The sequence below is a fragment of the Phalacrocorax aristotelis genome, chromosome 3 (genome assembly GCF_949628215.1).
Source record: "Phalacrocorax aristotelis chromosome 3, bGulAri2.1, whole genome shotgun sequence".
In the NCBI taxonomy this organism is placed as follows: domain Eukaryota; kingdom Metazoa; phylum Chordata; class Aves; order Suliformes; family Phalacrocoracidae; genus Phalacrocorax; species Phalacrocorax aristotelis.
The window spans coordinates 15,631,480-15,703,568 of record NC_134278.1 but is presented as its reverse complement, the minus strand read 5'-3'; the positions used below and the strand labels follow the sequence as shown (position 1 = coordinate 15,703,568).

Here is a 72,089-nt window from a genome sequence, read left to right as displayed (position 1 = left end):
AAGCTTGTTTTTAGTGTCAGCTTTCTTCCTGCTTTGCTTTTATCCAGCGTTGTTCAATTCATTACAGACTACTCTAGCTTAGTATCTGTAGGGAAAAAAAATTCAGAGTGATTTTTTAAAAATTTAATTTATTGAAGATACTAGAGAAAACACACAAATAAGACTGAAATGATGCCTAAATAAAGCACATTGATTTCCTGTAATGGACTTATTCTACTGTGACTTTGCCAGTTTGTAGTACAAACATATTCTTTGTAAAAGATCTGAATCAATCATCATAAATTCTGGTAATGACTTTCAAGTATTGCTATTATTATATTAAAATGAGGTTTGAGTATTAAAAGTGCTTATATAATAACACCTTCTTACTCAACACAGCCATTACTCTCTACTCTCTGACTATATATCTGTTTCTTTGGGTCACATTCTGCCTTCCTTATATCCAAACAGCATTTGATGGGTAATTCTTACTGTTTTACAGGCGTGTTATATCTTATGCCCAGGAAAGGAAGGGGAAGGGGAAGGGAAAGGGAAAGGGGAAGGGGAAGGGAAAAAGAAGACAGCAGTGCTTAGTCTGTGTTCCTGTTAAACAACATGTGTTTGGAGGGTGGGCTCACGGATCCATTAGGGATGATGTGCCGTGCCCACATGACAGCATAACTAACCAAACCAAGAGACATTTGGAAACCTAAATTCACAAGTAAGAGGCCCTTAAAAGTTTCACAGACGGCTTGAAATTCATTTGTGAAACTGACGTTTGTGTGGTGAATATACTAAATAAGAGAACTGAGTGACATTGGGACTTGGGATAATCTGTGTGCTCTAAGGGAAAGTGAAGGTGAAATGATCACTGTAACCAAGACTGCAGAAGATTAAATTCTTGGTAACAAAACTTTTGTGATTGGTGGACAGAAAATTGTGGTTTTATTCCCAAAAGGCTGGGAGTTGTATTTGATTTTCCTATTACTTCATGTTTTTCTCTGTCTGGGCTACAGCTGGAAAACCTCTTGCATCTCTGACACCTCTGTGTGGGAAGAGCAGGTGCATAGTACAACCCTGGATCCTGACAATATGCAAGGCATCCTCTCAGATTTCAATTGCAGACATTAAAGGAAGGCTTTTCAGTCCAAGAGCTGTCACCTGCAGGGTGGAGGGAGCCCAGAATCTTCCAAGATATTTCACAATGGGGGAAAAATATCCATCCTCCGTACCTGAACTAGGAGTTCTGTTTTGTCTTGCTAAATTTTATATTACAGCAGACAAGCAGAGGGAATGTCATGATGACAAGTCATGGTATGAGATTGGAAAAGTAGGCTTTTCGTTCATCAGCAGAGAAATGGAAGGTGAAAATATGTCATAGGCTGATTTTCCCCAGGGAGGCTACACTGGGAGTGCACTGTGCAACAAAGAGAGAATGATGTAGACCCCCTAAAGGAGCAATTGGAGAGTTAGAAATAGGGAGAGGAGGCAGTGGAGACCTGTAAAAGGTACAAGAGGAAATGACTTTGAAAGTGCATTACCATCAGTGACACTGTCAAAACAAGGCTGCGGTTCTGCAAGACAACTGAATAAAAAGCTTACTAAAAAAGAGTGGAACGGCAGTGTCACTGCAGTGGAAGTCAAAATGGGAGAGCTTTAGCAAGGAGTGAAAGAAAAGAAATTGCTCTAAATCCCTGGATGAATTTAAAGGTGAAGAGAAACAAGACAAATGTCTAGTAACGGATTGTGGGAATTAGTAGTAAGCTCTGAGAAGTAAAGGCACTCCATGATAGCTGCAGTTTAAATGAAACTGAGACCATACATATACTAGTCTCACAAATAAAATGAAGTTATTTATTGACTTATCAAAGATAATTTCTATACATGTGTTTTAATTACAACTAAAGCTATACTTTAGAAATAATTTCTGCTGACAGTAAAGTGAAGACTAGGTAGGGATTTTCACTGTGCTTTCAGTAACGCTTAGATACTAACATTTTCAGCCAACGATTTTAACCTCGTCGTTTAGACATACACACGTTACACTGAATGGCCAGTTGACGTGTTAAACTGAGCTGTGATAACAGTCCAGGGCCACTCTTAAAACAGTAAATACCAAGTCATATGAGTTAGTTCAGTACTTCTTTATCATTTGCTAAGTTAATTTGATTTGCCTAGTGTTTGCTGTGGACTTGAAGGCACTTACATGGATAGTTATACTTTTGCAATGCTTTTAACAGTGTGAGCTTTCAGTGTGAAGTCATACAAGTAGATCAGAATAACTCTTTTAATTCAGTAACTGACCTTTAATACTGCTGTCAGTGTCACAGTGATCAGCTAAATGGTGGTGAAAATGAAGACCTCCTCCCACGGGTGTTACTACTGATTTTAATTAATTCTCCCTATACTATTTGTAAAGTAGTGACCCATTTTTTATTATCATGCTACTTCTATCCTACATTGAATCCCATAACAGTTTCTGCTTCCTCTTGAAAAATCTGAAAAGTTTATTCCTGATTCAGTTAGGAAACACTAATGACACAAGGGATACTGATGTGTTAGAAACTATGGAAGTGCCTGAGGATGGTCATGTAGTAATTAGGGCTTCTCCCTGCCAAAAAGATGGTGGAATCAGTAGCCCAAATGAAGTGCATCTGCACCAATGCACACAACATGAGCAACAAACAGGAAGAGCTGGAAGCCATTGTGCAGCAGGAAAATTTATATAGTTGCCATCACGGAAACATGGTGGCATGACTTGCACAGCTGGAGTGCTGTAATGGATGGCTGTAAACTCTTCAGAAAAGACAGACAAGGAGGAGAGGCAGTAGGGTAACCCTGTATGTTACAAGCATTTTGATTGTCTAGAGCTTGATGATGGTGACGGTAGGGTTGAGCGTTTATAGGTAAGAATCAGGGGGAAGGCCCACAAGGCAGATATCATGGTGGGAGTATGTTACAGACCACCCAACCAGGATGAAGAGGCAGACAAAACATTCTGTAAGCAGCTGGGAAAAGGTTCATTATCATTACACTTTGTTCTCATGGGGGAATTCAACTTAGCAGAAGTCTGCTGGCAATAAAATACAACAGAGGGGAAACAGTCTAGGAGTTTCCCAGAATGTGTGGAAGATAAATTCCTGACACAGCTGGCTGGTGAGGAGCCAACTGGGGAAGGCAACCTGCTGGACCTGTTGTTTGTGAACAGAGTAGGACATATGGGTGATGTGGTGGTTGGCAGCTGTCTTGGGTGTATGGAGAAGTAAAGGGGGGGGTCAGCAGAACTGCTATTTTGGGATTCTGTGGGGCAGACTTTGGCCCGATTGGGAGACTGGTTGACAGAGCCCCTTGGGAGGCAGTCCTGAAGGCCTAAGAAGTCCAGAAAGACTTGACATTCTTCAGGAAGGAAATCTTAAAGGCACAGGAGCAGGCTGTCCCCACATGCTCAAAGGCAAGCTGGCAAGGAAGAAGACTGGCCTGGTTGAATGGAGAGCTTTGGCTGGAATGCAGGAAAAAAAAAGGAGACTTGATGAACTTCGGAAGAAGGAGCAGGCAACTCAGGAGGACTACAGGGATTTTGTGAGGTTATGCAGGGAGAAAATTAGAAAGGCCAAAGCCCAGCTAGAACTTAATCTGGCTACTGCAGTAAAAGAAAATAAAGAAAGCTTCTATAAACACATTGGCAACAACAGGAGGGCTAAGGACAATCTTGATCCTTTCTTGGATGCGAGGGGGAAGCATAGTGACAAAGGATGAGGAAAAGACTGAGGTACTTAATACCTTCTTTGCCTCAGTCTTTAATAGTAAGACCGGTTGACCTCTGGGCACTGAGTCCCCTGAGCTGGAAAACAGGGATGGGGAGCAGAATGAAGCCCCCATAATCCAAGGGGAAATGGTTAGTGACCTGCCACACCGCTTAGACACACACAAGTCTATGGGGCCGGATCCACCCAAGGGTACTGAAGGACCTGGCAGAAGTGCTCACAAAGCCACTTTCTACCATTTTTCAGCAGTCCTGGCTAACTGGGGAGGTGCCAGTTGACTGGAGGTTAGCGAATGTGATGCCCGTCTACAGGAAGGGTCGGAAGGAGGATCCGGGGTACTGCAGGCCTGTCAGCCTGATCTCGGTGCTGGGAAAGGTTATGGAGCGGTTCATCTTGAGTGCCATTACACAGTACGTACAGCAGAACCAGGTGATCAGGCCCAGTCAGCATGGGTTCATGAAAAGCAGGTCCTGCTTGACTAACCTGATCTCTTTCTATGATGAAGTAACCTGCTTAGTGGATGAGGGGAAGTCTGTGTATGTTGCCTACCTAGACTTTAGTAAAGCCTTTGGCACCATTTTGCACAGCCTTCTCCTGGAGAAAGTGGCTGCTCATAGCTTGGATGGGTACATTCTTTGCTGAGTAAAAAACTGGCTGGATGGCCAGGCTCAAAGAGTGCTGGTGTAGGGATTTAAATCCAGGTGGTGGTCAGTCACCAATGGTGTTCCCAGGGCTCAGTTTTGGGGCCGGTACTGTTCAATGTCTTCACTGATGATCTGGATGAGGGGATTGAGTGCACCCTCAGTAAGTCTGCAGACGACACCAAGCTGGGTGGAAGTGTTGATCTGCTGGAGGGCAGGAAGGCCCTACAGAGGGACCTGGACAGGCTGCATCAATGGGCCGAGGCCAATTGTATGGGATTCAACAAGGCAAAGTGCCAGGTCCTGTATTTGGGTCACAACAACCCCATGCAGCGCTACAGGCTTGGTGAAGACTGGCTGGAAAGCTTCCCAGTAGAGAAGGACCTGAGGGTGCTGGTTCAGAGCCAGCTGAATATGAGCCAGCAGCGTGCCCAGGTGTCCAAGAAGGCCAACAGCATCCTGGCTTGTATTAGGAACAGTGTGGCCAGCAGGACGAGTGAAGTGATCATCCTCCTGTACTCGGCACTGGTGAGGCCGCACCTCGAACACCATGTTCAGTTTTGGGCCCCTCAGTACAAGGAGAACATTGAGTTGCTGGAGCGTGTCCAAAGAAGGGCAATGAAACTCGTGAAGGGTCCAGAGAACAATTACTTTGAGGATGAGCTGGGGGAACTGATGTTGTTTAGCATGAAGAAAAGGAGCTTGAGGGGAGACCTTATCGCTCTCTACAGCTACCTGAAAGGAGGTTGTGATGAGGTGAGTGTCAGTCTCTTCTCCCAAGTAACAAGTGATAGGACAAGAAGAAATGGCCTCAAGTTGCACCAGGGGATGTTTGGACTGGATGTTAGGAAATATTGCTTCACTGAAAAGGTTGTCAGGATTGGAAAAGGCTGCCCAGGGAAGCGGTTGATTCAGCATCCCTGAAGGTATTTAAAAGACATGTAGGCATGGTGCTTACGGACATGGTTTAGTGGTGGACTGGCAGCGCTATGTTAATGATTGGACTTGATAATCTCAGAGGTGTTTTCCATCCTAAACAATTCTATGATTCTATAATTATATAATGATTCTTCATGCATACTAAATCCAAACAAACCACCTGGTTTTGATTGTTTACTAATAGTTCTTAAAATCAGTGGCCTTTGCAACAGAACTCTGTAATTAGAAATCCACACAAGCCTTCCACTTTGTCATCAAGCTGTGTATGTCTGCTCAGAGAAAATTGCTACAGCTGTCAGCTTAAGTGCAATGACAAATATGTTTCCCTGCATATTTGGTTTCAACTAGTTTTGCTTAGTTCAGTATGACTTCACTGGCATGACAAGTTATACAAGTGGTGGCAGAGAGTAAGAAAGACAAGCTATCAGATATTTACCATAGGTTAACCCTATGTGGCATTATGCATTGTGCCTGGATTTAGGCCCTGTGGTCCTTAGACAGCAACACTCTTTCCAGCATTGGTGGAAGGTTGCTACATAGCATGTTGCTGTTTCTCCTTTTTCTCAAGGTTATATAGAATTTTACTTCATTATTTCTAATGAATAATCTGGTAATGATATTGTGCCATTTGAGATAAAGGATTTGAGATAACATTGGTCTCCCTTTTTGTTTATCAGAGCTGAAAAATTTTTCCAAAACCACCTGTGATTTGTAGGGTTTTGTCTACAGCTATTTCTCCTGTGAATTGCACACCCCCACGGGTAAAAGCACCAGAGTAAGAAGTCCTTGAAACAATTTAGTAACTTCTGAGGAAAGAACTTGGAAAGTGGAGGGGGACTGACATTCCCAGCTATCACAGCTTCTCCTCCAAGAAATCTGAAGGAGTTGGGCCAACTGTTATTAAGTCTGCTGTGAATTGACTGCCTACTTTAATAGAAAAGTTCAGTCTATGGCAACTACGATGACAGATTTTGGCATTTTCAGTGATGCTCAGCACTCTCAGAAAAAACTAAGCAAATAACAGGAGCTTTAAGCTGCCAAGGATGTATTAAAAAGGGGTGGAAGAGACAAGACTGGTCACCTGAAGCACAGGGCTTGTTATTAAAACTGATAATTTGCACAATAAATGTTTCCCCTGTACTCAGAACTGTTACATATTGCTGACATTGGCAGGTACAATGATACAACACTGAATTGCCATTCTCATTAGGACAAATCATTTTGAGAACCTTATGGAAGTCAGTACATCACATATGCTTTAACTAAGAGTCCTGAATTGATCCTGAAAAGGAAAGTCTGGGTCCACAACTCTCATTAAACTTAGTTTGATTATTACTTGAACAATGGATATGTTGTTTTCATTGCAAAACAAGGAAGGGTGCTTGCAGAATGCTCTTAAACAGCTCAGAAGAAATAATGAGTTTTCAGAGAACCTCATTCTGACGTCTCCAATCCATCATATCCATATTATACTGATAATCTCTTTTCTTTTAATCAGTGATGCTCAGGAGAAGGATGAGGAACCTGTGAATCTATGGATGAATCAGTGTCTGATTTGCTGCCTTCATAGGAACTTTTTGTGTTTATTCAAAGAAAGTGAAATTCAAAACTTTGAGTGATAATGATTATTAGTCTATACTATTTTTTCTAAGAAAAACACCATTTTAAATTTTGTTTTCCACAATTCTATGGTTTAAAGTATTTCAATTAATTCACCAAACACACAGATACAGAGGAACAAAACTTTAAGAATCCAGAGACACAAAGCCAGCTTGTAAGATGCTGCATAGCTGGAAAACAGGTATGTAAGTTGCTTTCCAAAGTGTTCTTTATCTGTCAAATGCTCACAAAATAAAGAGCAAATAGCCTGAAGACCCCAGTATAATGTTTCTTCAGAAGCTCTTGTTACTAATACCCACTTGCACTTTTCCCGCCTGCCCTAAAGCAGCTGCGTTGCTGGTTGGAACTGATTAAAACTTTGCAGGCTGCAGCATCTTGTTTACAGCTCATATCCTGGAAAAAAACATCCAACAGCTAAAGCAGTGGCTTCTAATGCTTTTGGACTGAAGAACAAGCTGATTCTTCATGAGTTACTGCAGCTACTTTTGCCTTCTCCTATCATTTGTCTTTTGCCTCCAGGACTGCCTGCTTTGCTGCCTGGGCTTCTGCCACTGCTGTCCTCAGTGTCCCTGTGTCACCACCTGAACATCACAGTGTCTTTCAAGGTCACCCTCTTGACTGTGTGACAGAAGCTACTAGCTTGACCTCCACGCCACATTGATTTTAGGGGGTCCTCCAAGTAGTGGATATGTTACCTGTTATGAGCTAATCTGAAAAAAGTAATGACTCATTCTCCCTAACCTGTCCATGGCCTCCCTTAACAGGAAGCTCTGGTGGGTGCCTGTTAGGGTTCAGCTGTGTGGGGTACATGTTACTGATCTCCTAGGGATTGAACTTGTTTCAGGATGGCTACCAGTCAGCTCATTACACCTTGTCATTATTGCTACCCTCAATTTTAAGCAATCAGTTACAGCTCTGCTCACCAGTATCTCATTACCAGACTGCCTTTGATGTTTCAGAGGGAGGAGAGGATATCTGTCCTTTGTGAGCATAAATTAGCTGCAGTTACAAAAATAATGTAAAAGCTTGTGGTAATACTGGTTTGAACCAACAATCTGAAAGACTTGCAAGTGTCAGATTCCTACCATGTCACATAAGCCTCTCCCTGGATACAAAATCCTGGTATACAAAAAGGGACAGTCTGGCAGACATCCCACATTGTGTATTCCAAAGGAAATCGTGGATATCAGCGTGTTTTAGTCACATTCTGCGTTAGCATCTGGCTTCTTATAAGACTGGTCTTAGATAGACCTGAGTAACGGCGAGTGTGATCAACTCATTGTATAAGGTGTTTGTAACACATTCATATATACATATGTACACAATTGAATATATATTTATAAATCCATTTCTACCAGCCCACTGCAGTTGGCAGGCATCCTCTCAGCTGTTCTTTCCCTCTGATACCATCACCTCCAACAAAGCCAGCCATTCCTTCCATTGGTAAGCCTCTGTGAAAGAGTTCAGGAAAACAACACGATGGAGCACACCATTTCCTTACTTTCACTTCTTCTCCTGCATGAATCCATGCAGATGCCAAGGTGGTGTCTGCCTAAAAAGTCGATTCCTCATTTCTCTGAAGGTGCAGGTGGGAGTCTGCTTAATCACTGTAAATTCATTTGTCTTACTGATCCCTCCATTTGCATGCTGTCAGCCTTCTATAAAGCTAACAGAATAACCCTTATTCTCAGTGCTGGCCTTGTCTCACATGATGTTATATGCAGATACAAGGATGCAGGTGACATTTGCTGGTCACAACTGCTATGTTGTCATACTGGTCCCTGTGACTTCAGTGATGTGGAAGGCTGCTGACAGGTGAAGTATTTAACCAAATAAAGAAAAAGCCTTGTGCTGACATACTTGTGATTTCCACTTGGGATATAATTGTCCCCTTTCTAAGTACAATAGACAATAATTATACAGCTGTGAATACAAATACAGATCTAGGTTGAGGAATGTATATACATCAAAGGACAGATGTGCATAGGAAAATGTCTGCTATTGGTTCAGCAATGCAAAACTTGACGAGTACATTTCTGCAGCTGCTGAACTGGTGCAATCTGACACTTCTTATTTGGCTTTGACCTCTGACCTCACCAAAGGAAAAAATTTTAGCAAGATCTTGTTTTAGAAAAACAATTAAAGAATATAATTTATAATAATATGATGTAATATTTTCTGTTGCTGTGGCCGCAGAACAATGAAGGCGTATATCAGTTTGTGGCAGAACTGTCTAAATTACCAAAAGCTTTAATAAACAAGCTAATGATTGATGGATGAGGGCAAGTAGCCTTGCAAATGAAAATAATTATGAATCTACATTCATATCTCTGCACTAAATTGCAGGTTCAAATGTTTTATCTTCTAGACCTCTGACTGCTTGTTTTGTTGACTACCATCAAAATATCAGCATTTATGCCTGAAATAAATTGTGCCCACAAAACTCTAGTTTCTCTTTCTCCTTTTAAATTAGGCACTAAATGTAATTATATGTGTTGTGTTCCAGTATCACAACAGTAAGTAGCAGTTTTTGAGCTTGAGCTATGTGAATATTCTTCACTCAATCTGTATACTGGATAACCATCTTATTCAACATTAATTCTCAATTCACTGGTAACAGTTATTTTTTAATTTTCTGTTTCAGTATGAACAGACAAGCATAGTCTGGATTTATTATAATCCCTAACTACTAATAGCCACTCCTGTGAGGAGTGGCTAAGGACTTTAGGTTTGTCTAGTCTGGAGAAAAGGAGGCTGAGGGGTGACCTCATTGCTCTCTGCAGCTTCCTCAGGAGAGGAAGTGGGAAGGGAGGTGCTGAGCTTTTCTCCCTGGCATCCAGCCACAGGGCATGTGAGTGGTTCAAAGCTGCATCAGGTGAGGTTCAGACTTGGTGTTAGGAAACATTTCTTAACTGAGAAGGTTGTCAAATGCTGGAACAGGCTTCCTGGAGAGGTGGTCAATGCCCCAAGCCTGTCAGTGTTTAAGAGGCATTTAGTCAATGCTCTTAATAACATGCTTTAACTTTTGGTCAGCCCTGAAATGGTCAGACAGTTGGACTAGATGATAGTTGTAGGTCCTTTCCAACGGAATTCTTCTGTTCTGTTCTATTCTAATACTTCTGACCAATAAGAACATTGCACTTGCCTTCACTAGTCCGTTTCATTTCTCATCGTCTTTTGGAAAGCAGCACTTGAAAAATATAGCTGGCGTGAAAAGTTTGGAGATGTGCTGGTTTCTGAAATTAGTGAGTGACTAGGTCCTCACTAGCTGAGTCTTGGTCTCCCACATGCTGGTGCAAGCTCAGTAACAAGTCATCTCTTTATTGGTTTCTCTATTATAAAATGGAGATAGTAAGTAGAGCCATAAACAATAACCTGCCCTGAATGAAATTAAACCACTTTAATCATCAAATTGTTGCTCCCATTTCTACGGGTTCTGAGAGGTTCCCTCTATATGTCTTTTCTCACAGGTGAATAAGACAGTAAGAAGGCCCTTCCCCTTTCTCCAGATCTCAGCAAGAACAAGGGAAGAGAAACAGGGCAAAGAAATATGGCTAGAAGCCATGGGAAAAGCCATATTAGTGTACTGGCCACAAAAGGATAAATCTGAAAGAGGGACTGGATCAGCATAATGAATGTTGTCTGTGTTCGGGTGGTTTTGAAGACCTCTAACAAGAAAGTATGACCAACCATCTGGTTCAAGAAAGCAACAGAATATAGCACTGTATTAAGCCTTAAGAGTAGATATGTGCACAATTTCTGCTATGAAAGTGATTTATTTAGTCTATATTTTCCATAACAAACTTATACCCAGAGGTTTTTATTACTGAATACTAGCAGAAGAAATTGTAGAGCAGGACCTCATGGTTAAACCGTCACACTGTAAGATCAGACATAGTCATTCAAGTACCTGTATCTGACCTACTCTATAGCTTCTGCCCAATGGAGCAGAACTGGCTTTATTTCACTCGGTATAGAGTGGTCCTCAGTGGAAATGCCCATTTGAGGTTCCAGCATCACAGGTCTTCAGTAACGGATTATCTGTGCGTGCATTTACTCACTCTTGTCCCCTTCCTACCAGCATAGATGGGAATAATTCAACCCACATTGTGCGGGGATTAATTTTCAGATGCCCAGGCAACTGACTTTATAGGTTACCATTAAATGTAACCTATTGAAATAATGAACTTAAGTTTCAGCTGCATAAATCTGCAAAGCTTCATCAGTTTATACTGGCTAACACCAGCAGAAGATCTAATTTATATTAACTGAAAGGAGAAATACAGTTAATAAAAATCTCAGAAAAAAATCTAGAATCTCTAATGACACTGGGAAAATGGAAAGTTTATTTTAACACCCTATATGGTAATAAGAAAATATTGCACAAGCTAGATAATATATGCTGAACTAAGAGGATTAAAGAGAAGAAAATATTGCCTTCATGTATACACTGAATATTACAGAATAGGGAAAAATAGACTATAAACAACAAATGAACTGCCAGAATAGGTGAAAAATCTCTACTAGATTGATGCACACCTCTCCTGAATCACCCTTCTCAGAAGTGTCCTTTTTCTTACAAATAGGGGTCTGTATATTTTTATTCTTATGTATTATAATTTCATGTATGTAACTGAAAATCAGAAATGCTTGGGTGAGTGGAGAAATAACAGGGTGGTATTGAGGAAAAAAAAGAAGCAAGCTGAAAAAGTTACAAATATTTTTTTCCATTAAACGTACTTCACCTAAAAAAAAGAATAATCAGAAAATATTACGTAAGCTTAAAAATTTGCCTTCTAATTTGTGATGGCTTCTAATCAACAGCCTTCACAAACCTTGTGCTGTACAATAAAAACTGTCTTAGGCAAAAATAATAAGGTATTTAAAAATGTATCATCGTATAATATAGACTGTTTCTTCATTATCAACCATATTCTCTCAAAAATCAATAACTAGTTATTTTAACAGAAACGAATATTCTTGCATAAGCACATGCTGCGGGAAACTGTGTTTTAAGAATAAAATCAAAGAATAGTATAAAAGATGTGTGATAAAATTCACAAGAACGATTCATTTATTGGATCAGAAGAGCAGCCGCAACAGAGAGGTGAATCGTCCAAGCAGTTCAGAAACAGAGGTCTTCAGGTCTTTCACATCATCTTAGATTTTATATTCAGAGGGAAGCTGCATGTCCAGATTTTAGGGCAAAAAATGTCACCACTAGCTAGTTACAAAGTTAAGCCCTTAAACTTAACTTTCCATTATCATATATACTAAAGACCCAGGTATTATCAGGTTTCACATCGCAGAGAAATTGCCACATTGTAGGGTCATTTCTTGACTGAATTTGATAATTCAAGATTCCAACTATTTAACCATACTGTTTGGTGGGTTTTTTTTGTCATTAAAGAGCTGTCTGCTATCAGAAATCTTCTGTTATACATAATGTAGACTACTACCAAGTCTACTTCAGTCTATTCTTTACATGTAAGAAAGACAACCACATGAAATTGTGTATTGTGATCAGAATAGTGTCACTGACTGTTTTATCTTTTTAAAACTCTTTTATTTGGATTTAGGTGTTTTGATACCTTCTTTCTTTCTGTTCTCCAGAAGTAAGTTTCTAGCCTTCAGCATAGCAAAAGAAAACTTTGAACATACGGGTAAAAGAGTTATGAAAAAAAAAAAGAAAAAAGTAATCTTAAAAAAAGTCTCATGCTCTGATGACTGACCCATACCTTATATATTTTTAAGATCTTATTCTTTATTTTAACAATGCAAGACCAGTTTCCCAATGCTGTTATCATCCATATTTTTGTGGCTGGAGAACTGCCTTTTGTTCTGGACACCTAGAGGAACTGGTGTTATATGAGCCTTCCCAAACTCTCTTTCCCTTTGCGAGGAAACTGTCTGGGAAACTCTTGCTACCTCCCCTATGCTGAGTCAGCAGAATTGCTGCTGAGGAATATTTGATCCTGTTCATAAAATTCATAACACCTATTCTTAAAACTATCTAATAAAGGGGATTTTTAGTCCTTAGAAAGATTTACATAGTAATTGTCTACCCTAAAGAAAAGTAAATAAACAAAAAAATCCTACAACCCTAAAGAACTCGCAGAATGATTTTTATTCTTTTCTGTATCCCTCCAAAAATTTTGTCATAGCTTTCTTTTTTTTTTTGTGTCCCCAAAAGAAGCTCCTCTGCACTTTCATGCAATATTAGTTTCAGGAACATCAGACTGTGGGCATAATTCGGAGTCATTGATTCCTATGGGAGCTAGATTCATTCTTTTAGGCCAAAGCCCTGGAAGACTAAATGCAACTATTTCAATGAATAATTTGTTCTGGCAAAGAGGCCTTCAGCCTTCAGATAAGCACAAATACATAATCTGTCTCACAGAATAAAATGCACTGGAAAGAGGGCTCTTTTCTTACAGACTCATGTTCCTTGTATGGATATTTGCTGTTCAGAATTCAGAATCAGTTTCTCATGAATATACTCAAGATTTATATGAAAGTCACTTTCTGTTATCTTGCTTCCTAGAATATTCATGGAAAGAGAACAAAACCCATAATAAACACAAGGGAATCTATTAATTTCTTTCCCTTCTATCCCAACAGAAATTTCATGCAGTAGTTTCTCGGTTCAGGAAAATAGCATAATTAAATCCCTTTCTCTTTAACCTACAACTGCAGAATGTTGATCTAAGAATTTTTAGGCGACTTTAAATGAATACTATTGAAGTGACTATTCAGTAGATGAAGAATAGACATTTTAATTTCAGTTTTAGTAGGAGTGGAACATAAACAAGGATTGCTTTCAGTATTTTCCAACAACATTCTTTTAATCTGTATCGCATTAATATTGTGTGAGCTAGTAGTCTAGACTAGGCGGCAGTATATGAAAGAGACTAAATTGTGCTGTGGCTACAATCAAACCTGATTAAGTAATGCTTCTGCATAGCATAATTTCACCACAGTTGGAACGAACAGCTAAAAATACGTCTGTTCAGAGAAGCTCTCTATTGTAGCTCTTTAGACGGTTTGGTATTTAGTAGTGATGGTTCCAGCTTCCAAGGGTAACTTCTGCTCCTCATATGAAAGAGTCTCCAGCAGACCAATGGTAAAACTGTCCCCTCTTAATGTCCATTGGGTGCACTGGGACAGAAGAATATAAGTCTCCAGGTGCCAAGGACCCTGGCATCCCCAGGCAATATAAAGTCCTTTGGAGACTATTATTCACGGATCCAAGTTAAAGCTCAGTCACTCAACTGCTTTGGCAATCTGGAGCAGAAACATTGAATTGGAAACCTGTATGACCTCCCCAGCAGCTCCAGCCCGTAGGCTGTTTCCAGCAAACACTGTGTGGAATAATCTTTTGCACAGAACATTTGTAGAGATCAGTTTCCCTCATCTTCTCCCCCATGCCTGAACCACAAAGGATATGATCCTATTACTGTCCCAGTAAAGGAGCCTACAGTTTTGAGCTCAAGCCATAGAGACTTACTCCTTTCATTTGGGAGATAGTCAGCTCAAACTCAATATATCATCTAAAATTATATAGTTGTTGAGTCAATCTGGAATAAATATACATTTCTTATCCACATAATTTACAGCTTATCTGGTATTCTTTGCTTTCTGTCTTTTCTTGCCATGCTCCATTAAATCTCATCTACCACCCACTCTGAAAGTATCTGACTTCCAGACATGTATGAAAATATCTGTAGAAAAATACCCAAGAATTCCTTTCAGGATGGCCATAAAAGCTCACATATAAACACATAAATATCAATTATAGAAATGTTTGGAGAACAAGACTTTTTCTTTCTTTGAGATGTACTTATTCAAGAGGAATTGTTCCTGTCTTGGTATTTGGCCTGCATAGGGACCAAGGCTCAGATCCACTGTTCAGAAAGATGACCAATTCCAGAGTTGTGAGTAATGTCAGCGTGCTCTTCTTGTACCACAGAAATGAAGGTGACTTTCCTGCTGCCTATAAAAAAAAAGAGAAGGATGAAAATAACAGAATCATGGAATGGTTTGGGAGAGAAGGGACCTTTAAAGGTCATCTAGTCCAACCTCCCTGCCATGAGCAGGGACATCTTCAACTAGATCAGGTTGCTCAGAGCCCCGTCCAACCTGATCTGGAATGTTTCCAGGGATGGGGCCTCCACAACCTCTCTGGGCAACCTGTGCCAGTGTTTCACGACCCACAAAATCTCTGTGCTTATGTACTTCACAGAACATGACACCAAATTAAACATATGTAACTATTCCTATGCACCAAATGAGGCTAGCCCTGGCTTTTGGTGAATGCAGTTTCACACCTGAAAATAACTCAGGGCCAATTCAGAGGTTAGTATAGGCTCCTTTGAAAATGCATTTCATAACAATGTTTCAGTCCCTGAGGCCAAATTTTGCTGCCTTTCTTAATGAACAGCAATTTTGCATGAGTAGCAACCATGGAACAGCAAAGTAAGATGCTACAGTGCGGTACAACTGAAGGTAAACACAGACATCGTGATCTGATTTGGGCAACAGGGGTAATAACCAATTCTATAGCAAAACAGGTGAGCTTGCCCAACAGGTGTATTTACCACTTTTGTTGTTTACCATAGTACCGCTATTCACAGACAACAGAATCACAGTTTGGTCTTTTGTGCTGATAGCTTTTACAAAAAAAAAACAGCAGATGTTTGGTGGAGAATTATAACAGAATATTTATGGCAAGTAAATTATTTTAAAATCGATCAGAATACAAACAGATTGAAGTATTCATTGTTAAAACTTTGCTTTTCGGTCAAATGCTACCTCTTTAAAAAGGTAGCTATTAATAATTGTCATATTAAGATGTTGCTAGAAATAATACATTTCAGTTGTATTACAGTGATATGAACTAAAATATTTTTGCTATGACTTTCTAAGCTTCAGTAACTCAATGACCAAGAAACCCAAAAGTGACATCTTAATAAATCTGTTGAGTTACTGTTCTGAATTTCTTTCTCAAGTCCTCTATAACAATAACCTGAGTCCTCTTCCATTCTTAAATACTTCCACCAAAACATTACACAGCAGGCCTTGTGTGAAATTTTAATTCTTGCTTTTGCTACTGAGTATGTTTTAAAAGGCATTCAGCAGCCTAAACAAGCAGGATGGTCTCCAGAAGGATTTTTTGAACACACTTAGATTTTTAAAGAAACATAGGTTTGAAAAGGGTGATAGATACTTCTATTAAAAAATTCAGTAGGCATTGACCTCTTTATACTCCAGATGAGTATTACCTTGTGCTTGGTACTGTGAATTTAAGTGGAAATGAAATTCTCAATAGGAGGCCATAACTGTTATTGGAGGGCATTAATTTTAACACAATAAAGTGATAATTTTTTATAAATATGGAGGTTATACCTAAAACATCACCATTCTATTTCACACTCTTTTACTGTGTACCACAGACTTGCTTCAATATGGAAACTGTTGTCTGCTTCCAAGGAACAGCAGGGAAATCCCATGAAAACTGCAATTATAATAACCATAAAGAATTAAAATAGCTCTTGGGCACTTTTTATTATTGTTGTTTTTGGTTGTCAAGGGGAAAAACTGTACAAAGAAAAAGAAAGATGTGCTCCCAGCACTAGGGAAAGCATTTAAAAGGATCTTGTAAAGAAGCTGGCAACAACTCATTCAGGGTTATACATTTATCAGGAAAAAAAATTAGAAAAAAAAAACCTGAAGCAATGCAGTAAGACGTCTCCAATTGAGAATGTCCTGTGGGGACTGCAAAGGGACTTGTAGCAGTAAAACTGTACTATGATTAACCAACAGCAGCTGAAAAGACATGTTTAGAGGTGGTAGAAAAGTAGATACACTCCTATTAACAGCCATAATGCCACCTGAAGAAAGAATATGTTTTACTTATCGTTAAAAGACTCAGAACTGCTGGATTGTTTCATGTTAAATAAGATTGATGGATTTTCTATCCACAGAGTCTATCAGTTGCTTTTTATTCCAGTGAAAATTACTAGAAGCAGTGAGACTGACAATTAAAGACCTGTTGTGGCTCCTTTATCTGGGCAGTAATCTCCAACAAAGCCTGAGGCTATTTAGTAATTTTTACACAAAGCACTAACAGTCATCAGTCATTACTGTACTGGGCCAGTTTTAGATAGTCCTGAATGGTCAAAGGTTTCCTGTCAGTACTCTCAGATATGCATTCTCCTTTCTGGACCCATAATGACAAGGTCTGGAGACACAGAAGTTTTTAAATCGTCTATTTTGGAAAGGCTGATTAGCAAAGAGCTCTTACAGTGCATGTGAGACAGGAAGAGCAGTATTTCATTGCAGTTATGGCCACCGCACCAGAAAAGAATGAGTTGGTCAGTGTAGCACCAGGCAGGACAGAAGACTAAAGGCTGCTTTCTCTACATAAAAATCCATTGCCACTGTTGTCACTGAAGGGCTGATTTGCTTTGATACCACTGAACACCTGCAACTGGAAGGCTAAACTTTCGAGACTACTCAGGGGAACTTTCACCACAGAGAATTTTTTCCTGTTCAAGGTGGTTTCTGTGGAGCTGGCAGTTTCTAATCTACCAGGTCCAATGGGTTTGCTGGGGAGAGCAAGAATGTTCAGTTTAAACCCAAATAAGAACAAAAATTATGGTTCTTTCCCTCAAAATCATAACCAGATCAGAAACCCTCCCTAAGGATATGCTTGTCTTCCCTAGAAAATAAAATGCCCTCCTTCCTTCTTCACAGGTTATTTCCCTTTCCAGGCCCTCTGGCTGCTGAGGGAGCTCCCACCATCACCATCTCCCTCTGGCCAGCCCAGCTTCAGGCTCTCAGCCTCCACCACTGGTTTAATCCGTCCCTTGATCACTTCCGATAACTTCCCCCTCACACTCTTTCTAGTTAATGCTTGAAGAAGCTTTATTAGACCCTGTGCTTCACCTCAGGCTCCTTCAAAACTGGCAATGTGATCCCTAAGCGGACTAGTTAGTTGGTGTCTGCCAGATGCTCCATCCTTCCACACTCTGCTCTTCTGGGAGTGTCACCACAAGACTGAAAACAGTTGTATGTAATCCAGATGGAAGTGCAGACTGGAGAGATTCACGGGCTAGATTTATCTGTTGAGATCCACATCAAGATAAGATTCAAGTATGCCTCATCCTTCACATCCAGGTTTCTATAAAGGGTAAAAATAAAAAAAGCTGGTGTGATGGACTTCAGCAAATTATTTTTCCAGATGGTGGGAGGATCAGGGCTGTGCAATGCTTTGGTGCTGTACACAAGTGTACAATGGAAGGTTAAAAGAAAATAGACACAATATTGACAACAACCAAGGAAAATTTTTCACAGTGAGAGTAGTTAAGCACTGGAGTAGATAAGCCAGAATCACTGTTAAGTTTCTGTCGGAGATTTTCAAAACTTAATGGCCAATGCCCTGAGCATCTTGATCAGCTTTGAAGTTAGTTCTGCTCCGAGTGAGAGGTTGGCCCATGTGACCTTCAGAGGTCCTTTTTCCAGCCTTAATTATTTCTATGACTCTATGATTTTACAGCTGATTCCTACTTTTTCAAGGAACCAAGGTTCCCAACTGGTGGCTAGAAGACTTCTCAGAATTATAATTCCTGAAAGATCTGTTTTTTAAGCAAGACAGAATTAGAGAAAAGGGATTCAAAATAAACAGTGAAGAATATTCCTTGCTGTTACCACTGGAATCACTGGCAAAATGAGGGCATAAGAAGAACTCCCTTTGTGTTTAGTAAGATATTACTAACAACATTTCACAAAAATCTTAGAAAACCCAAATAAATAGGGAGTTAAAATATTAAAATTCAGCTTTTCAGCTAGACTGAAGGTGCTGCTATACTTCGTAAAGTTTGATATAGGACTGAATGGAAAGTGACTGTACAAGAAGCTTTTATTATGGTTACACAGTGACTCTGCTACTTTTCAAATACAATTGGATGGGAAGTAAAAAATATGTCTTTCTCCTCCTAACTGCCAGCTCTACAAACTCACCTTATATCTCAAGTCTTCCCAGTATAATGTTGCAGATAATAAGGATTCTGGCTGAGGTTTTCAGTGCAGTGTGGTGCTTTTGCTGTTCAAACCCTGCTGATTACAACAGATAACAATGTCCTTAGAAGAGAACTCTGCCTTTACGTACTTTAACTCATTTAACTGTTTATTTCATACTGCATCAGGCAAAGTAGACTCCAGCTGTCTAACAGAATCAATAACTTTGTGACATCACATAAAGCACAAACCTATTTTTGCCAGTAGTAAGTAAATGCCTAGCATACATTTATCACCATGCTTTTAATAAGCAGCAACAATGAAACAAACAATATCTTCCTTTAGCATCTTCTCTGTTCTCATTTGATGAAATCTGGTGGCAGTTTGATTTACAAAGATAGAACTGAAAGACATGTAAAGGATTTAACCCATGACATCTGGGAACTTTAACATTAATATATTTGCATACATATTGATTAAAGAATTTTGAGTACCTTACAGTCAGAGGTAATTCAATGCCAGTAAGCATGTGATGGAGCATAAAGACAAGGAACACATAAGTTGAGAAATTATCACTTTTTCCATGTAATCTTTGTGAGAACTGCATTTAAGCTAACAGTTGAATCACTTTCTACAATCATTTGCCTAAGTAATTCAGGGACTCACTTGGCACAAGAAACATAGAGACACATGATTAAGTTTGAATGATGGCACCTTCTTACATCAACATAGCTCATTATTTAATACTATCAAAACATCAGCCTTAATTACATCTGAGTAGCTAAAAATAAATGTCATAGGTTTTTTTTCTCTTTCAATTATCTCTGTTAAGAGCCCCTTCTTTTTCAAGCGTGTACATGTATTGGCTGAACAATGTAGTTTCTCTGACGATGCCTATAACCTGATTTAGTTACATTTATGCTTTTTATCAACTGGAAAATAAATGAGAGTAAACCTAGTTGTGAAATCCTGTATGTGAACATTGGCGTTATCTGAATGGTTAGCAAACTTCCTTATACAGCTGGCAACCTTACTTCAACAGGATAGAGAAAATATAGGCTTGCCAAGGCAAAGGTTTTGCTGCTGTTTATTCAGTGCAATTAACAGAAACTAGAGACATTGTCCTGTACTACAGGATGCAATAATTGCACATAGTTTCCACCAGGAGAGCTCTTCTTTGTTGGACAATTCAGGTTCCACTAACAAACTGTAGAGTGCGTTTGAGCCAACTTTCATCATATAAAGCTGTCTGGACCAAGACACGAGTCTTGCTTTTGTCTAGAGCCAGAGGAGGAAAGAAAATCAGCCACCTCAGAAGGCAAGTCAGATCACGGTAGTGTGAGTGGTTGAGAGACGTGGAATGATTGTGGCAGTGTGGAGAGTATCTGGAGCAGCCCACCTCTTCTTAGCAACTACAGAAGGATCTACGGGACCACATCATATTAGACCTCGATCTTTTACACCACTCAGGGTGGGTAAGATAATCTTGTTCTGAGAATATATCTTGTGCATGCACAACTGAGACAAGCTTTCTTCAGACTACTGCTCTTCCTCCTCCGCTGTCCAGACCTGGAAAAAGGAAGGGGGAAGTATACACTTTTCATACTGTCACTAATCACCTCAACTCAGTTATTTTGGCCTATGAATAAAGAAGAGCTAACAGCAAGGGGCACCTTCTCACTAATGGGTGTTTTTTTGGACCTCATTCAGTTGAGCAGGATCAAACAGGGGGCCTCATTTTTTCTTATTCCCCATAAAGAGTGAAAGAGGGTGAGAACACTTCAGTTAGAAGTCTCAATTCCATATCTGCCCTGTAAGATACTGAGCATCTCTTTTTAGAGTCCAGTAGAATTCACAGAATAGCACAACTTTTGAGATTTACTGTACTGTCCTTTGCTTCGTTCCTCAGCAGAAAACTACCTACCACAAATATTTTGAAAAACAAGAGAAAGCACTGAGTTTGGTCTTAAGCTGTAAAAGTGGTAACAATTTGTGACAGGGGGCAGTGCTGCGTACAAATTCCTATAGTCTATATTAAAAACTATTACATTACTACTATCATCCTACTGAGTCTAAAGAAGTATGGTAAACTAAATCTCCAATTGTTACACCATTACAGTTACTGGAGGTAAATCTCACCCTAGAAACAGATTGATTATTACAGTTCTGAGTAGTTTTTGATATTTTTTGATACACAATGTCATTTTCCATACTGAGTGCTAGCTGGCATATTGAAGCAGCTGACAAATGTCAAAAGGCATGCAGTAAACAGGAGGTAATCATGCTTTTTCTTGAAAACTTAGGTAAGTCTGCAAAGAGCATGTTGATGACAGGGTAGCTGACACTGCTGCTTAATTTATACTCAAACATTTTTGTACAGTGGAATATGAATAAGCCCCTGCCAGACAAATATTTGCAAAAAAATATTCATATTGCTTCATTGTCAGCCAAAAGAGAGATTACTAAGTTGTTGAAATCAGGCAAAACTCCCACTCATAACTCTTGGCTGGAAATTATGTATAGATTTGCTCCACTGAAAAAGGCTTGCTGTCAAATCTGCAGATGAACACAAGATTTCAATGAGATAAGGCACACACCTTTCTGGAGCTTTGTCTAGTGATATATTGACAGTATTATCAATGAGCCTATTGCTATTCCCTGCCTTGCAATTAATCTCTGAATTTGTTACATTCTTGATTAAACTGGTAACTTCTTTTTCAAGAGTTAGGCTCCACATCTGGTATCCCACTCCAATAAGCAGATCACAGCAAAATGAATAAAACCAACAAATCAGCCCCCGGCGATCCTCAGATTGCAAGACATTAACCTCCAGTGACTTAGAGAAAACTTTCTAACAGACTCTGCCACTAACCAGTCTGAGGTGAGCAATTACATCTTCCAGACTAATCTGGGGTGCAGGAAAACATACTGAATTATGACAGAACACTCACATGTGTCTTTTGCTTTCTCTGAGAAGTGCTCCCCAAACAGCTTCTCCGATTAACAAATCTCCAGTAACAAATGTACAACTCTTACTTCCCCCTCTCATTTTAACTTTGCTGCCCATTTACACATCATGCATATTAGTAGCTTGTTATTTTAAAAGTTATCACATAAGAAAGAATGAAGTGCATCATGTGTTATATGTTCGGTGCTTCTGAGGAAAAAAAGAGCTCTGTTTGCTTTGGCAACTGCAGCTCAAGTAATTTGTCTGAACAGGAGATGGAAATCTAGCAGCATATGGCTGCAGATATAAATACAGATCTAGAATTATATACAGACACACTATACATTAAAATGAAAAGCATTTCATGGGCAGTTGGTCACAGCGATAATTCCAAAATGCAGGATTTAGTTACCGTTCTCAAGTATTTATCCCTTGCTATACATAGTATCTTGTACTCTCAGATCCTTATTGTAATCTAAACTTATCTAGAAGATGACAGATGACCAGATTTACCCCAATCCACTCAAAGGAATGCCATTTTCCTCAGATGCATCTTAATATACCATGCAAAGAGCAGAATAAGACAAAACTATATGGTGTGCTTCAAATACTCATATGATTTATCTATACCGTTAGCTTTACAACAGTGAGAAGAGAGGGGAAATTGATGAGCCTCCATTAACTTCTAGGGGAAAATTATGGCTTGAAGAATGTTATTTAAGGTTCTTCATAATATGAGTCATTGTCTACAAAAAAGCAGACTCTTTTTCCTACACACAGTATAACAAGCAAGAGCAATGGAGGTGCTTCAGTCTGGAGTACTTCTGGAGTCAGAAGTTTTTTGATGAAGGATAATAACACAAAAAAGAGGCCTGAGTATGTGTATTTCTAACTTAGCTCTTCTAATTTCAATTTATATCAAATGTAATTTTGCCACATTATTTCCTGAAAATTTTCCTATTTTCCAATTCATAAACCTTTGAAATCAATGTGATTTTCCCCCACTTGTTCAAGTTTACTTAATGCTTAGCTTAATTCTGGTTTTTAAACTATTGCTACATCACCACACAAGTATGTGGATCAACCTACACAATGGTGAAAGTGGCTTAAAAACAACAGAGCAACTTAACTGATTCTCAGTTTTACTGGCAAAAGTGAAACCTTCCTTCCTTAATATTCAGATATCAAAATATGCCCATCACCTTTGTGCACTCAGTTTGGTAGGTGTAAGTAGATGAGTTACATGGTGAGGGCTGGGGAAAACCAAACAACAAATTCAGTCCTGCTTGGAAAAAAGTATCTGGGAAGAAAATATGCAAAATTAGAAATGGATTCTCTGTTCAGGTTCCTCAGCTTATTAACAAGGCTGTTACTGGGATTGTTACTGCTGTTTACTTGCCGCTGTGCTGAGGCAGTTTGGCACATGAATGCAATAACGGAGAATGGCCCTACGAGTGTAAAAACACATTCCTGACTAAATTTACCATTAAGCATAATCTGAAGTACTGGTTGAGATATACATTATTTCAAGCATACCAACGGCAGGGTGGGGGGAGTGGAACTTAGGTTTTCACAACGTGCAATTTAATCCTCATATGCCATTTTAAAAAGCTTTTAAGGGTCTTTCTGGCCAAACAGCAAAAGTATCTACAGAAGCCATCAGTAACTGGTGCTTTACCAGGTATTGCATAACTGACCAATTCTGATTCTGAACACAGAACCAACTCTAAATTAAATAGGAATTACAAGGAGTTAAAAGGATACAGTAATTCCAATTATTGAGACCAAACAGCAAGAAAATAGAAAGGAAATGATATACCAAGATAAAATCTTTTTCTATTACACAAGCCTTTTGTTAAACCACCTAAACTGATCCTGATATTGAATAGAAGTTTATCATTTGTTGCAGAGGGATTTTTGTGTCCTTACATTATTCTGCAGATAGAGGAAGTTAGTCACTAATGCAAGAGTATGGAAGAGTATGAATTAGTTTTTGAACCTATGATGCATGTCAGAGTGTTCTGTTATTACTATTCTTTTAATCAGATGTTTTTAAGAGAAGGAAGCAAAACCTGAGTTGCAATTATTGTTTTATCACTGCTGAAGCATGAGGTGATGTTTTTTATAAGCCTGACTTGCCAATCTGACCTTGAAAACAATTTTATTCATTAACCCCTGTTGACAAAAGAAACACTGTTCTAGTAGGAAGGCAAGTCTTGACTTTTCTTTACAAAAATAAAAGATTAAGCAATCCACAAAGCCATTGTCAGACTGTAAAATGAGTCCAACAGGACGCAGGGAGAAACACATGGAAATAAACATTTTTCAGGCACTAAGCATTAATAGCAAAGGGTTCAAGCTCATTCTGGATTAATTTCCTTTGCTGTAGTAAAGGTAATATCTGTCTTCATATAAAATTAAGACAAGGTACACTGGCACACTACAAATTCCCTGTATAGTTCTTTGTTGACCGTTATTAAAGTATAAGTCTATAAAACCAGAAAATCACGGAAGACCTGTGAAAAACAGTTGGTTAAGTCTGGTGGTTTAGTTTAAATAAGAAAGTTAAAAATTGGGACCATTTGGCAATTTTTTTGTGTTATAAAAGGCTACTCTGGCATTTCCAGTATACATTTTGCTTTATATACTTTCATACAGAGAAGGACATATCTAAATATTTACAACACCCCTTATTTACATAAAGCAGGGACTAAATTTACAAATGTCATAACCAGCAGTAGATACTCAGGTTATCTGTTATGTACTATATAGGCATTATTTAGTTTGGTTAGACTGTGACATTCATCACGATATCCAGGTGCCTTACAGCTGCTCAGAGAAACATCTGTTAACAACTGGTGTAGTTCAAAAAAGTTGTTTCAGAGCAGAGATCATCCCTGGCTATGCCAGACACATCCTTTGAAAATGAACCCACATGGCCAATACGCATGAATAAAACACATACAAAAAATGAACATATAACGGGACATGAAACAATTAAAAACTAAAAAACTGATCCATTTTGGCTGCTATTGTACTACAGAAACTAGCAAATTCCAGACAAGAAGTCCTTTCCCAAGGAGAACACATACTATTTCCTTGCTGGAGCCCAGCCTTTGGGACCAGCAGTGAAGCTGCAGTGAAAGAGAACCAGAAAGGATGAAGCAGTGCTGGAGACCACCAGGAACAGAGCCAGCCATGCCTTTTAAATTATAGCCAATGCCTTGATTTTCATCCAACGAACGCTGGGAGCCAGTACAGAAATACGTGTTCAAGAGCTGTGTGTTCATACTGGCCTAGCCCACCTAAGCTCCTGTCTCCCTCAGCCAGCACCCCACACTTATCTCCTTTTCTTCCCTGGCTTGACTAAAAAGGACTCTCCTCTTCTTCAGCTACTCCCATGAGAGCTTCTCTTCTTGTTTCATCTCTTCTAGCTTCTGGTCCTGACCACCTGGGAACTGGAGTCATGCCATAATCTGTCCCTACTCTTTTTCAAAACTGCTTTAACTGTAAAGTTTTTATTTCCAAAGGCAGAATTTAAGCAGTGTTGAAGTGTGTCATCTCCTTCTGCACTTTTCTCCACCCGGCCTAAAATAGTTGACCCTTAACAGAACCACACCACCACAGTGCTTCTGACATAAGAATGAACTCAGCTGCATTTTTTTGGCATTCACTTATGATTGCTCCCACCTGCCTCTATTATTTATGCAATGCTGTTTTGGAGACTAGGTCAGCATGAGGAAAAGTTTACCAATATAACTGTCCTGGCAAGCCATCCTTGTGTGGGTGCAGCTTCTACTGGCCAGAAGAAAAAGAAGTCATTTTGCTGGTACAGAAAATACTGGTTCCCAAGTGGAACAAGTTATACTGGCAAAACCACTTTCCATCCTAGTGTAACCATATCTAAACCAAGTTTTTGACAATATAAAAAAATGATTAAAATAAAAATAAACTTAGTTGATACTGCTGTGCTGGAAAATGTGCCTACTGTAGATCTGGCCAGATTTTATGAAAGAAAAGCCAGTTCTATGGATAAGCAAAGCAAATGTGTCTTCTCTAGTAAGAAAAGGGTGGGGAGGGAAGGGACCAACAATGAGTTTGTAAATATGAAACATTCATTATTTATGACAGTAATTGTTTCCTGTGAAAATTTATAAATAGGGTAGAATAATTAATCTAATTTTCTTGGCCTTTTATTGGGCAGTTAGGGCAGCTGAAGGGGAGCAAAGTAAAAAGTATTTCATACTTATCATGGGAAACTGGCTAAAATTGGGACTTTCCAAGGAGAGTCCTTTTATTGTAAAAGAACATTTTAAGTCATCCAAATAAAAAAAAAAAAGATAATTTAGGCTGAGGTAAACCGGAAAGTAAAAGCTTCTCCTCCTTCCTTCTTAAGGTTAAAACCTGTCATTAAGAGAGAATAGAACAGAGAAGCATTGGCAGCTGTGGCACTTAGAGGTTGGGTTTTTTGTTTCTCTCCAGAGACCTCCATAGAGGAGCCATTTTCATTTTTCTTGCTGACTCAAAGTGTTCTGACACTGCAGAAAACGCTTAAGTTTTTCTTAATTCTTACTGTTGCACAAAGAAGTATCTGTGTTGTTATTACCATTATAAATGCTATCAGTGCTGTTGTGCAATCTGTTTCCAAAGGAGGTCTGGCAGGATGAGCACTGTCATTTCTGACTTGCTGCTGCCCAGGGCAGTGGGTGACTGTAACAACAACCCTTATTGTTCCAGATTCCAAAGGTAAGACTCATAGCTGCGAAGTGTGAGAAAACTCTCCTTTTGTCTTTGTTTTATTGACCAGCTGTCATGATGTCAATGGGAGGTGTTCATCAACAGTACTTCACAGGCCTAACTGCATAACTACTCTGTCCCCTAGTAAGGACAGGACACGCGTGTGACTGGCAGGCACAAAGACTGTCTGAAAGTGTGAAGGCAGTGGCTAAATCGACCTTTTTGCATTATTAGGCATAGCCCTGTCTTCAGGTGAAATTGTTTGTACTGAGCATAGGCCACTGATGAAAGCCTCCTGTTAAACTCTATAATCTGTAGTGGTGAATCTGTGGGTGTGAACAGGGTTCTGCTGCAAGCAGGGAGGAGGCCACATAGAGGGGGCTTGCTTTCCTACCAGGCTGAAAAAAAGACACAATAGCGGAATGTTAGACTTGAGTTTCAGGCTTGCTTCTGGTACTGTGATAGCTAAAGCCATTTCTGAAGCTATCTGGGTAGCAGCGTATGTTGGCCATCAGTGGAAATAATAGCCTTAAATAATCTTAAACCTAGACAATCAGCTTAAGGTTTCTACTTTTCTACCAAAAATCTCTTAAAGACTGGCTGTACAGAGTTTCAACTTTTGGACTCTTGTGCCTTTCCTAGTATACATTTTGTATACTAGCAGATTATTGGCATAAAATTGTTTCTGTTAGACCTCACAGATCAATATGCATAAACACACATATATTACTTACACCAGTAAAGCTGATTTAAACAAGTGACTGAAAAGTCAGGTTCTGGGATGAATGTTTAAATCTTTAGATTTTTTTGTAATTTCATTGGAGATAAAAGGAACATCTAAAGCACTGTGTAAAAACACCTAAAGCATTTTATTCCTGAAGGGAAAATTTGATTTACTAGACCTGAGCTCTATGCCATGCTATGCCAATGACTCACTGGGCACATCTCTCTGATTTGTAGCAGCATAGTTAATGTCTGTACAAGGTCTTCCAGCTTTATGACAGAAAGGGTATACCATTACATACGAGTAGTCCCAATCAGGTCAATGAATCTCCTCAAGGGAGCCAAGATTCATCTGTGTCTGGATGTTTGTAGGAACATGGAATTAGGATACAGGATTTAAAGAACTTAAGGTGCAGAGTACTGACAGCATTGACTGCACTACAGGGAGAAGGAACTTGCTTCTTATAAAACCTTGTTTCACTTTCTATCTTAAAGTTTCATTTTCACATTTCATGGCCAGTTGCTGCTGCATCACTGCCATTGCTTGCACACACTCCTAATTGAACTTGAGTCAGTCTTAGATTAATTTTATGCCACAGGATTTTATAACAGTGAATGTAACACTAGCAGGCAGAAGACTGTTAATCAATCATGGAGCCACAGAAATTAGACAAGGAAAAAGACATGTTATTAAGTCATTTATTCCATCCTAGTGCCAAATGATTGTTTTCTAGACTACGTACTTGAGCTCTTTGTCCACTTACATTTCAAATGGCATCACACAACCCACACAACAACCCACAAAACACAGCTGTTTCTTATTTTCAGGGACCTCATCACTCAGAAAGCTTTTTCTGAAAGTCCATCCTAAAATTAATTAGACTTGTATCAGCCATTCTGATTCTTTTTCTCAGATCTAATGAAAATAATTCCCTTTCTCCCTTTCCATGTCTCCAGCCTTCTGACCTCTGTACTGTAAAATTATTATCAGAATTGGCCCCTCCTGCTGTAACTTTTCTCTTGTGTATTTATACCCCTGGGAGGACCAAACACACATGCAGAGAGGTACTTGTTTTCCTCCTGGCTGTTAGCTACCAGTAATGTCCAGCTGTGACAGGAGGAAAGCAGACATCAAGTTACAACAGCAAAGAAATATTCTGGTGTTAACACTTCAGTGTCAGACACTTGGTCAGTCTGAATGTGCCAGAATTTTTAGTATAGTAGTTACAGTAATGCACATTTCTTTTCTTTAAAAGACTGTGCAGGACAGTGGTTATTCACAAAAGAGGTCTACAGGTACATATATATATACACACACATATACCTGCACACACACCCCCCAAATAAAATCACTGAAGACAAGTGAGTTTAGACAGTGAAATGCCAACAGCTGAACCACCGTGTAGTGAAGATTTAACTAGGAAACATTCAGGGAAAGAATCTTTCATTCCCTCAGAGCTAAAACTTGCTTCTCCAACACAAAGAATGGCCTGAGGATATCTGTCCTTTGCAATATTCTGGCAGTTTTTGTCTTCTTCCTTTTTTCTATGTCTGTCACTAGCAGTTGACAACTTGTCTTTCCACTGTGCAGATCCACACCTAGCAAAGCATTGTCACCTGTCAGTCATTGCTTTTAAAAGTGTATCTTCATACAACAGAACACTTTAAAGCAGCATATGTAGGGAGTTTCAAAAATTTAGATGTGTGATGAATTTTTCTGGATGAAATAGAAGAAACAATAAAAGGAAAAAAGAAAGTCAGAAAGCATAAAATAAAAGTCTCGGTGAAAGAGCAGAGGAGTCCTGGGGAATAAAAGGTTAAATTTTCAACGCATTTTCTCCTCCTCTTTATATAGAAGCTAAGGGGATGGCTGATATTTTACTGCAACAGCAGCTGATGCTCAAAATAAGTGTTGGGAAGGGCAATCAGACATTCCCCTCTTGAAAAATGATTTCAGACATCATTAGGTGGACACTGTCACTTCTGATGTTCACAAGGAAATCAGGGTGGCAGCCAATGAGTCCCCAGCCCTTCTCTCAAAATATCAAACCTGCCTTTACTCTTCTGTAATTCCCACCATGACTGCTTTCTAAAACAGTCAAACAGCTTTCTTTGAGTTTGAGCTTTCCCCATCTGCTGACTTACAGAGTCTCTCATCACCTCTCCTGCACAGAGGCATTATGTTCCTGCCAACCACAATTTCCATGCTGGCCTCTCCCAGGAGGAGACTCCTTCCTACTTCTTTCTTAAAATCTTTCTCCCTCTAGTGTTTCTGAGTAATGCCCCAACCACTACTCCTATGGGAGGAAAAGTGGTAGGCTGCAAACCACGTCCAAACCCTGTTGCAGGGTTAATGACTTTTGGGAGGGCTGTAACTGAAGGATTTAGCCCTTTATAGACAATTGCTTCTGCTTTGACTGTTTGCAAGGGAGAGGATAAGATATTTTGAATGGACCTGATGCAATAAGGAAATTGTGTCTGCTTTGTATTGCAAATTTTCAGTTTTGTACCTGCTCAGTGGGGCACTTGCTCATCTATCGTGTGGCACCAAAGATATTTTGGGGGAGGATTTCAAGGGGTGCACAGCAGAGCTGGCACATGGAGGGCAGAGTGGAGCCACAGCACCCCGCAAAGCCTCTCTCAGTGAAAGCAGTGTCCAGCCCTGCATCCTGTCACTCCTGAGCTTGGGTGCTGAACCCCACACAGAGGTACATCCTGCCTCCTCCTTATTTTGAGATTGCTGGGAGCTGGGACTCTCACTGCCTCCCACAGCGGCAGCCTTTCCTGGCTCACACTGTGGTTCTGACAATAACATTTTTCTTTAGTTTAAGAACGAAAAATGCAGTCCAGGTAACCACAGTAGGGAAATTGCTGACCTCAGGGTTTAGAGCAAGCTCACATATTTTGTCCACCTTCTCCACTAAGGACAGCCCTGGCTGCACTCTCTACTTCTGATTTAAATTTTTTTTTTTAATATTACCTGTCAGTTGGATGCTGATTCCATAAATATCTGTGTTTACTCATAGCCACAGGAGCAGCCCAACTGCTAGAAATGACCATTGCCCTGGAGAAAGATGAATGCATGGAGAATGCCACATTAACTGTGCCACCTTTCATTGTAAAACTCTAAAAGTGAACAAAATATACAAAGGAAGAAATATCCTGTGAAGATATTTAAACAACAAAAATAGCTGAATGAGAGGATGAGAAAATAACAACAGCACCAGTGTATTTTATAAAAATACATATTTTACATTGAAAGGGCAGAAGCTGTCAGACTGTAAAGTATGAAACTTGCCTGAGACCTTTGATATAAGATACAGACTTTTTTCCAGAACACATAAACTGACTAGGAGTAGAAATTGATGTAAGTACTTTTCACCTCTACTTTTTGCCCATGATGTAATTATTTTGGCAGTTAATAAGACATTCGGTGTTGCACCTCCATCTTTCTTAGCTTGATACAGCTAACAGATAAGATAATCCCCCCCAACAATTGAAGCCCTAGCTGTGAGTCACTGTCTCTGATGATGTGTCACTCTATGTTATCTTGGGTACAAGAAACTGCCATTTTTTCTGAAACTTTTTCACTGGGAATTAGGATTTCCTGGCGTGTTGATTCAATTTGTATGTATTAAGCACTAAACCAAAGAGTTGTTGACCTGTCTGTTCTCAGGCACTAAACTCTTTGGAGACACAGTTTCATGACAGATAAAAGGGAAGACACTGGATTAGTGGAGTTAAGGAGGAATCAAAGACAAAACAGTCTCTCAGACACACACATACAGATGCACACTTCCCCTCCCTTATTCTCACACCAGTCTCAAGAATTTGTCTACAAGGAGAGCAGAAAGTACTCCCCAAATCCTAACTCCTTCAATAGCAATAGACTAATTTCCTTTGGATCAGAACATATTGATTAAAATTCTATAAATTCATTTTCATGTATTTAAATATTTTGCAGTAGTTTTTATTTTTTCTCATTCTTTTCCATGTACCAGAATTATATTCCCTGAAAGGCTTAAAAGAGAACCAGTTTTAAGAACCTACAAAGTAGATTCCCAGACAGCAGTAAGGTGCAAGAATTAGATGGGCCATGGGTATCTCTGTAATACTGCCTCTGCTTTCTTCTAGCTGACAAATGAGTGATGAAAGATTACTTAATGTAACGTTGATGTGCAATTAGACAGGGTGGAGGAAGAAATTGTCCACTGCTCTTTCCAGACTGTGTTTATGTTAGTTACTAAGAGCTTATATCATGTTGTCTCCAAAATGGGAACTAACAGCTTAAACATACATTCAAAAAAGGCACTTCAGAAAATAGGAAAAGAAGCAAACTTCAATAGCTGACAAGTACACCTGAATTGCTGAAAAGTGCCCAGGGCACCATGATGGTTATGAACAGTCTCCACAAGGACCACACTGTTATTTTGATGTTGTGACCTATAGTGGGGCCCCTCAGGATGCAGAAGGATGCATTCACAGCTTTATTTGAGGAGTTAATATCAATTCTGGAGAATTAGTACAATTGTCTCCAGGACTTCATTTACAGAAGAAAGAGACTACCATCCTCTCAAAGATACCACTGTAGATTCCTTTTGATCCGTACCCATGCTGCTTAACACTGATGGGTCCACCTCAGTCCATCATTGTGGCAGTTTCTGCAGTTAAACACTGTGTTCAACTGGTAGCATTCAAAAACCTATGAGACCATTTTGCAATTATTCTGTGGAGAAAGCATGAGCTGAGCTCATTGCTCCTACATGCAGTGGTCTATCTTCTCTGAGTGAAGAGGTACAGTAGGCTGCTGGGCTGAATATGTTTGCCTGTATATTTTAACCCCTGTGAATATGTTGCAAGTGCTGTGAATTGAAGGTTGTTAAGTCACACAAGCATGTCCTATTCGTAACAAAAGGTCTTCTAAGAGAAAAGAGAGTATTATGAAGTTGAGGATGCATATGTATTCGTGTGTATACATTTACTGCTTCAACATTCTCCACCTACATTCTGTCAAGAGATGCTCCACTGTGGGCCCCTCCATCTTTGTTTTCAGGAATACCCATAGACTCACTCATATCTTGCTTATAATCACCTGCTGTTGGAGGGGAGCTAGATACTTCTGGAGTCAACTTCTACAGCACATATCCAAGGAGACTGATTTCTCCTAAACATTTGCATAGCTACACAGAATAGTCAGCTTTTCACATCAGGGTAGGAATTAAGTCTGGGAGGTTGCTGCAGCAAAGACTGGACAGCCCAAGGAACTCCACAGAAGAAGATATGATCTGGCTGCTGCAAAGTCAGCCCCGTGTCTTCTGATTAACATTCTTGACAAGTAGTGTTGGAACAGAATGAACAAAGCCTAGCCGTTGAATGGATCCACTTGCATGCTACTAGTAGAAAGTTTTCACAACTGGCAATACTGTACCTGTTGGTGACCATGAAGAAATGAGGCCAGTGGTCTTTCTGTAGGCCTAATTTAACATTTACAAAGTGCCTAGAACAACCAGGTAGTTAGTGGTCATCACAGCTAAAATGCCATGTGCACTCTGATGATATGACCAAAAATTTATGGTTCACCTCCTGGAAACAAGCTCGTTTCCTTCGCGTCAAAGCTCTGGGCAACATTGGCTGTGTGTGCAGCCTATTTGATGATATTTGAACTGTGTACATGAAGAGATAGAGCCACAGGGATCTAGCATAAGAATACAGTGATGCTGGTCATACCACATGGCCTTTTGAATAGGCATTGGAAAACACAGGCTACTTCAGGCTGGAGAAATCCTAAATGTGGGGTTAGTCTAACAACAAATGGAAGTGACCCAGAGCATCATGTATGGCTGTGACAATGTGGATAGTCATGCTTTCTGAGGACTACAAAGACTAGTGTGGAGACAGCAAGGCAGCAGTTGTCCTAAACTCGAGGAGTCAGGCACAACTTAATTCCCAGCTTCTGTAAAGCAGAAACCTTCCTGTCCCTTAAGGGTTGCTCTGGCCCTGGATATATGTGTGGAACAGGCTCCTCACTTTGTGCCATCTGGATGTCTTGAAGAGTGGTGTGTTTGAAATGCATAGCGTTTCCTGGCACCGCCCAGCTTATCTACCCCTAACCTCCTTCCCTTCTCCCTGCACATTGCATGCTCCTAAGGGTTCTCATCTCTCAGACAGACATGTTTAGGGAGACTATCCTGACAAAAGTAGCAGCTGGACTTTTGAATTAATCGGATTCCTTAAAAACAAGGCTCTGACCTTGCCTTATAGCAATGTCAGTTGAAAGGGCCTCCAGTGGCATCAGTGGAATTACCATAAAATTACAAATGCCACAGAAACAGCAATCAGGAAAGTGCAGTCTCTGTTTCTCACAAGACAAGAAGGAGCATCCAGTGAAATGATCAGGCAGTTGGTTGAAAGCAAGAGCTTTTTCACTTAAAACATATTGAGTTATAGAGTTCACTGCACTGGCATGTTTTGGGGCCCCAAAACATATGCAGATTTAAGAAGGGATTAGATGAAGCAGGGGTCTATTAGTGGCTATTAAACTCTATCATTGACTACAATCCATTAAATCAGCCTCCAGTTCACAGGTTACAGCAGGAGAAATATCCTTTTATCTGCTTTATTCTTGTCCTGGGCCTCTGCTTTTTCCCACTGTTGTCCAGGCCTGAGCTAAAAGGACTAAAAGGACTTTCACACTCACCCAGGACAGAAGGTTTTATGTTCTTATTCTGGATTTACAACTCTGTCACTGTGGCTGGAACCTGGCCCATGATATGTGTTCATTTTTCACTCTGTTCATTTAGCTCTTGTACTATACTTAAGGCTGTGGGGGTAGGAAAAGACAAACAGCACAGTGAACTCTGTCTGCCTGTTTGTCTGTTGAACTCATTTACACTAATTGCTTCAATGTACTGACTGATTTCTTTTTAATTTATAAAATATGCCTATCCCTGGCTCCAAATGCTTGCACAACAGTGGGCGGAGGGGAAATGAACCTCACTGAGATTTGTACTGTGCTGAGATAGGTACACCACGAAAGCCTCCGCAGAGAAAAGAAACAGCTCCACAGAGACTTTTAAAAAATTGCCCTTTCTTTACAGCATGAAAGAAAATTAAACTAGGTTCAACTAGTGCCAAGGAAGAGGCGAGTTATAGATATAAGAGGTTCAAAATTAAGACGCTTTGCTTCTGGTCAAAAACATTACAAGTATATTCTAAAATTACATGCATTAATGTATACGCAAATAGACAAAAGAAGCAAGCATGAAACAAAAGAACTATTAGCTGGGGCAAGCAGCTGGTGAGAGGGAATGGCAGCTTTCAGACACAAATGTAAAGTTTGGGAGAGGCAGCTCTGGGACAGCTGAGGCTCAGGCTATAATCAGGCAGAATAGAGACTCATAAAGCCAAACAAAAAGCTGACAGTCTGAGGAGCAAAGATATGACCAGCAAGGCTTGGAGGAAGGCAAGTCAACAGACAGGTGCCATCTTAATGTAATGTAATCCCATTGCTCAGGGCAGCAAGGCTATCTATGTGCACATTAAGGATGCTCTGCATCTCTCATTAAGATACAGCCTACTCTGGATTCCCTCTTTATTGCATCATTGCTTTTGTTGAAGCTCAGAACTCAAATTTAAAAATATTTCACAAATATGAACTACTCACAGATATTAGTACTCCACCGGTCCCTTACTGCCTCTAACTACTTCTAATTAACTTCCTAAATCTCTGTGGAAAAAAAGATATTCCCACCATAGAAAGGGTTCATCTTTTCCATTTATGCAAACAATAGAAAGTGCAATATCTGATAAAGACAGAAGAAAAGGATTCCTTAAGATCTGTGCTTGTGATTTATCCTTCATTCAAGGTCCAATGGAAAGAACACAGAGTGGGAGTCAAGAGACCTAGTTCTGTTAGCAGTTCTCTCTGTTCTTCAGCATATAATTTGTACAGTCTCAGTTTATGATCCTGTAGTTTCCCCAAAGTATAATGGTGATAATAACATTTGTCTTTCTCTGTAAAAACTGTATGTTTCACAAGTAAAAGAGTTCTATATATGTGACGTATAAATCCAATGCAGTATCATAGCTATCATATCCATTCCTTTGCTACCTAATGCTAGCCCTAGCGTAAGTATAATTTAATGATCTTTCAGTCAATCTGATGTTTGTATATAATTTTCACACTCTTTCTTCCCTGAATATTTTCAAATTTTTTCTCTACTTAAACTAACCTTGGATTATCCCACGTAATTCAAATATATCAACATTTTCAGAAGATCCTTCTTGTTTTTTTCCCCTCTCATTCTTCCTCTGTAAGCAATTTAATTGCTATCAATCATAAGCAATTAAAAATTTATTCAGGAATACCGAAATCCCTTGTCCCAGCAGGTGAATTGCGCAAGGGTGGGTGGAATGGAAACTTCACCTCCATTGCTTTCCATGGGAGGTGCCTTATCAGTGGGTTCAAAGGCAGCCGGGCCAAGGCGTGTTTAGTTTTACATTTGCTACATGACTTTTTTAAAAAATCTTTCACACTTATCAGTAACACAGTGGTAGATCAATAGTGCTGCCTTTTAAAACCCCTAGTCTAGTGCAGACTGGCTGGCATGAGTCATAGTTCATAGAAGTCGGAGTTACGGAAACAGAGCAGGCGACATTTTGCATGCAAAGCTCTGCAAACTATCCAGGTGTGCCTGTACACAGCAGGCTCTCGATGTGCCCAAGCCAGACTGAAAGTGGCTGTGTAAAAGCAGCTATGCTTTTTGACTTTTTCGACTTCCACCTCTGTGTTTAGAGGTTACTGACAGCATTTTGTAATGAAAGAGAGAGAACCTGGAAGATATAGGGAGTGGACCCAGTCCTGCTCTGAATATGTTGGCTACCAACTGCAAACGCAGCTCGAGGATGAGCTTCCACACACAGTGCTAAAAAGAGGTGGAAACAATCTCAGTTCCCTGTACCCTTAGCTCCCCATACCACGTCCAATTGAGGTTAATGCTTCATTAAGAGCTGGCAGTATGCAGGAGCTAAACAAATGGCTATGTCACACGTGGGTAAGTCATTAAGTCATGTAAACCAGCTTACAGACAAACCCCAGATGCCATAATAAGAATGAACAACTGGAAGATAAAACCATACAGTACAAATTAGAAATAAAGCACACATTTTTAACTGTGAGGGGTACTAATGTTGTTCAAGTAGATTATTGAGGGAAATGATGGAGCGTTCAGTTCAGTACCTCCTCATATCATGAACAAATGCCCTGTTGGAGATACAGTAAGCAGTGTGCCATGGCTCGGTGCAGGAGGAAATGGAAACAGTTTAATGGCAGTTTAACACAGGGAGTCCGATGGATTGAACCAGTTCTTAGACTAAAAACTTTGTAGTGAATACTTAATAGAGTTTGAGTCATTCGCAAACAGCATAGAAGGTGAAAACAAATTACCTAGGGTTATTCTTAGCAAATAGTTAAGACCAGCATATAGATGAAGCACAAAGGTAAGACCAGCATATAAATGAAAAAGGGCAGATTTTGGTAAATGCTACAAGGCAGAATATTCCTAAAGTATTCTTTAATATTCTTTCCAGTGGAAGAAATTGAAGGATAGATTTCAGAAGTTTCCATGTCCTTACTTCTTGTTACATGTCTTAAAGTGGTATAACAGCAACCTGACACCCGATGAGACATTTGTTGGAGAAACCTAAGATATGTAAAAGTTTGTGCCAGACCATCTTTAGAGTATATATGATGACTGTGACTGCAGCTGACTTTCTATCTTTAGCAACAATGCTGTGTCAATAATAAAACTTTTGTATGAATTAAGTATTTGTACAGTCACCCAAGACATCACTACTTTAGATCCTATACAAAGATGACTTTCATTTTTAGGAACTTAAGATATGAATACATTCAATTTCACCCTGTATTGCTGAAAACAAAGATGGACAAGGGAAAGCAATATCAAAATAGTCCAAGGTACAGTGTCTTAAATATGCAATAACTGTGATAGATCAGATATTACAAGAATAGCCTCACATATATTAATGCAACATTAATAAAAACTAAAGCAGTTGCATTTGTGGTTTTCAAGCTTGTTTGAAAACACAGAAATTGCAGACTGACATGAGCTAATGCAATAATGTAATTTAAAAATGATCAACTGAAATACTTAAAAAACATAAAAAGAAAGATAATATATGTACAGCTGAGAGTTCATTGTGAAAACTTGATGTAACAGACCCTGGGAAACAGCAGCTCAAGTTGCAATCTATGCTGAAGCATTGTAATGAACATCGTAATTACATCTGGTGAGATGTGAGCTATGTAAAACATAGTGAAGATCCAAACAAAGGTCCAGTCTGCTCTTTTCTAGTGCTTTAGGATCTTATAGTCCTGAAGTGACTCCCTTCTTAACCTCAAAAATTCACAGGTGCTTAACTGAGTCATCTGTACTTGCCCAGAAGTAAGGGGAGATAAGCATTAATCTGTCATGGAAGAGTGCCACTGCCATCCAGATTAAGCAAGGAGTGAGCTGGCCCTGGCAGTCACTAGAGAGAAGATGTGGTGATGGAGGCTCACTCTGAGCAGATGCCCCCAGGAACTCCTGGTGGGTTCCTTGCTCTCTGGTGGATTGACATCTGACTTAGCTGGATCACCCTGAGAGGTTTCTAGCCAGTGGAAAGAAAGAGGTACCTAAATTATGCATGTCTTCAGCAAGCTTATCTCACTCCTCTCCACATTGAAAACTTAGGCTTTTACCTGAGAAGGACTAGTTCATCAGCAATCAAATTTAGTTGCTGGATTCCTACCTTAATGGTCACTTTGTCAAAAAGAAAGTTGTCATTCCTCCCCTTCTCCCCAGAAACTAAGTATGTATTTTTTTATTTCTTTCCCTCATGTAGACGTTTCTGTCTGCTGCGAGACTTAGGTTAGCAAAGACTGCTGCTTCTCTGACAAAGTCATAAAAACAAAACTACACAGACTGAATTCAGGGGAAGGAAATGTACTCCTTTAATTGCTTGTTTGTTCCTTCCCAACCAGCTGTACCACCTCTACACAGATTATTAGTTAAACTATAAATGTTAGCATCGCATTGTCAGTCACTGCCTAAATTGGATAATGTGAATTGCAACTTAGCAGTGGGTGCTCCAGGACACACGAGGTCAGATTCACCTACATGGATAGTTTCTGATCTAGTTATCTGGATTTCTTTAAGTGTCAGTGGAAAAAAAACAGGCACTTCCAGACCTTCATTTTTCTCATCTTAACAGAGATATCTAAAATAGGTCCGATGACTCACTCTTTAAAAGCATCTTTTTCCCTCTATTGAGCCTAAAGTCACTAGTTCCAGCGTAGACACCTAGACTGTAGATGGTGAGAGTCAGAGGAGATGGATTGCATGAACCGTGCTCTATTTAGCCACAGGCAGCAGATTTTTGGAGGCATTTGTCTTCCAAAATTGGGTATGAACCTAATTTCAGCAATACTTTCTTCCTACCAAGTGCCAAACTGCATCTCTGTGTGCTTAATTCTTTTAGAAACTTTCTCCTTTCTGAGCACAGAGAAGCATGAGTCAGGGTGAGTCGGAAGCCTTTGCCCAACAGTTACATTAGCTCGGAAGGGAGATGTGACCCTGAGCATGAGCTTGAGATGGGACCTGCAAGCCCTTGCCATTTCTTGCACTTTGTAATATTCAAGAGATTGAGCAGGGGATATGCTTTTGAAAAACTGGGTTTCCCTGCTCTGCAGTGTGTCTGCTCCAGGACATAATGAGCTGTAAGGTGTACACTCTGCCTGGCTCAGAAGACATCATGTGCCCCTTTTTCTCCTACAAAACTAGTGGGCTGACAAATCAGTCCTTCCTAACATTGCTTGCTGCAAGAGGGCAGGAGTCGCCTGCTGTCTGAATAGAGGGTAAGTGCAAGGCAGTCAACAAGGACAAGGTCAGCAACAATTCTGTCTTCAGGTGCCGCCTCAGACCAGTGAGATCAGTTAAATCTAGTCATAACTCCTTCAACCAACTGTATTTGGGTGCCCAACAGCAAAGGAAGACTCAGGTTGTGGTACTCTGCAAGAGAGTACATCTTACTCTTCTGTTCCTGAGTATGGAAACTCCCTAAACATAGTCACCTCAGCACCAGCTGTAGCCTGACTATAATTAGACAGCTACAAGTAGCTCCTGCTCTAATCTACTTCCTATATGGGCTATGTATCACAGAATCACAGAATGGTGGGGGTTGGAAGGGACCTCTGGAGATCACCTTGTCCAACCCCCTGCTTGAGCAGGCACACCCAGAGCAGGGGGCACAGGAATGTGTTCAGCCAGATTTTGAATGCCTCCAGGGAAGGAGACTCCACAACCTCCCACTGCTCTGGCACCCTCACAGGAAAGAAGTTTTTTCTCATGTTTAGCTGGAACTTCCCATGTTCCAACTTGTGCCCATTGACCCTTGTCTTGTCATTGGGCACTATTGAAAAGAGCCTAGTCCCATCATCCTGGCACCCTCCCTTTAGATATTTATAGGTATTTATGAGATCCGCCCTCAGTCTTCTCTTCTCCAGACTGAACAAACCCAAGTCTCTCAGCCTTTCTACATAAGGGAGATGCTCCAGTCCCCTGATCATCTTGGTAGCTCTCTGCTGGACTTGCCCAAGCAGTTCCCTGTGCTTCTTAAACTGGGGGGCCCAAAACTGGACACAGTACTCAACCACATGATATCTTCTTGTTGGACTCTGGGGCACAGTGTGAGACTTGAGAGATATTAATAAGCCCTTTTCTAATGGATTTCTTTTGAAAGCATCACTGCTTGGACAAGTCTTAATCTGATCCCCTTAGGTTTCTATACCATATTCATGACACTGTTTTTTATGATGTATTGGAGAAGGAAACTGAAGCATATTAAGTAACACTTATGTTCTTAATGTTATTTTATTTTATTTTATTTTATTTTACTTTATTTTATTTTACTTTATTTAATTTAATTTAATTTAATTTAATTTAATTTAATTTTATTTTATTTTATTTTATTTTATTTTATTTTATTTTATTTTATTTTATTTTATTTTATTTTACTTTATTTTATTTTATTTTATTTTATCCTTGTATTGTATTTTAAATCTAATCATTATTGAACAATATCTGTTTAGTACCAATGACAAGGTCAAGAAATATCTTGTGCCTGTACAGCTGTTCTTCTGACAGTTACTCCATAGGATGCAAAAAGAGAGTTTCTTGTTTCCGCTTCCAGACCTCCCTAGAGCATCTGCTCATGTCTAAAAGTGAAAGGTTTCAAATGCTGCCCTAATATAAAACAATGCGACTGTGAGGTTCTATATTCATTCTCTGTTCATTGCGAAATATAAACAAAACTTTTATTTTTCCTCCTGACTGTTTGGTGTCTTGCTAAATTGCTGTCCAAGGGCAAATTCTTTTTGTCATCCAGACCTGTAAGGTTGCTAAGCACACACAAGGATAAAGATACATTCTGATTAGTCAATACTTGTTTTACAAAGTCTGCCGCTGAAAACAGTATTGTGTCACACAGGCTACTTTTGCAATACAGGGTGGACACCTAAAATCCCAAATTAAACAAGTTTCAGCCATAGGTGTGTGTTTTGGAATCATTCAGTTGTAGAGAAATAGAAAACTCCAGAATGTTCAGCATAAAAAAGGGAGAGGTTAACTAAGACTGTATAAGGGTCAGCAAAATTGTAAATTATTTGAGGAGTGGGATAATGACTATTTTAAATGCATTGAGTTTCCTGAAAAGTTTGGGTAAGGCAATGTCTCCCATTTTAGGGCATATCCACACCACTGAAGTAATTAGAGTAATTTAAGAACTTACGTTCAAATCAAAGGACATTTTCAGATGTTGCCAATGGATTTTAGGCAAACCTGTTGACTAGTATCGTGTGAACAAAACTTGACTGCAAGGTTCCCAGAAATGTAAAGAATACTGCTGGTTAATTTTTTTTGTGTCTTAGGAGTTCCTTCAGCTCATGTGCTCATGTTGTAAATGCAAACATGATGTTCAGTTCGAGAAATTACCCTAAGCACCTGACAAGTCTCTGAATATGAAGCTTGGGGAAGTGAATATTCACAATGCAACAAGGTGGTGCAGAATCAATAAAGAGGTTTGGTTGATTCATGAAAAAGCAAGACATAAAGATGACAAGTCAGGTGTATAAATTATGTTAGGAGACTAACTGCTATGTAATTGGCACTTGGATGCCCAAACTTCCATTAATCTTAGCAGTCATCCATGCGATAGGTTCTGTTTTCACGACGTTCCTCAGAACAGCAAACTGAATAAACACTTTGAAATGTTTTTTGCATGTAGGCTGGCTTTAAACTTTAAATTGTAGATGAAACCGCATTCTTGTCTCCTGACCAGAAGTGCCATAAATTCAGGTGAATAGTCTGCAAATCAAACCTCACATCTCTAAAATATGAGCATTATAAAGCTTGGGATTATGATTCACAGAATGACTATTATAATTCTGAAAACACATTCTTGTAACAATGGCTGTAACCTCAAATGAAAAGACTAAGAAAACAATCTTGTCTGTGAATCTCAGTCGGAAAACTAAAGTCTTTTGGCCGTGGAGAATTAATCTGGAACTGGCAAATTATGATTTGAAAAAAAACCCCATTGGACTAATGCAGAGTTACTGGTTACTTGCAGTGGATCTGTCCACTGGGAATAAGGATCTTCCCTCTGAAAAAGGGCAGTGAATATTCTCTGAATCAATTAATTGAGTTTGCTGCAGCTGTGCTTGCTTTTGGTTCGAGTGACTTTTCCTCTGACAGAGTTTTAGTACTATACTCTCCAAAACAACTATAAAATTCACATGATTGAAACTTTTCAGGGAACAGCTATTAAATTACTTTCAGTAGAATCCTGGCTGTAAAGGCTGCAATCATACATTCATGAAGCAGGAAAAAATACTGCTTGACTTTTTTTACAAGCCTACTTTTCAATATTTTATTACCTGCGGAGAAGGGAGGGAAAGATCATTTTTAAAAAAAGTTGATACATACAGTAAAATTTTTGTGTGAAAGGCTGAAGAAAGACATCAAACATAAAAAACCCAAAAAATATCCTGAACCCAGACTCCAATAAAGCATTGTTAAAATGGCTCTGACAACATGAAAGAAACCAGCAGTCAGAATTATTGGTAATGTATCTAGTAAAATATCCCACACAAAGTTTGTGAAATGATCAGAGAACAAAACATGTACCAGTGCATAGTGATCAGCCACAATCTGCAGGAAGAAGAACAGAACAGGACTTATCATGATTTAACAGATAATTTAGCACTGGGGTAGACTTTAAAGCTAGCTACTGGAAACATGTCATGAAGAAAGTCGAAAATGTTGGTGCCACCTATTGGTGAAAATTGAGATTTGGAAATTATTCAAGCTAATTTGCATAAATCCAAAGTAAAGAGAAAATAAACTGGTCATGTTTTACTTAATGCTTAAGGAGTTCTGAATGTGGGATCTAAATTGAACTCTTTACTTTGGCTTCTGTTCTGCAGAGGATACACGCATGTTTACAATGAATTACAAATTATCTGTGCTGCAGTTAAAAGGATGGAGAACTTTGGTTGTATTTTGCTTCACTTTGCTGGCAGTAAAAGTTAATTGAAGAACTCAGCACACTAGGAAATATTGAACAGGAAGATGGGTTAGTAGACTCAAAATATATGTCTTTGCCAACCAAATTTCATTGGATAGTACATTCCCTACAGAAATCCTGGAGGTGGTATGTTTGGCATAGTGCATTGACAGTGTTGCTATTCAGTGGTCTGAAAAGGGGATTCTGTTTGACACTGCACACCCCATTTACCATGTATCCTGGTGAGATATACGGACTCAGAGCAAAAGCAATTCTTCTTACTACATGGAAGTGACCTTTATTATGTTATGGCAATGCACCAAGTTCTGCTTTAGTTAACTGCAGTTCCTGCCTCTGTCTGTTATTTAATAACCCTGGAGTTGCAGGGGATACATTCAAGGCACATACTGCTGTTCCTTGATGTTTTCTCTTGGAGTCTGTTTCTGCAGATGCTTAAGACAGGAGTACTTTGGTATACTGAGCTCTTGACTGTAGCTGTGGTTGAAGACACTTTCTATACACAGGGAGTCAAATGTCTGCTACCACTACTAAAAGAAGGCTGGTGTGTAGCGCCTTGTACCGGCTGACTAGAGGTGCTGGGATTCATCAAGAAAAAATGGGCCCATATACAAGAAGTCGATGCAGCAGATCAAAATTTTTAACATGTATGTCCAGTCATCTCCTAATATCTGCTTCTATTATCACATTATCTGCAGTCCAAAAATTAGTAGATATGAATAAAAGCTTTTTTGCCAAGTATCAGCCAAACTGGAAGGTAGCAGAGAGCTTTAGGTAGTGATTTACAAATTGAATTTCAGGATTATTTTACAGATATAGCTCACTACAGTAAGATATTAAGAATTCTTCTTGCAGGTCACCTTTGTTGCTGGCAGCTATACATATTATGCATGTATAAATCCTGCTTGAACACAACTGAATAAAATACTATAATGAGACTGGAGCAGAAGAAGGACTTGTAAAAGCACTGAGATAAGATTTAACTGTTTCTCATGTCAAATGTGCTGTCACTGTGTTGTTACTCACCTTTACATGAGCAAACACTTCTTCCATTCTCTGTCCTGCCCACTTACGCCATCTGAACACATCCCCTAACGCAATATCACCTCTTTGCACATGAGATTCTGGGCACAACTATTATTAATATCTTATAGGTAATAAGCAGAAGATTACATAATATAGCTAACTATGGTTCTCTTCATATTTTACTGATTTCCAGTTGTGGGTGATCATCTTAGAGAAATTTTGCACTCTAATAATATATTTCTAATAAGCCATATAAGCCATAGGACTCAGTATTGACAACTGAACAGATCTGTGCCATTTCCAGGGTATAAAATAATCCGTGTTACAGAGGCACAGTCACTGATAGCGATGCTCCCATAGTGGGTTGCCTGCAACCACAGCACAGACCAGTTAAAGCAGTTAATTTTGTGAGGGCAGTGATTGATGGGGAAAGAAAATGCAGTGTGCGCAGGCAGGCAGTTAAAGAAAAATCTTTGGGAAGGAAAATTAAAATTGTATGTTCAAAAATGCCGTTGCCTAGCAGGAGGCTGGAGGGTTAGTAAAATTCTAAGAACTGTCAGTTTCTTTGCCCCTCTTCCTCATACCTGCTTCATCCTGGGCTTTCAGACAGCAAACAGAGCAGTGAACAAGGAACCCGAATAGCTTGGAACAGCAAATGGAGGAACAAGCAGGCAGAGTCAGTTCACACATATCAGTCAAACCCTGGTTGCCTAAGGCAGCAAAATGTTTAGTGGCTGTTTGTTGTGCAAGTGACTGCGGGCTGTGAGGAGCATTCGTTTCACAGATTGCCCATAAGGCAGCAAAGACTCAGCAACTGTGACAGTGCAAGTAATGGGGAAATGTGTTGGATCTTCATTTACCAAAGAAGCAGATCACGGCGTGGGTTTTCTATATGACAACTGTATGTTGTTCCACAAAGGAGCTCAGGGAGAGCTCCAATGCTGCAGCTATCCTTATCCTGGCAGCTGCTGTGGATACAGAGTTCCCAGTGGCACAGGGTCAGAAGGGAGCAAAGCTGCAAATGTAAATGCCGCTGCTCTCTCTCCTCTCTCAGCAGCCAACAAAGGCCCAACCAGCCTCCACTGTGAAATCTGAAGTAGCCCTCCCGGAGGCAGTCATGAGGAAAAGCTTGTTCTGTGTCAGCCCAGTATCTAAGAAAGGCAGAGCAAGGAGAGACTAGGCCAAACATCTAACCCTGTTGGCACACGTTCTTATTTGTGCTTTACCTGGATTGCCATAGAGGAAACACTGTAAGCAGAAATCGCACCTGCTGGAAGGATGCTTCGGTGCTCTGGCTCCAGATGGTTGTCAAGTGAACAGCCAGGGAGCTCAGCAGTACCAAGGAATGGGAGGTCATTGCCTTTCTTATTCCCACAGAATTTCATTGTGGTGCAATATGCCAAAGTTCATCCTGGTTAAGGACAATTTTTTTCTCCCTGAACCTTGACATTCTACATAGTAGTGAAATTCATTTCGCAGTCAGCTCTAAATGAGAACTTTAGTGATTTAATCAAGTTCTCACAGAAAATATGTAGCAAGTCTGGGAATCAAACCTGTATTTCTCCATCCCAATTCATATTGTTTCCTAGTTCTTAGATATCCCTCAGCTGCACAGTGAAGAAAGGAAACACTAGGTAAACACACTCACCCATTTCTAGTTGAAGATTTCTCCCTGTACTCAAAGTTTTTCCATTCTGTAACGAATTGATTCACCTGACACTGTTTCCACTGACTTCCCCAGAAGACTATTTCTAGTGTAATAAAGCTCACTATTAGGAAAAGTTTCCAGGTCTTCAACCTAAATTTTCTTTTGCTTAGTTTCATCTCATTATTTTATTACAGCTAATAACTTATGCTAAATTGCCTTTACTCCTCACTATTCACATACCATCTGATTGTTCCTGTTTAGGCTAATATTTTTTGTTATTTTTGTTATTCCCTCTTACTTCTGCCTCTCACAAGCATTTCTACTTTACAGGGATTGAAACTCCCCTGGATTTCAGGAGGCAGCAATTTGAAAAACTGCAGACCAACGAGTACATCTGCATATAGTGTGGTGGAAACCATGAGTACATATGACACTATATACAAATGGTGAATCGTAACAATGAATAATACCATAAACACTTAGAAAAACTCCATGTACTTCTGATTGTGAAACCAGTTCAATGAATTTACAAAAAAGCCTAAGAGGGAAACTTTGGCTTTAAAGTAGAATAAAATTACGTACTCACGAATATGTCTGGGGTAATCTACAGTAGCACTGAGACTATTACAGTGACCTAATCCTCTTATTTTGCCTCTAGGAGAAATGCTTGGACCTCAGTCATGCTTACTTGGGCTGTTTCATTACATCCAATCTACACTAGTTATGCCCAAACCAGCAAGGCACAGTACAATTTATTTTGCTAGATCTTTCCCATGCTCTCACACTGTGGGTGCTAAATTCTTGCCCCTGCTACATCTATGTTGAAATCCTCTGTTGTGTTTACCAGTCTTAAAAGCTGTGTTAAGAAGCTGTTGACTGACCTTCCTGCACTTCATTGGTTTCAGTTCACTGATACATTATTAATAATTTCTTTAGGTGTTAGCACCAAGATAACCTTAGGAGAGTATTAAAATTATTTCTATTTTAAAAATGAAGACAAGATAGAGAGAAAGTAAGGACCGGACTCACAAAGGTGGTTAGGCACCTATCAAAATCAAACAGCCGAATCCAGCTCAACCCCATCCCATTTCAAGGGTAGATACAGATAATGGGTAGGCTCACTGGAGGTGCCTATTTTTCTCCATTGATAACAGAGAGAGCCTAGAAAATTAGGTGCTTCAATTAAGTAAGTAAAAGGGAAGTAGGATGAGACTTAGATGTTCAAAGTCATGCAGGAAACATATGGACAGAGAAGGAAACTCTGCCCGAATAACCTAACCATGGGATCATCCTTCTACTGAGTTTACTGGAATTCTGATTATTTATACTTAGCAATTGCATATTTGTTAATGGATATGCTGTCATTCCTTATTTACATGCAGAAATTTAACAAGATTTCTGTCCCCAAGAGTTTAGAATGATATGTAAAAGAAAACCCAAATCCCCAAACAAACTGCAGTATAACAAAAGAGCATGGTGCAGAAGACAAAGTCTGGGAGTATGATTTGCAAAAAATGAAAATGCCTTCTGAAATAATTTCCAGATTGTTCTCGCTACTGCTTATAAACAGGAAAGGTATACAATGTTAAAATAATGACTCACTTGAATTGTTTATTAGACCCTGGAAACAAATCAGCTCCTTTTAAAATAGGCAAGTCCATGTGGAATGATTCACTGTGATTGTTCTTTGATGTAAACTACATTCCATTGGGTGGCCAATGGGATCTATATATGTGTTGTGGTTTAACCTGGCAGGCAGCTAAACACCACACAGCTCACTCCCCCTCACAGTGGGATGGGGGAGAGCACTGGGAAACAAAACAAAACAAAAAATCATGGGTTGAGATAAAGACAGTTTAATAGGACAGAGAAGGAAAAGATAATAATAATAATAATAGAATATACAGAACAAGTGACACACAATGCAATTGCTCACCACCCACCAGCCAATGCCCAGACAGTCCCTGTGCAGTGGTCCACCCCCTGGCCAACTCCTCCCAGTTTATATGCTGAGCATGACGTCATATGGTATGGAATATCGCTTTGGCCAGTTTGGATCAGCTGTCCTGGCTGTGCCCCCTCCCAGCTCCTTGCTGGCAGGGCATGAGAAGCTGAAAAGTCCTTGACTAGTGTAAGCACTGCTTAGCAACAACTAAAATATCAGTGTGCTATCACCATTATTCTCATCCTAAATCTAAAACACAGCACTGTACCAGCTACTAGGAAAAAAAATTAACTCTATCCCAGCTAAAACCAGGACAATATGCTTTATGGCATTCACAATGCTCCTTACTACCTGCAAAGCTCATTTTACCCAGATACTAAAAAATATTTGAAAACGATTATTATCTTGAAACAGAAGGACAAAATAGTCAAAGGATTTACCCATGATCCCACAGATAGCCCCCAGAAAAGAGTATTCACCTGTACCAGACCAACATCAAGTCTTTTGGATGGTGTTGCCCGCTTTGCAGCATAGCTATTGTGAATTACAATTTGAATGTTAAATTTAAAATACATTACTTTGGCACAGTTGAATCTCATTAGACATAGTGAATACAAACAAGAAATTGGGTAGGGAAAATATTCTTCCCTACATCTCAGTAATCAGTCTGTGAAAAATATTCGGAGAAACATAGAGGAAGCTGACAATAATGTCTTTGCTGCAGATCCAGCTGTCCTTCTACGTTTATTACTCTGGCACTGAAGTCAATGGGAAAACTGCCAGAATAAGAAAGGAGCTAGGACTGCAGTATCTGGTCCTTATGTGTAAGTTTAATCATTTTCTTCCATCTGCTACTGATCAGAAATGTGGACTCTCTGAGTAAAGGCTGAAGGGGAGGGGGGAACTTTCAGAGGTAATAGACAACAGACATGTTTTTGATGGCAAGGGAAAGCGCTGTGCCCTTCATTTAAATTACCTGCATGTGATTATGAAGTTATAATATTCTACCCATACAACATCCTTTAACGGTTCTTTGGGGAAATTCATGAGAATGGCAGAAGTGAATCACAAAACTCTTGCAATGGTCAACAGACTTCAGGAGACAGCTGAAGTCCTGAGACTGTTCTGCAAGGGTTTATGCCGCAAAGTACTACCAGGAAGCGTTCCAAGGCTAGTGGGCATTTTAGTGCATTGGGTTTTTACAGCATCAAGCAGGCAATGGGAAATCTAAAAGGCATTTGTAAAGGATAGGGGAGGCTGGAAGCCACAATTAAAAAAAAAGAATAAAAATCACACCCTGATTGGTATGAAAGTATGTAGAATCCATTCAGAAGAAAGCTGATGCAGAAACATTAATACAGGCTGCAGAATTACAAGCTGAGATGAATCAGAGCATTTCTGGCCTGCAGTCAGTGCTGTTATTAAGAATTATTGCTCAGTGTAAAGAGCCAAAATATGTGCTCAACTCTGTATGAGTTGCAAATAAAGACAATCCCTGCTGGAAGATTTTCAGTCTAGGATGCTGGTCCTAAATACCCCTGCTGTGTCTATGCAAAGGCTGGTTAACTCTCATAGGGCACAGAAGTCCATCCACAGCAAGACTGTCAACACAAGAACATTGGTGACAGACATGGTAAAACCATAGGTCCTGGTGGGACACTTGATGGCCCATGGAATCTGTGTTAAAGACTGAGTGAAAGGCACTGCTGGACGGTCACTCTGGTCTTAAATTGGCTGAATTACTTTCTGGAAGGTCCCCACGCTTCCTACTGACTACAGAAGTGCCTGAGCATGAGCACAGGCTTAACATAATTGCTGCTGTACCTGATAGTAAGAGAGATGGATTTTCCTTCCATGGACTTATGGTAAGGTTAATACAGTGTTTTTGACTGAAATCTTGGATAAGCATGACAGATACCCTGGAAAGATGCTATGACAAAAAGGATCATCCAGTGACAAATGTGAGAGCACAGTCATTGAAAACATTGTGGGACCTCCTCGATCTGCACACGGTTCCCAGGCAGAGCAGAGGCACTTCAGCCTTCAGGGAAAACTTGGAAGAATAACACAGCAATAATAAAATGCAGGGCTTTGTTTTTAGTTTGCATGGGGCCCCAGTAGGAAAGTTGAAAACCTGCTGAAAGAGCATCTCATGAAGCATTATTAATAAGTTATGCACTGAGTCACTGATTACAGCAGCTCCTGAGAAGAATTCCTAAAATAAAAATGCATTCATTATTATGTTCTTCCACATGCTTCATGCATTCTGGTCCTTAGATTTTTTGGTTTTAACAGGTTTTATTTAGATTACTTAAATGCAGGCAGGCATTGGTTTGGGTTTTTTTTATAAATGGATTAAAAGATTGCACACATATATATGCATATATGAAGGTGACTTGAGAGATAATTCATTGACACAGAAAGAATTTGTTTTCTGTACCTTCTACAGTCAATTTATTTATAACTAGTATTTGTGTACCCAGGTTATGTGAACATGGTGCTTTGCCAAAAAATTAGTATTCATCCTTTTCAGTCCCTCATATATAAGCTGCTCTTGAGAGTGAAAACTCCCAGTTTTAGCAAAAAAATTGCATAAATCCAGTGGCTTGCATTACCATCTGCTCAATCATCTTTTCTGGATTGTAAAGTGGAAAATGTCGGATTTATAGAAACCACATGCAAAGATTCATATTTAGTTCTGCCAAGATTTGCTGTCACAGCAGCCTTAAAGCAGATATGCAAGCCACACAAAACTCAGTCACTCTCCTGTTATTTCCGACAAGGATGTATAATCAAGAAAGTGCATCTTTTATTATAAAGTCTCCTGATAACTTAAAGTGATTAAAGTGATCTTTTATTTCCCAGTGAGTCAGTCCTGTTGAGATGGATTGTCTCACCTTCATAGAGATCTGGCATAAGAACCGTTTGAAATACAAGCGACACAGGCAAGTTTAGAATACACAGGTCAAATTTCTGCAGTAATTTGGTCCAAAGACTGCTCCAGATGTTCCTGTTCACTATTCTGTTTACTATTTCTGTACCAAGTAATTGAAACAATGAATATTTATCTTGGATCACTGCAAATACCATGTTGGTTTTGTATTGCAATGAGATCAGGATACAGTATAAGGATCCACAGTGAAGAACAAAGGAAAAACATTGTAAAGAACCAAAACAATAAAACACATCAAGGCGTGTTGATATACATAAGGCAGAATTGTCTCCTTTTATTATATTTTAGCAGTGTTTCAACTTAGAAAAGAGCCATCCCATAGTACAGTATTAAGACAATTCCTGTTCAGAAGAGCTCAAAATATGCATAAAGAAAATCGCAATCACTCAACGAGTGGCAGATGCAAGATCCCAACTGTTTTTTTCTGAGGTCCAGTACCTATCTGCTACTGGCAACACCTTTTCGAGCACAGGAGGAGGAAATCTTAAGTATCACTTGGTTATTAAATGAGCTGGAGCCCAGCTTAGCTGATGGTAGTCAGCGCTTGTGAATATTCGTTGTCATTAGGAATACTTTTGCACAAGGACAGGAGGGGGACACTTCTTACAGGATGTCCTCTGCTGCACTTAATTTCAAAAGGAGGCTTCAAGTCCAGCTCTGAAATGATTGTTATTCTACTCTGATGTTGTCAGAAACCACACAACACTTCCCCATTAGCTATGTTGGCAGGAGCAGACATGGTGATTTGTACTTGAATTTAAAGCTACATATACTTTAAAAACAAAGAGGAAAATCAGATCATTGAACATGTTTGATTTCCAGTGTTTGGCACTGAGATTTTTTTTTCTCATTTTCTGCTATAACAATGCAATTTTTAAGCCTCTGAACCACACTTTTGCTTTGCATTCACATGATCCATTGAAGTCACAGAAATATTTGTTGTGAATCAGATCAATAGTCATTGTTATTCACTGTTGTGAATCCATGCTAGGTGTTCCAGAGGAAGGTGTCAGCTTTTCCGAACATGGGATTAGTTTTGCATGCTTTATGTCATGAAACTTGAGGCTCAAAGTATTTTATAAATATTTATCCTAGTTTGTGTAAATCAGAGATACGTTATTCTTTCCTATAGTTGTGCAGCATGAGCAAGAACTCTCCTCAGAGAGCCAAATTATAACCTTGCTGTTGTGACTGTGATTTTGTTTATGTCTGATTTTTTTTGTGTGTCATGGCACGGTGACCGGTTGCCTTGACTTTAGCAGACATCCAAATTCTGCTGTCATTTAAGCACGATAATCCATATTCTCATTTCCAGTATCCACCCTACCTTTGTACTTCTATTACTTATCATCGGTCTGACTGAGACCTGAAACAAAGATTTAGGCTTTGGTCTACTTTTAGTCTCTCTCCATTCTCACTTTTACTTATACACTGTGATGGGACTAAACTAAGAAGATCGTGCTGGGGGACCTGATGAAGGATGGGTATCCATGTAAAATGTTCTTTCTGCTAACTGCACAGTTGTGCCAGTTACAAAACCTGAGAAGAGTGTTTGATATGCAACTTGTAGAATGACTGAAGCAAAAAAAGCAAGGGGCTATAGCAGTGATTTGACCACTTCATGGTTATGTAATTCTTTCCTCTCTGGGGTCATAAGATTTTTGTGTAGTAAGACTTTCTGTTATTATTACCCACAGGATGTATTAATCTGATGTGAAATATTTTAACAAAACAGGTAGATTCTACATTTTCCAGCTATTAAGTGTTAATTTACCTTTATCTCTCTCACAGTTATGTTTTAGTCATAGTACTGTGGAACTTTTTGCCTTTCCAGAGGAAGTTTTTACACATATGATCTAAGGGTTTTAGATAAAAGTGCTAAGAGAACTGGCAGGACTTCAAAGCGGTAGGTCAGGAATGGTAGGATGCTCGCTTCTAACAGATGGATCCTGTCCCATAGTGACATAGGGAGTTCTTACCACTCATCAAGACTAAATTCAGATTTTTAAATAAGGGAACAAAATTGATCATGGGCTCAACAGGGCTTTTTTACTTAGTTTTGGTAGCACCCCCTGAAAGGCACCTGGATATTGCCTGATATTTTTAAGAATATTTGGAACAGCAGAAGAGCATATCACACTGCATGCCCTAATGCTGGAAAGCTTACCTTTTTTTTTTGTGTTTGAAAGAAGATGTCAGAAGCTCCAAGAAGGTTACTTGCTGGAATCACAGAAACAGAATTCTACTTTTTTAACAAAGTAAAACAAAGTGTAAATAAAAATGAAAGGAGGGATTCTTATACCGCCAGAGTGTCTAGATCTGCTGTTTCTGGTATCAGTCCATTATTATTATTAAATATAAATAAGGTTAAAATAAACATGAAGTCCTCAAGGATTTACAAGCTAAATTAGATTTGCATGGAGATAGGAAAACAAATACAGACAAAGAAAAAGCAGACCTCTAAAATTACTTCTAAAGATTAAAAGTAGAGGAATAAATACTTCTGGTAGGAAACATTAGAATGAGTACAGCTCATGTTGCACTGAAAATGAGGAAGAGAAATGTGTACTGGAGGCTAAGCCTTAGTATAACAAGGCAGCATACAAAAATAATAGTGCCATAAAACTAAAGTTATTAAATTCTTGAAAGACAGCTTCCTAGCATTTAGAATTTTAGAAAGATGAAACTGAAAATCATTATCATTCTGGCTCCGAGACTACTGATACAATTGAAATAAGAACATGAAATGTGGTCTCACTTCTGTGAATCAAAAATGTTTTCATGGCACAGTGGCTGGAGAACAGTTTATGGCAGGCAACTTGAGGTCCAGTCTCTTTTGTAACATCTGCAACCTTTTGCAAAGCTCAGTCCCTCAGTATCCCCGTGTATGAAAGGAGAATACTTTTTTACATATATTTTCACTTTTTAAGGGCTATATATGCAAAATGGGCCTCCTATTGTTTTTGACACTTAAATGCACCGCAAAACTTCTGACCACACTGCTGCAAACAGAACTTCTATAGACCAACTTTATATAACTGTATTTTCTTGGGTATTGATGTGCAATGCTGTTGAACCTCTTCAGAAAATATCACTTCTGTGGTGCAATTGGAGACGGTGCTAGAGCATTAATCAGTCAGCAACATGTCACTTAACAGTATCAATTCTGGTAAGGAATTTGCTGTTGTGTCAAAGGCTGAGAGCTGGGACTCAGCATTGTCATTCAAGTCTGTGCATTCAGAGTGATACTATTTTTTTCTGCCTAAGCAAGTCTGAACTTGCCAGGGATTTAGTCTGTTGATAGGATACTATGAAGAACTGAAACTTATTCAACTTAAGTTGACCAACTCTTTCCAAAACAGGGTTCCATGTGTTGGTTTCTGAAATTTAATAGGAGGCAATAATTACCCTTTTGCTTAGATTGTCTATTTAAAATTGCCTACTCTTTCTTAACAGAGCTCTTTATTACTGGTATCACATTATAGGATTGAACTGTTCTTTCATCCATAGGATTTTCTGAATATGTAAAACATTTTGGATCTGATCCAAAATGACCAGATACTTGTTGAGTTCCAAATCTTGACTTGATATGTAAGGCTGAAACAGATAAAACTGCAGAGCTTTCTTCTGCTGCAAATAATTCAACATCCCTTTTTCAACTAGTTCTATATTATTAAGATCTGTGTGTAGAATGTGTCTACTCTGTTTGTGATAGGGTATACAAAATTTGTACCAATTCTTACTGTAATTAGGTAATTCCTATTAGATTGAACTAATTCAATCATTTGCCATAATTGCACACAAAAACCCATGTGCCCTTGAATAACCTCAAAACACATCAACCAACCTAATCACATTGCTGTACGTGGGAGATGCGAAGCTGCCACACAGAGCTTTGCAAAAAGCCAGGATAAAGAATAAAGACATTTAAAAAAATTATCTTTACTGTTCACCCCAAGCCTAGAACCAGACTTTAAACAGGGCTATCTCCACTACAAGAATATCCAAGATATATTGTGTGTCTCTCTTTTGAATTGGGTTAAGAACGAGGGAGAGCATACAGGGCTTAACTCTCACAATTGTTGGCTCCTAAGTACTTAAGAGAGCGAGGGAGAGATCATGTACTTGCCAAATCTATCAAATGTAAGGTAGGTTTAAATCCATAAAAGCCTATAAAGCTGCTTTCTAGTGGGTCTGAAAATCAGGTCCTAGTAATTTGAGCAAGGCTTTCAGCTAAAATTAATTCTGAGAAAATGAAATCTTTAACTACGGGATGGTAATAACCAACCATACTGTGCACATCTTTGGGCAAAGTCTGCCAAGTGAACTGAAATAGTCCAATGGGTGATATACTATTTTGTTCACCCCACGTACCATTGCAGATGTGTTTTGTGTGCTTGGAGTTCTGAAAAATCTTGCTATTTCACCCTTTATCTAAAGCCCATCTAAATTAGTGGGAGTGGTTTGAATTAGATCTGATCTCTCTTGATTCACACATTGGTGCATAAGTAACTTAAAATCCTCTTTTTGAACATGCTGACCTCATTGACATTCTGAAAAAAATCTGGAAAAATTCTTACAGAACAGGCTTATACCAGAAATGCTGGACTGGGTATTTAAGATAATACAAAATATTAAAACCTATATGACATATTTGTTTCATCTGATTCTGGATTCCGAAAGTATAAGGAATAGAAGCAAATTCAATGTAGGCACAACTCTTTTTAAAAGCAAGTAACAAACATAAGTTAGAAATAATGGTAGGAAAAGGCAGTAGTGCAGCATATCACAGCAAGATCTCCAGCTAAAGCAGAAATCATCTTCACAGATAATCACCTCAGCATGGGCTCTCAAGTGCTGTGTTGAAGCTAGGAAGCCTAATGCAATTTTTGGATGCATAAATAGCGATATCTAGAAATTAGGAAAATGACCTTCCCTCTGCACACGGAGCTGGGAAGACTTTTACCAGAATATTGTACCCAGTACTAGTGTCTGAAAAAGTCTGGGAATCTTCAGGAAGTTTTGAAAGAGTCACAAAATTTTTTTCAGAGGCTTGTGAGGAGCTCAGTCAACTCAGCTATTCAAAGAAAAGGCTGAATGAAGGAAAAACTTGTTCATTTGTATGTAGGGTACTTTGATGTGGCAGAATGAACTGAAAGCAAAGAATTATTCTGCAGACAAATTAATAACAGGAACTTTAGAGATGGAAGTTGAGGTTAGATAGAGTCGTCTTTGCAGTCCCTCAGTTCACAGGGGTGAGAATAGCCCTGGAGCCACCTGCCAGAAGTAGTGGTGGCTCCACAGAGGGGTGAGAAGGTTTGTGTGTAAATACATCCCAGAAGCTGCTTCCTACAGCTAGGGTAGGATGTGAGTTTGGGCCTCCAACCTGATTTAGGCTTTAATTCTGATTTTCTGCTTCCTGTAGGGCAGGGTCTAACCCCTAGCTTAGTGAGTGTCATGGGATCAGTCTCTCCTCCCCTTCAGCAATGAAGCTTAGTTGTCCAGCTTAAGAGGACATTCAGATATCATTCATAACCCTGAGCAGAAGGATCCTACTTTATTTGGTCCTATCAGACAAATATATCTTATCTTTGCCTCCTGGCTAGCTTAGTCAGATTCTGAGGATGTGTTTCAGGGGTGTTTAACTTTCACGAGTGCTTTGGGGATGGCTCCAGTAGGTGAAAGTGCTAAAGTCAGAAATTACAGTGAACTCTACAGCTGTGAAGATCTAGCCCGCGTTCCCTAGTTACCATCCAAATATACAGGTAAGACTACTTTAGACAAAGAACAAGGAGAGAAAATATTCCTTATGTCCCTATACTACCAGTACTTCATAGCAACAGTTCTATTTTACCTCCTAAAAGTGTGTAGCACCTAACACAGTAAAGCAATAGTCTCAGCTGGAAACAATCCAACAACATTTTATATATATATATACATATCTTTATGATGACAGGCAAATGCATTTTGAAAATATGATTTCTTCAATGGAATATGAAAAATGTGGGTACTTAAAGCTATACTGCAATATTTAGCATGCATATTGATTTTGACAATCGTAATACATAGTAACACTGCTTCACTGTAGATATGACAAAGTGATTTTCGTATTACCTTTGTTAAATGTGATGCACACACACACTAAATTTTATTTGAATGTGAAATTACATGGATTTCCTGAATAAGATGGATGTAGTCTTTGTAATCACAAATGGCCATGGGAAGTTTACTTTTATATTTCTTCACTTCTAGGAAAGCTTATTTTCATATACACATTAATCACATTAGGTATGTGATAATTCATTCTGCAATGCTGGAATGAATTTCTGGGTAACTGGTGAGCACAAGTATTCCAAAGTGAATTTAAACCAAAGAGTAGCCTTAAGGAGAAGAAAAAACAAAAAGAAAACCAATCCACGCCTCATGTTCTTGACGGGACAGCACTACAGTGAGATTTATCTCAGTGGCTATTCAGAGCTGACCTGTTACTGGCTACTAGCTGATCTAACACCAATCCCATTTACTCTGCAGGGCACATCTGGGAGCACTGTTGTGCCCTATGGCAAATTCTGCACTGTGTTATCTATAAGAACTTCTGGTGGAGCATGGGGCAAAGGTGTCTCCCCATGGCCCTTTCATCACCTCCTTCTATAATGCAATTCGATGTGGTATGTTACCAAAACATAAGGGTTGAACCACAAGATCACATAGCGCTGCTGCCCATTCCCTTCTGAAAGTCACTGTCCAATCCAAGCCCCAAGCTTACACTTACATTTTACTAGTCTAATTATATCTCTTAGTTGTATGAGGTCTCCTGCCACCTTCCCTAGGCAGTTTGAATTAATAAGTGGGTATAACCTATAGCATAGAGAAATGAAAGGAATAAACATATTACAGTAGCTAATCTGAGTCCATGCTAGTAACATTGCAGCTCTATATATATGCTGGCAAGATTACCAGTATACAATCTGAGGATATAGAAACAGTGTTTACAGGTATGCTCAGGCAAGTCGAATTCAGAAGACCAGCTAGTCTTTCTGTTGCTTTTTTTTCTCACATATTCTCCTTCTTTCCCCCAGTTAAATTATTGTCTTCTTTTCATGCTTTCTTTTGGATATAGCTAAGCAGAGTTAAAAGGAAACCACAGTCACTTGTGCATAGTCATACAGGGGAAAATCATATCACCAAATAATTCAACCACAGTTCTCATGAGTGAAAGATAAACTAGTTAGATAATGATAAATCAGTCTTATAAAGATAAGAATATACCACTTGAATTCTCTAATTTCCTGCTAAGACATTAGGATCTATTATATTAACACTTTTTGCCACTGTAAGGAAGTGTAAGGTAAAATGCTGCTGCCAAAGTGTGTGATACACACTGTACAGTAATTAAGAAGACACATGGCGGACAAGGAAAGCTTAAAAGACACAGTTTAGTTACAGGTGATCTGACGTCCTGCAGGAGGCTAAAATAGGCTTTTTACCTACTGCTAGTTCTTTTGTACTAGTGAATGCAGGTTTCCATCAATATTCACTGATGCATTTGGCATTAGCTTGGGAAGTTAATCCCAACTCTCACAGCAACAGCGTTCATATAAAGCACAATAGCTCAGTCTGGAAGATTTGATAGTGAGAAACAGGAATATGTGTCAGCCATTTACTGATCTGAAAGGGCAGAAACAGAATTAACAGTGAGATAAGGCAAAAAAAGGTTTCCTGCAATGGGCCAGTATCATATGTTCAACAGTTATAAACAGAGCACAAAAATGCTTCTGAATACATTCACAATATTGTTTTCCTGTTAATTCTTCCAAGACCTTCCAATTACTCTCCTGTATCTAGGTCCGTCTAGCATTTATGGGTAAGGCTTTATAAATTCATTCCTTCCCCGTATAAGCATTTAGTTAGTAACATAAAATAGAAGCCTAATCATCCCAGATTTCTGCACTGTCAAGGAAGATGGTCATTTTCAGACCCTGATTCAGACTGTAAATGGGATCATTGCTCTTTGGAAGTAATTATTCCTCTCCATTGATTACAGGACTGAACAGGCAAATTAAAATTAAGCAACGTGATTCCAGTCCTGAGCTCTGTAAGTCATGGCTCGTCAGCTTCTTCTGTGTCATTGCAGTGGTAGCAAATGGAGACCCCAGTCCAGGAAAAACCCTTTAGGTGAAATCATTTTACTGCTAATATCTGATATTGAAAGATATTAATATCTGATGCTACTGAGGAATGCTATTAGCCTGAGGAATTGGGAAAAGAGTGAGACAAGGAGCAAGATAACGATGAAACACTGTGACCACCTTTTTACAGCAACTAAATAATATTAATACACAGTGCCCCTGGCACACCTTATTTTAAAGAAGTTTGAAGTACTTTATAGATGTCAGATAATTTTTCAGCTAACCCCTATAAATTAAGCCGTTTTTACCATTAAAAGCTATGCTAAAACTGTACAGAAAGACAGGGACTTTCCATCATTTTTGTTCATTTCCATTCATTCAACAGTTATCTTCAGAGCACATGAGAGTTTCCTTTTTTGGTATTGATCTATTAAGTCCTCTAGGACAGAGTGGGCAGTGGTTGCTGAAGTTACTATAGCATCCGCCTGTCTGCATTGCTGTAAGATGAGGCAATATGACTAGATAAGATGAGTCCCTTCTTACCTTAACTGTCACATCACACAATCTACTAACAAAATGTGTCAAGTCTCATTTTAAGAGACACTAGAAAGCTACGGAATACCATGTTTAGAAGTGTTTTTGAGGAATATTTTACTTTAATTAAAAATGACCATGGAAGCAATGAAAGCAAAAATACATAATTTGATAAGGAATGACCATTCCCTCTCAATCAGCCAGACTGACCGATTTATGCCATAATGACAGAATTAATGAATAGCTGCTTATGTAGCTTCTGTTGTCTTGCCTCTTTCCCCACCGACCTATCACAAAGCATTGTGTAAACAGTCTAAAACATTGGGGAACCAACCTTAAGAAATTGATGTAGCAGAATTAAGGGGCAAGTTGGAAGATTGTAAAAAATATTTTTTCTTTATAACGCATACTCCACCCCTGAGAAGTGATTTAATCATCAGAGCTGTGGGCCAAATTTGTTCTCTGCTTCCCCACCTGGTAAATGTACCAAGGGCTGTGTTTCTTTCCAAAAGTGCAGAGATACCCTTCTAGGTGACGACGCAGAGGTGAACTTATCTAGCCGTTTCCCTTCCAGCCTCACAGGTGTAGTAGGTCTTGCAGTCCGGATGCAAAAGTAAAGTAAACACTGAAACTTCAAGCACTGTATTAGCTAATTTTTAGGCAGCTGTCTGGTGGGATCTATTATTCCAGCTTAGGGACCTGTGCTCCTGCACAATATTTGGGGGAAATTAAATATTCCAAAATGCAACCCATCAAAACCTAAAGCCTAGTTGTGGATATGAACCTCCAAGTCCAACCGTCTGTTTGATAGAGAGGACAATGTTAAGTCCTGAGTTTACAGTTCATCCAAACTCTTGTCTTTACAACATTGGTTGCCTTATGCTGGCTCAGCTGCATGTATAATAGTACTTAAAAAAATCCCTATCTCATTCCATGTTATCTCCCAGTGCCACATAAAAGCTATGTTCATTTCACACTGTGCAGAATCTCCTGATGGACCCTCAGCTAGAAAAAAATGATCTTGGTAGGCTCCAACCTTTCCTTCTCCTAAAGGAAATAAACTGTCATGGCATTTTCAGTTGTTCAAGTTGTGTACAAATTGTTTTAAATAGCTAAATATCAGTACAGCCTGAGATGCCGAAGAGCTGTTAACACATTTAAATTGTGGTTGTTTCTAGCCACACTGGAAAGCATGGCCGTATTTTTACCGTATCAATTATTGTATGTACACTGGCAAGGTAGAAATGAGTCAGGGACTGCCCTGTTGTAACAAGCAGACCACAAAGATACCATAACATGTGAACTAAAACAATTCTATCACCTGTGGAAATCAAGGCCTCCACTTACATGCAACTCAACGTGCCTAATTAAACCAAGCTCCCACGTCCTGTGTACCCTGTGCAGAGGAAACAGGCAGTTAACTGAAGGTCAGCACTCTCATATAACTGTCTCAGTAAAAAAGAAGATAAAATCACAATCAAGCTGCTAGTTATTTAAGATAGGAAACTATGAGGACTATTGTAGGCCATGTTTAGGTCATCAGAGGAAGTATTCAAGGAGCACATTCAGTACCTGAAAGGCAAAGTATTAACCCTGTGCTTTACTGACTCAAATCACAGAAAAGGAGCCCCTTCCCATTCCTTTTTTTGCTTACAGTTTCTGCTTCCTTTTTAGACAGAAGATGCTCTTCACCCTGAAAGACAGTCTGATGCTGTACTTTACCATTTTGCTGTGGGTACAGTTGAGTGTTTAAGCAACAGCAATACAAGGTTTTCTTTAGTATGTCCATTTTAATGTAAAGCAACATTATTAGCACAGATAGGTAAATAGGGTTCTACTCATTAATTTATAGTCTAAGGGGTTGTACAGATTTAGGGAATGCTGTAAGACAGAAAAAAACCCCTGAGTGTTTGCTAACTTGGGACTGTAACCCAGCCCCAGTAAAAGCTATGAGGGTGGGAAGAAAGAAGCTATGGATGACAAGGAAGTTCCCTGAAGACGAGACAGACTCTGGGGTCTGTCCTGCTGCGCTCTTCTGGGATGGGAGAGGGATGAATCACATATGCCTTCCCTGCATGTCTACTCCTTTCTCTGACTACTAGGGGTAGCTTTGTAGAACAGGAGGGAATAAATCTTAAATTGTCACCACAAAGTTGATCTCTCTGCCTAAGGCTACAACCTCTTTCCTCTCTGTAAATAGTCTCTCAGAAAAAGCCAGATTGGCTACAAGTTTATTATCACTATATGTGATTTCTCAGCACAGAGTATATAAAACCCTGCTGGATCATGTAATCTTTCCCACAGGAGAAGGGAAGAAGTGCCCAACACAGCTGACTAACTCTGCACAGGCAGGGGCATGGACCCGCAATCAGTTCCTGCGTGGCAACAGGGAGATAGGAATGACATCAATAGCACAATAGCAAACAAAAAGAAGCATTCGTTTTAATTTGATGTCTGTAGCATTCAAAAGGTAGGACAGGAATGGGAACAGCCCCAGGTGATAAAACAGAAACTCAGTACCTAGAGCAGCAATAAAAATATACAGATGTGGGAAGAAAGGGGTCTCACCCAAATCCTCCACCTAGGCTGCTGCTCTGGACTGGGGGTCTCAGCTACAGCCTAGCCCCAGCTTTGACTTCTTTTGAGTCTGGCATTGCTTTGCTGCTCAGAGACACCTTTCCACACTCTGATTTCAGATGATGGATGGAGAACTGCTTTCTTATCCCAAGCACTTATAAAATGTGGTTTTGGGTTTTACTGTGTGTGCTGGAGGGAGGAGTTCTGGGCAGTGGTTTCAGCCAGTGTAAGTCAAGTTTTAAATAGCTACCCCATGAAAACGGAACTTTCCACTTTTTATTGCTAAGCATCCAGTGGTAGCGTCCTTTAGAATAACTGCAAAATACCAAACCATAAATCACCTCACAGAGTCGGTCTCAGTTTCTCTCCTTCTCTGAAACAACTGATATTGTGCCGAAAGTTTTTGTGCAAATTCTGTATCTTCAGCCACTCCTTCCTGGGAAAATTTTTTCACCATGAGAGCAATCAAATGCTGGAACAGGTTACTTGGAGAGGTTTTAGCTTCTCCATCCAGAGTGATATTCCAAACCTGACTGCATATGACCCTGAGCAATATTCGAACCTAACTTAAAAGTTGGCCCTGTTTTAAGCAGGGTACTAGATCAGCTGATCTCCAAAGGTCTTTTTTAGCCTAAATTATTTTATGAGTCTATGCGACTGAGTGAGATTGGTTATGTGAAGTGGAGACCAGGAAAACTAAAAGAATTGTAGCATTTCCTGAGTCTGGCATCACTGTATTTATAAACAAAACTTCACAGTGAATAACTCACCTGGAGAAATATTTGCTACATTGGATATGAACAACTGTGTATTAATTTAGAAAATTCAGGAGCACACCCTGTGTTTGCCATTTCATTCTGAAATTTCATGGGATTCTGACTTCTAGTATGAAAGTTAAAAAATATGAAGGATTTTTTTTGCTGAAACTGAGAAAGCAATATGCCATACATCACACTGAAATAGAAGAGATGAGTCTTAAGTAGTTTTCTATAACTTTTTCCTCTAAACAACAGAAGAATCTCCTTAGGAAATTGTGCAATGAGAATACAGCTCATGGTTTCAAAATAATAGTGGGCTAATTAGTACCAAAAAAGTATTCCTACTTCCAATTAACATGGTTCTAAGGCCCTTCCATGCTAGAAATAGCACAAAAAGAATACAGCCTCAAAGATTTACCTCAGTGCAATTACATCAGACATAATAAGTTTACCTAGATTAAATGACTGATAAATGTCAGGATGATGTATGGTATTATTGATGTAATATAAAGGATTCTAGCCACTATAAATAAGACATTTTGCACAAAGCCTTTATTGACTGTTTGTGCTTGGGATTATCAAAGGAAGAACCTTTATTCTAGCACGAAAACCATACCAAAAGATTTTTTTATAACTTTCATATTCCCTATGAATTTTACTGTTGTTATTTAGAACTGGTATTTTGTTAAAAAGGATAACAAGAGCCTTTTTAGGTTTAGATTGTGACGATTCACATTTGATAGAGTTATAATTAAATTACCATACTCAGCTTAACTGCTGATGCAGCAAATGCTGCTCTAAAGGGGAAAGTTAGAACATTATGACAAAGTTTGTAAGCCATCAATGATCTCAGAGGAAGGGCGTTTCTTCCAGTTGTTAACTTAAACAAAAACAACTGAAGACTATACACTGGTCCTGGAGGAGAACAAAGCAGACTGAGTTTGTGAGTGCACAAAGCCCACTCTAAATATATTAGCCTAGAATGTATTCTTTGGGAACCTGCTAACCCCATTTTCAGTGTTGGTCTACTGTAGAGAAGTAGGCTTACTGCCACAAAAAGATCTGAAGTTATAACAGATCTGAGACTTTATCAAATGCAAAGCTGATTCAGGCACATTACCTCCGAACCGACTCTGTCTATCGCTTTACATCTCTGTACCACCAGTTGATCCCTCTCCCTTGCCCCCAAGAAGCCCCACAGAAAAAGAGGAAAAAGGGCAAAGCCAATGGTTGAACTAGAAACCAGAAGGCACAAGTTCAAATTATGTTTTGCCACAGGCTTCCTATGTGATTACAGACTAGTCAGTCTCACAAGGCTATAGCAAGGATAAATACAGCTTCTTCACAACCTTTAATATATTCTACAGAAAAGGAAACCAAATTAGTATCTGAGACTTTTTTCCTGACATGTTTCATGATGGTGGAGGGACATGAGAAAGACATGCTCTTCCCTTCCCTAAAGTATATCTAGCTCATTTCTCTCTCCACCCTTCTCTCTCCTCTGTACCCTGCATGGAACTCTGGACACCCACTGCAGGTTTCTGACAATTCTAGGAGGAGAAGTGCAAGATGCTGTACTAACAAATAATATAGATAGCTTCAAGTTTCCATCCCCTTATTGCTCCTTTTAGAAAGAGGTTTATGCTGAACATTTTCTTCATATGCAGGTTTAGGCATATGACAATCTGGGCCAATGGCTCTTGCTTAAAGAAATTATGAAGGGCAAAAATTATGTTCAGCTAGGCAGGTCATGTTTCTTTCATAAGAATATCTTCCAGGATTTCTACTGTCCTGGAAAAGGACAGGTTTTTAAGTGATTAAAGAGAATAGAAAATGTATCACATTCTGCCCCAAAACTGTAGTACAACTCCTGAAGTCTATTAACTAGCACTTTGATTTTTCTGGTTTTGTGATCCACCAACCAGGAAGGGACAACTGTAAAAAAAAATATAATCTATTTTTATATGAGGTCCTTGCTTCAAGCATCCATTGAGAAAGATAATTACTGATTGCTAGTATGAATGTCCAGTTCAAAAAAAGCCTTGTTCACATGGGATATGTTTTTTGTAGATCAAATCTCTTCAAGGAATCTTGAAAAGATCACCCACCTTTGAAGCAAGCACACAGGATAGCATCCAAAAATCCACTCTTGTCCTCTGGAGCCACTGAGGTCTACATGTTCATCAGCCGTACACCAGTGTTCCCATGAATAAAAACATTCAGTGGGGTTTTCCTGCCTCCTGCAAAGACTTCTGTCTCTGCAAAGACTGGCAGAACAGAGGGTCTGCAGCGCAACAGAGTGCCAAAGACATGACCAGATTACATGCTAAGAGCATAGCCAGAAGACAAAAAATAGCAGTGCTAGTATTTCTGAGCATGGTCTGAAATGTTTACTTTACTTGGACCTTGGAAATAGATGTGCCCTTTGAAAACATTAAAAGATCAAGAATGCAGCAGCATGAGGATACAGGTAACACTGCAGCTGAACATGGACTCTGTGTGTGTAAACGTGAGAGAGCCAGAATACTTTCCACAGTGGCTGATATTTCCAAAGATGCCTGTACAAATAAAAGAATAAGCTGGATTGTTCTAGAAAAAGATAAATAGCAAGCTACAGCAGAGCAATTTATTCTGAATTTTTTATCCCTTGATTTCTTTAATCAGTTGTTAGAATCTAATGCGTCCCTACAATATTACATGCCAAACAAGTGAAATTTAAAGCAGAAAATGTTACTTATTTTCCTTTGATGTAGTTGAATAAATTAAGGTTTTGAAAAGTGCCCTAGAGTTGCTATTAACACAGATTTTTAAATGTAGCTTGTAATAAAACAGCAATAAGTATTTCTCTATTAGAATAATCTGACTGAAGTATTTACATTGGTCACTGGCCTTTTTACTTTGTGATTTAGAGTACTAAAGAGATTAAGTTTTAATTCCTGTTAAAAGAACATTTCCTGTGGTAGCACTTTCTATCAAGAGAACGCATAGCTCAGAGCTTTAAAGACTATAATCAGTTTTGAGCCTTGGAAATTTTATTTTTTTCTTCCAGTATTTTGTTAGTGATCTAATGTGACCTGCTCTGAGCAGGAGGTTGGACTTGATGGCCTCAAAGGAACTCAGAGCAGAAGATTATTATGGGACCAATCACAGTGACCTTACACAAAGATTCTAGTGCATATGTAAACATAAACTGCTGATGAAAAAGAATTATGTCTGCTTTCTTTCATTTACAGCTTAATTTAGGTGCTAGAAGTGGATATTAATAATTAAAGTGTTCTCTGTGCTGTGTGCCTTTGACTGTAAAATGTACATTAAACTGTACATATACATACACACACATGCAATTGTGCTCAATGTGTGTGTGTGTCTATATAGATAGATACAAACACTATATATTTAAAGTAAAAACTATATTGGTCCCAAAGAAGACATTTAAGTTGCAAAGTGATACACTCTGGGTTGAGTTAAAACTTAGACCTGTACAGATGTAAAAGTAAAGAGATCACTTTTGACATGAGAAAAAGGCATCACCTGTTGCCTTGAAGTCTGCATCCTTTAAATCAGAACTGGACACAGTAAGCCAACAGAATTAGTAAAGTATTTCTTCTATGTGTACATAACCATTTCCAATGATGGTTGTAAAATCTTACAAAGAGCTTATGATGAATTGTTTTGGGTTTTTTTTAAAAAATTGAACCAAACAACATCTCAGTCAGACTAAAGTCCTCAGCTAACCCACACAGGCTCCTCCCACCCCTAAAAGTTAAAAAGGCTGACTTTTATCTTGGTGCAAAGTCATAAACCCTTACGTTCCATGTTCACTATGGCTAGATGTTGTCCAAGCTAGATGCTCTTGCTCAGGAAGCTTATTTCCTGTTTCTTTGCCTTCTTTCAAGCCAACAGTAGATTTGCAAATCAAAACCAAAAGAGGCATCTGCTGAGTAATGATTTTTTTCTGACTGATAAACCGGTTCAGCTGAATTGACAGCAAATTCAGCACATTAGAGGCAAAGATGCAGCACTGAATGAAGGGAAATAAGTATCTCTGTGCATCAGATGAAAGGGAGAGCTATTGTCCTGATCACAAGCTTTGTTAAAGTATTTCTACCTCGGTTTAATGGCTGCTTATTGCTAGTGGCGTGTAATACTCTACCCAGCCTACCCTGTGAACACTCAGAAGCAGTGTGCACTTATGACTGCATATAGCTAGTTAAGAAGAACCACATGGCACATCTGCTATGCTTGATATCAAATCACAGAAAGCTTGACGAGTGTAATGAGTAACAAGAAAAAAGAATTAGGAGATCTTCAAATTGTCCTAGACACATATCCCAAACATTGAAATGCATTGCCATGCAGTGTAAAAAAACAACTTGTACAATTTATATCTGAAAGAAAGAGCTTTATAGCCTTTTTATTCTTTTAATGGTGGTTTGTATGTTTATGTGAAGAGAAGAAAGATGAGGCAATCTGGGGAAGAGGAGCAGAATGCCAAATACACCACCAGATTAAGGGCTGGGAGCATAGCCATAAGAAAAAAACAGGAGAGTGGTATGGATATGCTTTTCTCTGGTTCTGTTAAAGGGACTTGACGCTGTGAGCAAATAAACTGTCTGCTGTTGGATTCTTGATATAAGGGAAATGGAATTTTGTATGTCTTCTACAAATAAACTGAAGGGCATCTATCACCAGTTTCTCATCCTAGCTACAACTGGCCCTGTCCCAAATTTTGAATATTCACTTGGGTCAGCAACAATTCACTTCAAAAAGTTAAAACTTAAAAGCCTAATGCTGTGCCCTTTCAGAAGGGTTGGAGCATTGTTTATATAGGTTTCTACCCTGTTTCTGGCCTTCCATGTACAATTTTGGTAATTTTTAAAAAAATATTGGGGTTTTGCATTCATTAAATTATACCCCAAAATATGAAGAACATATCTAACAACTGGCTGAGACAGAAGAACTTCAATGAAGTTTTATGGAATTACTATAATGATTTCAATCAGCCACTGTTATTAACTATGGTACTGAGAGTGTTTCCCCTTCCAATACTGACTATAAAAAATGCAAATATCCACAACAGCTTAGAATGAATAGGAGATATTTGCTGCAACCATTAAACCATTTTTTTTTTCCACTAAAACTGTATGTTATTAAGTTACCTTAACATTCTTGTGAGTAAGCCTTTTCATTTCACCTGCTACAAGTTCCTGCTAAGTGACCATGTCAGCAACAATCAGACCCAAGGTCAGCCATGCAAAGGGGGAAAGAGAGGGTGCTGGCGTTCACATCAAAACCAGCTGTACATGATTCAATCTTGGCAGAATTTGCTTTTACCAGTAGAACTCCTGCCATGTGAAATATGAGTTCAGCTTAAGTAGTTAACAAGGGCACTAGTCTTCTAAAGTGCGTTGAAATACATGCAATGGGAACCACTGTGCAAGCTGACGCTACTCGAAAAAAAAGGAGAAAGACCACACAGAACAACTTCCAACAGACAACTTCAATTCCTGAAGAAATAGATGAATCAAGTATATGTTGAGCTAATTGGTAAAGGAGCCTTCACCACAGTAGTAGCACTGACAAGAATTACTGACAAAGAGGCACAGAATTATTTTTCAAGTGTACATTTCAGCTGCAGTCTTCCTAGAATCCTTTGGACCTATGGGGGACATTTCTGCTTTTGGTGGGTGAGTTTCCTTAACTTCTCTGGATCTGGAGTGCCAACAAGACATCAGAGATCTCCAAGAGTGATTAAAGGACGTGGTGTCCACCCTGAACAAGCTTTTTGGAGTCAAGACTCCATTACCTAACACATACATTTGCTTCCTATGGGTGAGACCTCATAGTCAGTCAAAAAGTTGCATACTCCATTCTGATGTTGTTGTTTGTTGCGCGTTCCATACTGATTTTCCTTTCCTGAGCAAGCAGTAGTTGAGGACATCACATATAATGAAATGTCCTATAGCTTTTCTCAAGAGGTAAGGACACCAAAAGACCTTACTGGAATGTCTTTATGAAATTACAATTGAAAAACCAAAAATACCGCAAGCTATTATTTGTTCAGAAAGCATTATTTATTTTTAACAAAATATTTCACAAAAAAATTTATTTTTTTCATTACAAAAATAACCCAAATGCAATTTCTTTTTAGTTTTTAGATTTTGGGATTCTGTCTTTTTCTTTATTTTCCTTTTATTTTTTTTAAAACCATTGACTCTATGGACAGCAAGGAATTAAGAATTATTTCTTCCTTTCTCAAATTTTTCCATCTTTGAACTTTCAAAATTTCTCCTGTGTGGGATAATGGGTGGGAAAATGTACAGACTGCACTCTGTTCCTTAATTTTCAAAATCTTCATGAAAGCAAAACTTCATCTTTTTGAGGCCAGGCAGTTTCTTTTACTTTACTAATTTTTAGCAAATCATTCCTGACAAAAAGAACTTTATATAATTTATGAGTGTTGAATTCGCACTACTGGATTTAATGAGAAACAAATGAAATAAGATATCTCTGAAAGAGTTTCACATTGAACATTCATTTATATTAAATTTTGGGATTGGATTTGGGACAGTGGTAAAATGAAGTCATATGTGAATTCTATTCCTATGTATATATATGGATTTATGGAAACGGAAATCCATAATTGAGTCATTTAGAGAAAATGCATGGCAAACAGCAGAGGTCTTCTTGTTTCATTTATACAGAAAGTGAGATGACACCAGTGAAGATTCTTTTACTAAAGGAGTGTTAAACTGCTGATCACCAAATATTCACTGGACTCACTTCTCAGTTGCTCTCGATGAGAGCAACTTCTGAGTACAGCAACATCAAACAAATGGTTGGTCTGTCAGCAGATGGTTATAATAAATGTTTTTACACATGTTGAAATTTATTTCAACCTATAATGAAAAAAATTTTATTTTACCTCATATTGGCTGGATGATTTGATTTGTTCCTTGAAATTCTGAGAAAAAAAAAAGGTTAATTTCATATGGAAATATCTAAGCATTGACGTTTTTGAGATTTGGATCTTTTTTAATGAATTCACCTTTCAGCAGAACATTTCAGGGCTACCCAATTTTTTTTATGAGGCAGGGTGGAGATTTGGGGGTTTTTTAACAATAAAACACGTTCTTAACTAATCTGACTGTATGAAAATACGCAGACAGTAACAAAAAGCTATAGTTACCTTAGGAAACTTCCTTAATACATTGTGAGTGGTCACTGACTTTCCCAAATTATGAATAGACATTTGAACTGCCTATCCATAAGTTTACAACATGGTAATCAGAAATGAGGTGTTATTCCCAACTGCAGGACCATAAGCTCTTCCCATCTAGTACTACATACGCTGCTGGCTTGCTTTACTATTACATGAAATCACTAACCAATTTTGCTTAGTTTGCAGTAGCATTCTTGTTGCAAGAGACTGGGGTTCCCTACCATCCTTTAAGGAGAATTCTGGACTACAGTAATGAGACTTTGTCTTAGCTGATTGCACAGAATATTTTTGTGAAATGCAAATTAAAATTAGCTAGAACCTGGGAGACAGCAGGAGGGAGATAGCAGCAGGACTTCCCAAGAAGAAAACCTTATGTATGGGACAAAATATGTGCAAAAGAAGAACGCTTTCAGCATATTTGGGAGGACTTTATTTCTAAAAAAATTTTTCCCCATGTCAAGTATCCAGTAAAACGGATATTCTAAAATAGACCCTCTTAGTGTGATTTAAAACACTTCTTAGTCAGGAGGAACAGACAGACAGAATTCTTAGTGATTAATTTGTTTTAGCTCTTCATCCATTTGGGCCAGATAAATTTGTTTTAACCCATTTAAAGATAGCTACCTAAAATGGCTGTGGTTCTTCTGCCAAGAAGGGAAAAAGAAATGACAGTGGGAAACGCAACAGCAGAAAGATTCTCAGGAATCAAGAGGATGTCCAAGCCACAAATACATTCCAGTAGATCACTAATGAGTGAACATGTCTCATGTCTTACCGCCTGCTATAATCGCTCATTTGATTTAAACAACATTTGGTTCCAATGTGTGTTTCATTTCCAGAAGGCGGGTAAAAAGCTAGCTGAAAACCATATTCAGTGTTGTCTTTGCTGTTTTGATTAATTTCTAGGCAGGATGACTGTGGTTTGGGTTGCTTTGAGCACTGGCATGAAGAGTTTCCACAGTTTGGCTCAAAGTTTACTATGACCAAGTTTTGTGGCAGCTAGATTCTTTGTTGAGATCTGGTTGAAACTCAAAATTTGATTTCCACAGGAAATACTGATATTTGGGGAGGGGGGAAAAAGGGCAAGCTCCAATTAAAACTGAAAAATAATAGTTTTCTGAACTCTGTGTAGAGGGATATTCCAGGGGGGTAAAAATTGCTCCAGGAAGAATGAACTGTTGGAGACTGATTCTGAGCAGCAACCTGGGTGGCCCCTGGAAATTGGGGACCATGAGATCATCTAATTTCAGAAAATCAACGATAGCCTGAAACATTCAATGTGTTAAGAAGAAAGCCCAGAATCCCTTGACACCAGCAGGACCCTGTAGCGTTTCCAGCTGCATGGTAGGAGGACTGGGAAAGTTAAAATTGAAAGTCTCAGATCATTTAAGAAGATTCAAATTTAGTAGTGCAAGGACAGCCCAAAGTTTCCTGACTCATAGTACAGGAGGGCCTTGAACTACAGATCCTGGACTTTGAGATTGCTAAATATTCTGCTGGACAGAAAGAGGAATGCAATCCAATTCGGTCACCGTGGAAGTTCAGTGTGGGCAGATAATGTGTTGCAAACAAAATACTTGTGAAGACCTTATTTTCAACTCCAAAATATCAGCCAAAACAGGCTCACTCCATTGTTGATGTAAATTGGCTGCTTTCAAGCATATTAAGGACCCTATTCAGTAGGATTTGCATTACTCTGCATGAGGTGTCATTTGAAACTCTTTTGTATTGTAGGAATCAGTCCAGGGAACACACAACATAAATGTGCAATCATCTTGCCCACGGCTGTAGAAAGAATGAAATTTTCAGAAATAAAGTTTATCTAGAAATCAAGTTCCTTCAGTCCCACAGAAGAAAAACACCGCTCCCTTCACCCTCCCAGAAGCATTCCCCCCTCCATTTTTCATACTTTAATTGAAAAATGCTACTAAATTCTAATTTGGTTGCTAATCTCATTTCCAGAGAAGTGACCAAGAAAGACTTTTCAGTAAGTAAGAAAGGAGAGTAAAGGAAAAACTCTTATCCCTCGGCTCCTTTCAGTGAAACAACTGAGTCAACTAGTCTAAAACTGAATTTGTTTACTTGCCAGCCTTTGAACAGCAGTTGAAATACATAGAAGTCAGACAGAATAAGTTCTAATCCCAAGGTAGCATGCAGTGGATAGCAATTTCTTTGATTTTAAGGTAGGTCAATATGGAAGTAGATCCATTGAAGAGGAAAAGGTCAGTTCTTGACAAACAGCAATTCTACTAGCTCTACACCTATAGCAGTAAATTGTCTCCACTTGCAT

The 72,089-nt window shown here is 39.1% G+C and overlaps 1 long non-coding RNA gene across 1 annotated transcript; it reads right to left on the bottom strand.

Annotated features, from left to right (window-relative positions):
• Nucleotides 1-13,313: 13,313 nt before the first annotated feature.
• LOC142055721 (uncharacterized) lies at nt 13,314-44,722 on the bottom strand. Its single transcript, XR_012660005.1, has 3 exons — nt 44,618-44,722; nt 17,891-18,125; nt 13,314-14,936 (listed from the first exon to the last, which is right to left on the bottom strand). It is a non-coding gene; the product is annotated as an uncharacterized LOC142055721 (long non-coding RNA).
• Between the last annotated feature and the right edge of the window lie 27,367 nt (nt 44,723-72,089).